Here is a 72,089-nt window from a genome sequence, read left to right on the forward strand (position 1 = left end):
ATAACCTAGATTCAAGGATTTGAAAGAGTTACTAAACAAACATGTTTTTCATATTTTTGATGTGGATTTAAGATTAAATCTAGTGATATGCATGAACATGTGATGAACAACTAAGAACATGTGAAGAACACATAAAAATAATTAAGAACATTCAAACATATTCAAGAGAATTATCATGCTTTAATCTTAAATTCTCATCATGGCAATATAAGCAAACAGTTAGGGAAGGGGATTATACCTTCATGCAAGATCCATATGATGGAGGAGTGGATTCTTGATGGAGGTCTTAAGGGTGGAGAAAAAGAAGAGTTAGGAGAGGGAGAGTGAGTCTCACTCAATACCTTGAGTCTCAGGAAGACCAAGATATGACAAGACTACTCAACTTCACTAGAACTCAAGAGAAGAGAAGAGAGGGGGATTTTTTGTGTCTTGGAATGAAGGAGGGGAGGGTTTATATAGTAGTGGTGGAGGAAATATGAATGGAAGGTCATTTAATGAGAGTTGACAAGGAATCATGAACCTAGACCTCATTTTAGCCTTTGGGAAAATCTGGTGCATTAAATGGAAAGATTGGTAGGAGTGAGGAGCAAGCCAAAATTCGGTTTTCCCGTAGCTGTTGTCATAGCCTATAGAGCCAACTTTGAAAAATCATATCTGCCTCAATTCTGATCGGAATTGTCTCATTCTTGTACTCAAATTGAAGCCCCGGATGTCTAGTTTCTGGGAAAAATAACCTCATTCACAGATTCAAAATATTCTGAGAGATATCAATGAAATGGTAAGCAGAGGTCATTTGTTAAAAAATGGTTTCAGCACAATTAACATTAATAGGTCCCCAAATTAGCTCTCAATTAACATTAAATAGCTCCAATCACTCCCATTTCAGACTTAATTGGCTCTAAATTTACTCTAATTAAAAGATAATTGCACAAATTACTCATTAAATAATTAATGTTTAACTATCTAGTTAATTAGATGTATGCAACTCTACCATAAAATGTAATCCTAACCAATCAAATTATGACACATCATCGATCTCAAATTGATTATATTTATAACCAATTGAAATCAATTGTTCATAATCACATATAGTCAGACTCAATTTGTAATAGTGCATCTCAGCCATTAAAACTTGATTTGATGATAACTTTCAATCTAATGGTCCGATTAGGGCTCATGACCAGTCGATTTGATCGTTACAACATCAAGATCATTTTGGTGAAATGAGATTAAGGATCTAATGACCAGAATCAAGATGCATATTTCCAATGTGAAATTACCCTTTTACCCTTCATGTGAGGTTAAATACGGGTTGCAAAATAGGGTGTCAACAGTGAGTTGATCCATTAATGCCTTAAGCTATACCCGCGTAGAATTGGTGAGAATATGGCAGCAATCAAACACGAAGATGGCATAGATATTTACTGAAATGTTTCCAAGGCCACATTTCCAAATATATTTTTATAAATTTGTTGTGAATTAATCTGAAAAATGGATGAGAATCGAAGGTGACACCAACCAATTTAGGCCCAAAAAAAGAGTTGCACACCTAACCCAACAAGACTAATAGGTATCACTAGCAAAGATCTAGCCGGAATACATTTCTTTTCCGGCATGGATAAATCAATTTACAATCAGTTTTTAGAAATCTAAAATGTTTAATTACAAAGGATGATGAAATTGACTAACTACAACTCGGTTTCGTGCATCACATTAAATTTGGAAGAAAATAGAACACTATTTAGTAGAGCCTTAGTCTGGTTTCAATTTTCCTCCTATATATTGGGCATATCTCAAGGTCTTGTCCACAATCGCAACATGTCTGCATACAAAGACATTTATAGAAGACATTTGTTAAATGTTAATACATTTCACTCACTTATCTCTTCTTCAGAGAATGACCAAATGGAAGAGGAAAATTTACCTAGTGTCCACAACCATAGGCCATGTCCTTGCACGCTGACCAGTAGATAGGTGTCGGTTCATAACTCCAACTCCAACTAATATGATTGACAAAGGAAACTTGCTGGAGAAAAAAAAAAAGCATATAAGACAAGAAGACAACTGGCCAAAAAGCATTGGAGTAAACAAATTGCCCCATTGTTAATATTTTATTTAACTCATTGTTAATATAAGTAACAGTATAGAATCATTATAACTTGAAAAGCATCATTTACAACTAAATCTAACATGGACACATGTTTATCATCACTATGTTGTCACACACCTAAAAGATCAACATCAAATTATTTTTATATTTTAAGTAATGTAGGACAAGCCATAACAATTCAACAATAAAATAAAAGAAGTGAAAAATAAAGGCTCTGCCTCCTACCTAAATAAGACATAACCAAAGTATACAAGGAGTATACCTTTAAAATACGAGGGACACCATGAATACACTTGTTGTAGTCCATGAACTGAAGTAGAACCTTGAGCAAGTACGACTGAAGTCAAAATCACCTTATTTATGTCAAATACAACTAAATCCCATGAACGTCCTTGCTTTAGCAAAAAAAAAAAAAAAAGGAATAAAATAAAAACCCACTTTCAGGAGCTCTTTCACAGTTTATCTAACCAATTGATCACAAAATACAAACTGACGCATATTCGCTCAATTTGGATTTTGTGATCAATTGGTTAGAGAAACTGTGAAAGAGCTCCTAAAAGTGGGTTTTTATTTGTTTGTTTTTTGTTTTTGCTAAAGCAAGGACGTTCATGGGTTCTTTCAGAGTTTCAAACACTCCAATGCCAGATTCACTGCCTTAGTGAAGGTTCCTATCCGCGAACAAGGATTTACATAAAATATTATTAATTTATTCACAGCTGGTCCCAAGGCTTGAAAAAGGAGGAGAGTTAAGGTAGGTTGACAGCTAATGTAAAATTTAGTCAGCTTTGGATCAATTGCTCATCATTTATTTCATGCTTTGGAAAATATTTTATACCAGCATTATCGGCAGATAAAGTAAGGAGAGTTTTATTTATTTATTTAAGTAAGGAAAGTTTCCCATATAAAGAAATAAACTGAACTAATGACCACACCCCCACCCCCCCAAAAAAAAAGATCAGCTCAATAAAGCCTTCTATCCAATTCCATATAGAATAAAGCAATAAAAATAAAATAAAATAAGAGCCGGCAAGACAGTATCAGCACCTTTCTTTGAGTTCTTTATCATGATTAGCCAAGGCATCCTGAAGATCTTGAAGGACCCTATCCCTTTCTGCAGATACAGATAATAGTACATCTCTTTAAAATTAACAAATATGCCTTGCGCAGTTTCAGGACGCATATACCTGCAGAAAATGAAATAATTAATAACTCTGCTTCCAAGGGTAGGTACTCATAATTTTGCACACAAATTCAAGAGATGATCAAAGTCAATCAAAAGAGTATAACTGAAATTAGGTACATATACAACAACAACAACAACAATAACCATGCCGACCAGTCCCAACCAAGAACATGTTAAAACCATAAAAAGCAAGTCCCCAGTCACAATACATGGAAAATACTCTTGTGGAGAAGGATTAGATTACACTTACTGAGATATAACATGAGCAATAGCTGCCCCACTGATACCCATACGGAAAACAAACATAAAATAGTGGATCGAGTATAATGTTTGTTACATCTCCTGCCACTGCAATTGATAAGATTAAAAAATAATCAAAATGGAGTGATGGCAGAAATGTATTTGTATATATTATAAGCTGAAAAAGAAAAATCATAAGTTGAACTGTTCCCATCTGCTAAGGTATACCAGTGGCGTATAAAGGTGTTTTTGTGTCCTTAAATCCACGAAACACCCCTTGCATGGCCAATGAAAGAAGAACCGCAAGAGCACCAAGTGACCTCAATGTCAAGTACTGTTGTGCAGGAGTTAGCATTGGAGAATCCTATATATAAATGATAGTGCAACACTGTAATGACATTGACACAGTAATAAATCAAGGGACTTGATATTAGAGGAAACACAGAGTAAATCATATATATATTATAAGTAGAAACTATAACAAAATTGCGCACAATAAGTTCTAGATTCACTTATTACTATATCTTAAAGAACTTACCGAAGTAACTCCCATGAAGCCTAATAGAGGTTTTGCTCCAAATATGAGGAATATGGCTCGTATGAGGCCAACTATGCTGCCAATAACTAATGCTGATGAGGCTGACGGAATATGCCTCCTTTCATTGTCAATCTTAACTATTTCAAAGCTCCCATGATCTAGTTGTGACTTGTATGCATTCTCACATGTACCTGATAGAGAAAATTTGAAGGGACCAATATAACTTACTACCTCAACTTAGGTAGTGTATGAATAGTAAAAAGTATCTGAGATTTAAAAAGCTAAAAACCAATGTTTTATCGTTAAAAATGCTTAAAGAGTGAAATAAGAGAAAAAAAAAATGGAAAGTATACCATTTTTTGGAATCAACTCTTCGTCTTCCCCATTCATAGTTGAACCTGTATAGTCTTGATTGAATAGAGCAATCGAGACTCCTACAGCTGCAAAGTGTGCTACAGAAAGAGTAAATTCAAGAAGGAATGTCAAAAGGTATATTATATGCTAGTCTATAGTAAAAACCTAATACTAAGTCGCGCACACCTTTTGCTCCTCAACCACCCTTAAGACATTCTCGTCAGCCCTTTTCTGCTCCAAGGAAGCCAATTGAAGTGAATTGTTCCTCAGATCATGCTACAAGGACACAAAATCAACATCAGTACACAGCTGAAGCATCATTTTATAAATTCAAAGAAAATGTTTTCGCCTGATCAAGTCAAACAGTGTCTGCTAAATTGGTCATAAATTGTTCCAAATACACCAATACTACTAGTTTTGGTTAATTTCAGGGCCGGTTGAACCATATAAGCAGTTGATGCAATCGCCTAAGGTCCCCATTTGTAAAAAAAAAAAAAAAAAATTATATATATATATATATATAATATTTATCTATATATTTTAATTACCAAAAAAAAAATTAGGCACTTTTATTGGTCAATAAAATGCATTAAAAAAACCATATTGTATTCTAAAATGCAGAATACAACAAAATAATAATGCACACAACTTGATATGACAAGATTGCACAATGCACATAGTACTGTCTTGTCCACAAGCTCCAACACATCACAAGGCCTAAGTTAAGCTGGCCCCCACACGGCCCTACACTAATTAATAAGTTATCACATTTTTTTTTAATGCAAACTCTTCCTTTATCAATTATTATAAATTATCACACCAATTAATAATTTGATGTATATTATATCAACTCATTTGTATTATAGTGATACTAATTTATTGAACCATGTAATAAATTAATTTTTATTTGTACAAATTTAGACTTTAAAGTCCACTTATAATTTTTGCCTAAGGCTCCCAAAATTGTTGAGCCGGCCCTGGTTAATTTAACCCAAAAGCTACGTGGGGCAGTTAGCTAAGCTAAGCTATACATATATAGAGAGATATAGGTATGAAAAACAACTGTGAATGTAGTACTGTACTTTGTAAACGAATGTCAATGAAAATAGTGTAAAAATACTAAGACTACAGCTAAGTAGCCTTAAAATTTAAACTTCTTATGAATGAAAGTATTTAATGGATGGGAATTTCACTTTCACATATATCACCTTTTTCTTCTCCTCATCAAGCTTCTGTCTCTCAAGTTCAGTTAGCGTTTCACGTTTGTTCAATTCTTTGCTCCATGAATCAAGTCTCCTCTTCTTGGTCTCCAGGAAGTAATTCAGTTTTTCTTGTTCTTCAAATATCCTATGAACATTATCACGAGCAAGCCGCTGCAACTTCCTTGTTTTTGATAAACAAGTCACATGGTTAAAAATATGACTAATTTATCATATCATATTTGTGCATATTATAAAATTGATAAACTATCAGTTTTCCCAAAAGCGTAAACAGAGCGGAAATAATGAATTTTACAGTCGAAACTGTTCTTAACACAATGGAGAAAACACATCATATTCCATTCCATTTTACTCCCTTTTTATTCCAAACATAGTGTAAATGATTTGCAAGCCCATTGTCCCTTGACAATGGTTACAGGACTTTTTTAATTCTCAGATTAATCTAACGTGTCCTTAACATGCAAAATTTCGGTCAGGCAAAAGCTATTTAAAATTAATCAGCACAAGAGTTTTTTTTTTTGGGTTGTTTGTTACTTTTTTTTTGTTTTAATTGGGCATCATTTTTTAACAAAGGATATATTAATAAATTTATACAAACAAACTGTTTCTATCTCTCCTCTTTTCCTCTCTCTCTCTCACACACAGTAAGAATGAGTTCAGAAATCATGGAGGGAAATAAGAATAAATTGATACCTCTTTTTTGGCAGCCACTGATTCTGCATCTTTAGCATTTAGGATCTGGGCTTGTGCAGACACATCAGATTCCAGCTGACCTGCCCAATAAGAAAAGCATGAACATTCACTTCACATATATGAGTAATTTGATAAAAGGAAAATAATGGATGCATATATACTTCTCGTTTTTGCAGCTTCAATTTCAGGACGTATGCAATTACTCACAGCAAGTTGCAGTTTAGTCTTAAGTGCCTGGGAGGCAGCTTCCCAGCTCTCCTTTTCTTTGTCCTGAATAACAATAAATGCCCACAACAGTAACACCTTAATATAACCCCCCTCCCCCCCAACACCCCCAAAAAAAAAAGAAAAAAAGGAAAGAAAGGAACCGTTACATTGCACTATAAATTTTAAAAACAAAAGCTTGAGGTTGCCTACCTTGACAGCATTTGGGATTCCAACAAAGACCCAATGGCCTTCATTGATCATACAACCTACTTCATCACCAAGTTGAATCACTGCCTTACACTGCAAAGAAATATAATCAAACCATAACAAATGAACTATGAGACAGAGTTAAACTAATCCCAATCAGGGGTAAAATAAACAGTCTATTTTTCAAATTTTATTATACACTACAGCAATTGCACCAGATGACAATGAAAATCATCAGTGCAAAAAGAATAGATCTAAGTTTACCACTATTACTCAATTTCAAATTCTCACAACAAATTTATCTTTTTATCATAAGAAGGTGGCCCCGTTTTTCCTAGTTTTCAATGAGTGCAACTTCATATCTCTACTTAGTACAAACCAAAAAACTAAAAAGTAAAAATTAACGATCAAATTATAGATCTCCCCTCTCTTCCTATAAATTCCCAGCAACCAAACACAAACTTAACTAAAAAATATATATAATCAAACCCCAAATAAAAAAAGCAAATAACAACCTGCCCAGATGTACAATCCCAAATCCTCACTGTCTCTTATTTAAACCCAAAACTGAGTTTCTTATTTAAACCCCATATCTCCAAATAAACAAGACCTTGTGAATGTGGCTAATTCTTATAAAGAAGATATAAATCAATTGTTCAAATCCTCTACATATAAGAGCCTTTCAAAAGGAGAGAGCTACAAGTATAGCTTGTCTGCAGCGTGCCTTTGCCTGCTCAAGCCTTTCACCCAATGTCTCTTCCTTCACTGCAGCTTTTACCATAGCCAAATCCATCTCCATTAGTCTCAATACTCTGAACAACTCAGTCATCATCCCCTCCTCCACTTCTCCTTTATCACTCAACACTTGTGCTTCCTCTCTAGCTCTTTCAGCCACAATTTCTCCAGCTTTTGCTAGCAGCTCCGTGGAGCCAAATTCTTTCCCCATTAGATCCTCCAACTTCTCTAGAAAGTCAGCTATGACATACCCTTTTGGCTTACCCAATTTGATCTCTTTGCTTCTCTTCCAACCAATCTCAAAGTTGGGTGGCTCAGGTTGTACTAGCCCATCAATACTTAATTTATTATAATATTCAATGTAGTGTGTGTGTGTGTATTCTTTTAGCTTTTCTCTAAGTTCTTTATTCATTTTTTTCAAGTGAGGCAACTTAGCGACAATTATCAGTTTCAGCTCAAATGCGTTATTATAAAATCACCCATACATGTCACTCCAAAAATGGCCATGACAAAAATAAATGAAGGAAAGCTCTGTACACAAATTTGAATCCCCCTAGGCTTTAGAGGACCTTTTGTAGGTGCCAATTTCTCATTCTCTTGCAAGATGAAGTGCCTAGAAGAATTCTTTAGCCTAAGCAACTTTTGGGTTGCATCTTGGGATTTGTTTTGCCCACCCCTTGATAAGTTAACATTCCAATCATGCAACACAACTAAAATACCATCCCTTACGAAGGGTTAATAGTAGGGATTACAAGAAGTTGAGATGGAGTTAGGATTATAAATGTCTCATTTCCATCTTGTCCCAAAGAGCAGGCAAAACTCACGTGAAACGAGAGCATGGTAGGTGATCAAAGAGAGGCATAGGGTTAAGGCATTTTGTGATCAAGGTAGATTGTTGTTTAGGAATAATTTTACTATTTGTGCTCTAACATTCTAGAGTGTAAATAGATTGAAAATATTTAATTCATTGGTAAGTTACACACGCGACCATGCATGGATCTTGAGTCTCTGGACTCTTAAATGAGTGATCTCATGCTATAGTTTATTGGCTAAAGGATTGAAAAATGAAAATATGCTCTTCTCATGCTCATATGATCTAGGCAAGGTTGCAATCCTTGACCTTGTCTCTAAAGCTTGAATGCTTGATGTTGAGATTTATGAAGAGGAAATATGGAGTGAAATCACAAAAAAAGTAGTTGAAGGAATTGACTGTTACTTGATTAAAATAAAAGGTTCCTATTCAATTGAAAAGTTTTATTGAAGGAGTTTTATGACTAAATTGGATTCTGGAGCTGACTAGCATGGTTTTATCAAGTGGGTTAGTAAGTTCTCATTCGTTTGGGCATTGTGCCTCTAGATACTTTTTTAAAGATCAGGATATTCCATTTACTCTCAACTAAGGTTTATGGCATTTTAGGCAGTGTCGTTGGTGAGATTTGACGTATATCCTATTCAGCTTTTATGCTAGTCTAAAGTTGACACTGTTAGTTCATGTTAGTTTGTGTTTCATTCACTTGTTCCCAACTTAAGGAGTGGATTAAAGAATCACCAATAAAAAATATATATATATATATATATATATATAGAGAGAGAGAGAGAGAGAGAGAGAGAGAGAGAGCTTTTTTTTTGGGCAGAAAGATGTACATAACTTTGAGTATTACTTTGTACCAGTTCCCACATGTTATCATTTGAGACAGTCAGAGCAGATGGAGAAAAAACAACTTTATAATTTTTCTTAATTTAGGATGTTAATTGAAAAAAAACATAATTAAAAATTGGTTCACCAAAAACATAATTAAAGTTGAAGTATAAATCCACCAATGTTTGTGTTTTTCCCCAGAAATGTTTGCGAATTTCTACAAAGATTCTTAATAAACTCAAGAACAAACTTCCTCAGCTTAGAACCAGGTTCAAGATGTCTATCATTTTCTAAAATCTCACAAACAATGTCAGAAAAAAGCAATACAAATTTTCTTTTACTCCATATTAAAATTTTTTATCAAACACCAAGATGCCATATATTATGTAGAAGTCTTTGAAATCATACTTCTCAACATTTAATAAATTTTGCTCACATATGCTCACGCAACCATATATGAGTTAGCACTGATTCGTTCAAAGTTTCCAAAATCTTAAAAATATTTAAAGCAAATGTATAGGTTATATAAACTAATAACATAAATGCACACAACAAACGAACATAAATGCACACAATACACTAGAATTTCAATGCTAACTTAACTAACTAATTCCTCTCAAAAAAAAAAAAAAAAATGCACACAATAGAAGGGAATGAGGTACCTTTTACAGCTTTTAAACTCTTTACCAGCGTTCTTTAAAGTAGTATTGATTCTCCCCTGTTTACCCCTTTCAATTTCCTTCTTCCAAAAATGGTACAAGCAATTGAGCACCAACAAGTAGGGTGATAAATGGGCGGGTTGGGTAGGTTTTGGATGGATTTAGATTTTCTAAAGTTCCTAAAGTACTTTATCAAGTAGATTTCTTTATATTCTTACATCTCATTTAATATAATAGTTTAAAATGTTGCCATCTCATCGATTCACTAATTTACTCTTTGAAAACCACGGATTAAGCCCTCGTTAGACAATCCTGGGCAAAATCATTCAAGAAGAAAACACCCCCCCCCTTTTTTTTTTAACTCTCTTTCAGATCTAAAAGTTTCAATATTTTCAACCATAAATGATGGATCCATTTAGCTCAATCCCTTCAAATCGCAAATGGATGACCATTGAAAGCCCAAGAAAGGCCAGGTATGTCAGATTATGTCAGATTGTCAGCCATCCTACTCTCTATAGTCTTTGTTCTCTCTATATTTGTCTATTGTCTACTATGTTTCTTTTTTTCTTTTCTTTTTTCCTTTCTTTATTCCCAGCATATGCTAGATATTAGCTTTTTTGTTGTTTTGCAATTTCTCTACTGCGTCTCTGTTTGATAATTGTTCAAGAATTTTTTTTTTTTTAGATGAGGATAATGTATATGGTTGTCAAAACATACCATGAGATTAATTGAGCCTAACAAATGTATTGGACCCATAGAGTGCATGATTTTTTTTTGTTTTTAAAACAGGCACTTTGTTCCCCAAAGCTCTATCAAAGATGTTCATTGAATATCCACACAATATAATGGAGCATTTGAACATTCATGTTGTGGTTCTTGAATGTACAATTAATGACTGAATCTTTTTTGTTGTTGGTTTAAATCTGTCACTATTATTTTAGTAAATCTGATTGAATGTGGAAAGCAGTCATGGGATTCTAAATTTCTCTCTGATTTTGTTTATTGGTTATTCTTTTTTTTTTAGCACAATTTGATCAGTATATTAGAATTGGTTTGATATTTAGTTTGAGTATATTAGTAATGGGACCTTTGGTATATTTGGTTAAGTTGTTGGACCTTGAACCCCAAGTGAAAATGAAGCATAACACCAGTACTTTGATTTGCTGAGATTGACTATTGTTTATTTATTTTATGAATTTACTATAAGAAAATTGCCATTTCTTTCAGGTTGTCAATTCGCTTTGTGTTTTTGCTAATTTTTCTGATCATTTGTAAGCTGTTGGATTTGGTAATCTGCTTTGATGCTTGTCTTTCATGTCTATTGGGTTTTGCTATTGCTATGGTTGTTTCAAACTTATGTCCTTCATTTGCATATTGTTATCTTCAGCTTGATTGGTTGGCATCTTAAGCGCCTGTTGTTGCTTTTGAAAGTATTTTGTACCGAGTTTTGACTTTTGAGGAAAGACAGTTTTTGTGTTAGGTGCTTATCATATACTTACCAGATTATGATATAATTGATTTTTGAATGCTTGCAATATGTTTTAATTTGACTCTGTATTTCAGACAGTTTATGCACTGCACAAATTTTGGAAATATTTTCTCTCTAATGTATAATGCGGACCAGGAAGCACTAGTCAGCGGGATAATAACAGGACCAAAATAACAAAATATTGCAAATCAAACCCAAACTCACTTTTCACCAAACCCAGGGATACAGATGGCCTTATTATTAGTTATAACAAACCTTTTAGCTCAAATTCCAGCCAAACCAAAATTATAGAACATTGCAATCAAGCCCAAACTCACTTTTAACCAATCCCCCATGGACAAACCCTTAAGCTTTTACTAAGAAAATTATTGTATACATATTCTGAGAGAGTATGCTCCCTCCTTCTCCCGGAGTATGCAATAACAACCCTACCGGTTCAAGAAGAGCGAATATGTCTAGCCCATGCTGCCTTAATATACATCCAAATACCTCTTGCAGACAAAGCTAAATACGGTACAAGAAGTGCGATAAACAATAAGCAAGTATTAAGAGGTCCATGATCTGGCAGCACAGCCAAGACTGAAGCACTGTAGGTGGCTCCCATGAAAAATAGGGCAACCCGCACCAATACTTTAAAGCTTCCTGATACTTCGACCAGAGATCCAATCATGTAACCCGACGTAGAAAACGCTGCAGTGTTGCAGACAATATAAACGCCATAGGATATCCTATTATTAGCTAAAATGGACTTTCCAGGTTTATGTGTATCCCTATAATTATGAGGGCTGAGAAGGCTTGGGTTCGTATTGATAGTAGTAGCAGCAGGAGGAGGAGCAAGATCGGGGGGTGGGTTTTCTTGCCAAACCCCACCAGGAGGGTTGACTCCTGCTTGGAAGGTCACGGAAGCAATCAAAGTAGCCACAACTAAAAGAGCATTTCTTGTATTACTGTCTTGGTTGGGCTGGTCTTGATTCATTTCGTAAGAGCAGTAATTAATTTGAGGCTATCTAGCTACGTGAGGGACTGAGAGGGTGAGCCTCTATAAGATTTGCATGCTCCCTGTAAACTATAAATAGGGATTAGGGACCTAACTAGGGGGTGGGACCTTAATTTGTAAGGTGTTACTAGGGCAGCTGCCAAGAAAGCAGTGGATGGAAAATGGAAAATCAATACGATATTATTATTGACACGACATTTATATGGTTGGTGTTGGTTTGTGTAAAATTTCTTCAATGTTTTAGGATAAGGAACTATTTTGTCTCTTTTAACTGGTCAAGGCTTATATTCATAAAATCTATTAAAGTTTTTTATGGTTGTATAAAAGATTTGGAATTCAATTTTCGTTTATACAAAAAATTGATTAATATTTTGGTCTGATGATAAAAAGTTATTATTAGAAACAGACATCAAAAATTGAAATACTCTCTCTCAAAAAAAAAAAAAAACTTATGCTCATAATATTTTATTGACTTTACTTTTATTTCTCACCAGTAAAGTTTGCCACTTAAAATATATTGAGAAAATATTATAAACATAATATTACTTTTTTTTTTTTTTAAGTCACATCTAATTGTATATTCCACAACACCATTTCATATAATTATTCTTTTTTCATTAGTTTTTTTTTTTTTTTTTTAATTTCTTCTACTCTTCAAAACATTCATGCCTACTTTTAAAAGATGGAATAAAGTATTTATTTGGGGAACTTACCATATTGTCCACCATATTGTCTCATGTGAATGGTGGATTCCCTTTGTGGATCCCACGGATGAGACAATCCAAGAAATGAGTCGATCCATTTAGTGCTTTCCCCAGATTTAGCCATTATTAGGAGTGAGCAATGGACCCGGATCAACCGAAAAACCGACCGACCCGACCCGAACAGAAAGGTTTTGGTCGTGTCTGAGGATATTCGGGTCGGGTTTCGGGTCTTATTTTTGGTTATTTTCGGGTTTGGGTTGGTATCGGGTCGGGCGTCGGGTCATATAAATATATAAGTCTGAACCGATTTTTCTTTTGAGAAAAACCCTCAGCTCTCCACCTCCCTCAGCTCTCTCTTTATTCCTCAAACCTCATCCCCATTCGCTCAGTTTAAAGCTTTGTCTCTGTGTAAGTTGAATAAATAGCTAAACCTGTTTCTTGTTATCTCTGTTTCTTGTTAATTTAGTTGGGTTTTTAATACTTTCAGATTTTAGGGTTTTTTTCTATGTGAATATCCTGTTTGGGTTTGATTTTCTTGCGTTTTGTGATGTGGGTTTGGCTTGAATCGTTTTTTTAAGGACCCATTTCGATTTTTTTTCAGGTTTTTAACATAATCGTTTTTTTTTTTTTCCAGGTTTTGTGATGTGGGAACTGATAAGAGCTGTGCTCTTCTGCCTCTCTCACTGAGTTCTCTCTACGTGTGTAACAGTGTAAGTCATCCACTCATCCTTCTCTTTGTTGGGTTTTTTTTTTTTCTTCTTCTTAATTTCCTTGTCTTAGTCTCTGATTTTGGGAGTTTTTACATCTTTTAGGAACAACCCTTTTCATAATGATGAAAAAGAACTACTTTGGATCTGATGGGTTGGTGGGGTTTTGTGTTTTCTGTGATGTTATGTTGTTTTATTGTGTTATTTTTCTTAGCATGCAAACAGGGACTAATGGGTTTGTGTTGTTAGTGTCTGTTTTTTATTTTAGTTTTTATATTTTAAAGTTTATGTAAAAAAATGTCTGTGTCATTAACTATTTGATTGAAAATAGTGACTTGACAAATAGAATGCAAGTTTAAACTGGACAATGACAAATATTTTATTTGCACGGAAAATCTGGAGGACAAGTTTAAACTTTTCTAGGAAAATGTTTCCTGATTTTATTGATACAAGTTGTTTCTTGGAAGCATACTTATGTATTTTGAATGCATTAATGTTTCGTAAATTATGTAAACCTGGTGTTGAATTTAAAAAGTTTCGAGGATCGAATATCAATGTGTGTATGTAGGACCTCTGGGAGATGTCTAACATGTATATATATATGTGTGTGATATAAGTAAGTGCAATTATAAGACTATGAGTCAGGCTTGCTATCAAAATTTTCTGGTTGGTTTATTTTTTCATCCATTCTGTCATGAGTAGTAGCATCCACTAGAAGGGCTTCCACCCTACTTCCAGTGATCCCTAAGTTTCCTGCATTGATGCCATATCCCATTGTTATTGTCTGAAGTCCTTTGTAAGTGCAGCCTGCTTTATCCAATATGGCATCACTTTCAGATTTATTGCTCATAGGCTCTGAATTATCATTGACATCTCATAGGCTTTATCCAATTACTCTGTTCAAGTTAAGTTCTTCTTGCTGACAATAACAAAATTAGCTTAACTTGTCCAAGGTGGCTTTGAATGAGTATATGGACTAAGAAGACCAAGTCTAATTATAAATAACTACATGTGTCCATGCAACTATATAAATATAGAGTGCTCTTGTTTTCACCTTGGATCACTGAAGTTCTTAGTAGTTTAGTTTTTTCTATACTATTTTGTTTTGACCAAACTTCCCTGTTCTTATAAAACATTTCAGGCAGATTTTGACAACAGTGGTACCATAGACTATGGAGAGTTTGTAGCAGCTATGCTCCATCTAAACAAGGTCCAGAGGGAGGATCATTTGTTTGCAGCCTTCTCATACTTTGACAAAGATGTGAGTGGATACATCACTGCAGATGAACTACAACAGGCCTGTGAGCAGTTTGGCTTAGAAGATGTTCAGCTAGAAGATATAATGCGTGAAGTTGACCAGGATAATGTACACCAACTTAGACTAATCCATGGATTGATCTTTCCCATTTTGTCATTTGGCCTCGTTTTTGTTATCTAAAAATTTCTTTGTTTGTGTATGTGGGTTGGCCCTTTTTGTGTTATTTGGTTTGAGGCTCTCTCTTTTTTGTTGAAGTATCTGAATTTTAGCTGGTTGAATTGTTATTTGGATTATAATCTGTTTTGTTGATTGGTATTATTTTGGTTGGTTCTATTTAGAGTTTGTGTTTTCTGGGTGATTAGATTGAAATTTGATGCAAGTAAATTGCATTGACATGCATGGCATGCTCCTTTGTAGAGAATCAATGTATCAGTTCTTGCTCTCCCTCCATTGGAACTTATTACAGAAATTTGGTGTCAATGTAATTGTGTAATATATATCAATACAGCACAAAGGCGCGGTATAACTCTTCATGTTCTGCTCAATGTGAATAGCTTTGATATGGAGGGTATTAGCAGCTAGCAATATATATTTTAAAAAAAAGGATATATATTAAAAAAAAAAAAAAAAAGGGATATGAGCAGCTAAAAAAAAAAGGGTGTCCAACCCGAGACCCGAAAAATCGACCCAATTTCAGACCCGATTTTCGGGTCGGGTTTAAGACACCCAGACCCAATTTCTATCGGGTCGGGTTTTGGGTCACAGTAAACCCGACCCGACCCAATATCAGTCCTAGCCATTATGGTTTGGATTATTATTGACTTATTCTCCAACTTGACTGCTGTCTGCCCAATAGCGGAGCTCTAATTACACTATGCAAGCAAATTAAACCACGTCTTGTAACATAGAATAGGACACAAGTCTATGTAATTTAGTTTCATCTTTGAAAATTATTTTACATGCATGGCAACGTGGAAAAGTAATAGCAATATAGTAATTGATTTGAAAATTAATCATATAATCCAAGATATCATTATTGAGAAATGTAGGCCAATTATCACGTATGAGGATGATATCAATCGGAGTCAACCACCTAACAACATCTTGTAATTTTTCCTAATTTGGGAGATAATGAGGTGCCGTGGTCGAAGACCAAGACTCAAAGTCTCAGATTCAGTCGTTGTGGTTTGGATTGGATTAAGGATGTGTTTAGTAAGGTGTTTTGGGAGATCAAAATTTATAATAGCATTTTTAAAACTTAAAATTTTGTTTTGTAACTATAACTCCTTATAGTTTTTTTTTTTTTTTTTAAATTTATTTTTTATTTTACAAATGTTGATCAATTTAAATTCAAAACACAGTTTCCTAATAATTTATACAAATGCACCCTTATGATAGGATATAAACAAATTAAAGTAACGACATAAAAATTATCTCTTCTAATCAGTGGCGGAGCCAGGATTTCAGTTTGAGGGGGGCAAGATTGAAAAGCAATACTGAAAACAAAATTAATCTAAAAATATTAATCGATAATAAAAACAAAATAAATAGACAATTATAACTACAAGTATATATTTCATATTAATAAAACAAAGAAACAAAAATAATCAATCACAGTTACTAACAATCAAAGTGAGAAATTAATTTAAATACATAAAATTTAGACATAATTTGATTACTTAAAATAAATTAAAAAAATAAATCAATCTACAAAAGTTAACTATAGAACCTACTAATTGAATTGTCATACAAACACAACTTTTTCACAATAAATTTTATAATTGTTAAAATAGTGGACTGTGAGTTGTGAAGGAAATAAAGTAATGGGTTCATCAATGTAAGTTGTTTACCCTTTACAATTAACTATTTTCACAATTGTGAAATTTATCGTGAAAAAAAGTTATATCCATACTTTATAGCATTATAATTATAATAAGAAAATACCGTAAATAGTATAATGGATGGGACAAGATCAAAACTACTTGAAATAAATACTATTTAAGAATAAGCTTTAAAAAATAAGTAATCGGTAAATAAGCTTTAAAAAATCGTATTACGGCCACTCTCTCCTCTCAGTAGGAGCTTTCCCTCTCGTCTAACGAGCTTTACCTCCCTTAGAATCTTTTTCTAAGGGTTGCTTTCTTTCTTGTTTTGTAAAGTTTTGCTGAGGATCAATTACTCTTGAGAAGAAAGGATGGCAGACGACGTGATCAATGGATTGGAAAACATGAAATTAACTAATGAAGAGGAAGAAGTAATAGAGATTGCAGATGAGGGAAGAAAGGACGAGATAGAGAGTTGCACCCTGAGCTTGATAGGAAAATTTCTAACGTGCAAATCTTTCAACAAAAGGGCAGCTATCTCCACGTTGAAGAAGGCCTGGGATCTGGAGGATCGGGTTCAGTTCGTGGAGGTGGGATCAAATCTTCTCCAATTCAAATTCCAAGAAGAGTTTGATATGGAGAGAATACTCAAAAGTGGGCCTTGGACTTTTGATAACCAAGCACTCTTGCTAGCCAGATGGAGGATGGGTATGACGGCGAGGAATGTGAAGTTTGACTCGATCTCTATGTGGGTCCAGATATGGGATGCCCCGTTTGATATGACATCTCCTACGGTGGCTAAAGCGGTGGGGAGCAAAATAGGTATTGTGGAGGAGGTTGAGAAGAAGCTGAAACATGAAGGCCAGAGATTGTTCATGAGAGTGAGAGTATCTATTCCACTCTCTAAACCGGTTCGACGGGGTGGTCTTATTGCTGGGTCGGATGGAGTGAAGTATTGGGTTAATTTTAAGTACGAACGAATGCCATTGTTTTGCCACTATTGTGGCTTACTAGGACACGACACTAGGCACAAGCTTCTACGCTGCAACGAAGAATGTGGGAGAGGTGGAGTGTCCGTATGGTGACTGGCTGAGGGCCGGGGGATTACGTACCGGTTCTCCAGTAAAACAGGGGCCGTCGAGCTCTGTTCCGAGTAACAAAAACAAGGGTCCGGTATCCTCTCAACATGGTACCGGTGAGGCGTCGCAGACACCGGCGGCGCAAGGGATAGCTTCAGCTAACCCTAAGGGTGGTAACGGTTACGTAAATGGAATGAATGACAATACGGAAACAGTCCCGGATTTTCAGGAATTTAATGCCGTGCATGAAGGAAGGGATAGATATGAAACGGATACTGTGACGCGAATCATGGGGATATTAACTTGGTGCATTCAAATTCTAATGACGTTAATAAGGAAGTGTCCATTCCTGCTGAGCACGTGACGGAGAATGTCCAGCTTGGGCCGGCAAAGCCCACGGCCAAATGGACCAGAATTCCTCGGATGGACTGTGGGCTAGAAAATGGAGATGTGGTTCAATCCTTTCCAACTTTGGGGAAGAGAGGACCAGCCCAGTTGGGGGGAGAGGAAGTTGCAGAAAGGAACGCGAAACAGAGGATGAAACGGGGGAAACTCCAAGATGACCATTCACTGAATTCAGCGGCAGGGGTGTTCGATCACCCTTGCCGATCACAATGAAGCTGCTGAGCTGGAACTGCCAAGGGCTTGGGAACCCTTGGACAGTTCGAAGCCTTCACAAAATGGTGAAGGATCAAGCTCCCAATATTTGTTTCCTTATGGAAACAAGGCTGGACAAGAAAGGTTATAAGAAGCATTGTAAGGACCTGCCATTTCCCAATCAAATCATTGTGAAAAACCCAAATTCTGGAGGCGGTTTAGCTCTGATCTGGAAACATGGAGTGGACGTGGATGTTATCAATTTTACACAAAACCACAGTTTAGCAAGGGTGAGGGAGGAGGACGGTTTTGTGTGGTACATGACTGGTTTTTATGGCTGGCCAGATTCTTCACAGAAATCCAAGTCGTGGGCTTTACTCCATCATTTGATGTCTTTCGTAGAGGGTCCGTGGATGTGCATAGGGGATTTCAACGCCATTTTGCATTTGCATGAGAAACAGAGTGCTCGGGCACCTCCATACAGCCAAATGGATGAGTTCAAGGAAGCTTTGGAAAAGTGTCACCTAACTGATTTGGGGTTTGTTGGGTATCCTTTCACCTGGAATAACAAACGTCCTGGATTGGCCAACACTAGGCAGCGCTTAGATCGTGCAGTAGCAACAGAAAGTTGGAAAATGAAATTTTCGGCAAGTGTGGTTCATCATCTTGTTTCACATGCTTCTGACCATGCACTAATACTTTTGCAGGTTAGAACTTCTAGAAGCAGTGGTGCAAGGGTTCCAAGACCATTCAAGTTTGAAGAGTCATGGTTACTGTGGGAGGACTGTGAAGCAATGGTTCATGAGGCTTGGACAAAACCGGTTGGACTATGCTCGGGTTTGAACGGAATAATGGAGAGAATTTCAAGATGTGGAATGGACCTGCATGCATAGGGCTCCACCAGAACCCACCCTGATACAGAGAGAATCAAAACTCTCCAAAAAAGAGTGGAAGACCTCAACAAGGAAGAGTCAACGGATGACAGTAAGGTTGAATTCTTAGCAATAAGTAAGGAGCTGGATGATCTTTTAATGAAGCAAGAGATTTATTGGGCACAATGCTCAAGGATCTCATGGCTAAAGCATGGGGATAAGAACACGAAATTTTTTCACTCTAAGGCATCAAATAGAAGAAGGAGAAACTTGATTCAGGGTATAAGAACACAAGACAATAGGTGGGTGGAAGACATATCAGATATTGGTCAGGTAGCCACCAGTTATTTTGAGAGGATGTTTACAGCAGGTACATGTGACCGGATGGAGGAGTGTTTGAATGCCGTTCAACAAAAAATCACTGAAGATATGAAGGAGTTTTTGACCAGGGATTACAGTGTGGATGAGATCAAAGCAGCGTTGTTCCAAATGGGACCAACAAAGGCTCCTGGACCCGACGGTATGAATGCACTTTTTTACCAAAAATTTTGGAATATTGTTGGTGATGATGTTGTTGTAGCGGTATTAGATTTTCTAAATTCTGGAAATATGGACCCTGCTGTGAATTATACACATATTATTCTGATCCCAAAAATCAAATCCCCAGAAAAAATGTCTGACTATAGACCTATCAGTCTTTGTAATGTCATATATAAAATCATTTCTAAAGTCCTAGCCAACAAACTGAAACAAATTCTTCCCCAGATAATCTCTTCGACCCAGAGTGCCTTTGTTCCCAGCCGCCTTATAACTGATAATATTTTGGTGGCTTATGAATGTTTACATGCCATGCATTTTCGTAAAAAAGGAAAAAAGGGCTCTATTGCTCTGAAACTAGACATAAGTAAAGCTTATGACAGGGTTGAGTGGGCCTTTCTTAAAGGCATTATGGAAAAGATGGGGTTTCCTTTGATTTGGATTGATCGGGTCATGTCTTGTGTTACCACTCCTTCTTTCTCTGTATGTATTAATGGTAAACCCTTTGGTAATATCTCTCCATCTAGGGGGATCCGACAAGGAGACCCATTATCTCCTTATTTGTTTCTCCTATGTGCAGAGGGGTTTACTTCACTTCTGGCCAAAGCTGAGATGGAGGGGCAGATTCATGGGATGTCCATTTGCAGAAGTGCTCCCTGTATTTCTAACCTTCTATTTGCAGATGATTCTCTAGTATTCTGCCAGGCAAACCGAGGAGAGGTGCAGGGGTTGATGGAGATCTTGGAGTTGTATGCTTCAGCTTCAGGGCAATGCATAAATTTGGAAAAGTCTTCCGTTTATTTTAGCAGCAATACTGAAGCAAGGCACAGGGAAGAGATTAAAAACATGTTAGGGGTACAGGAAGTTGCAAGATTTGAATCTTATTTAGGGCTACCAACCTTGATTGGTAGATCTAAATATCAAACTTTCTCCTTTCTCAAGGATAGAATTTGGAAAAAGCTCCAGGGTTGGAAGGGTAAACTGTTGTCGAGGGCGGGGAAGGAGGTACTAATAAAAGCTGTAGCTCAATCTATCCCCACATACACTATGGGGGTTTTTCTTTTACCTCTGAAGCTCTGCAATGAACTCAATGCTATGTGTGCTCGATTTTGGTGGGGTCAGGTGGGTGATGAAAGGAAGATCCATTGGAAGAGTTGGGATTCGATGTCTAAGCCAAAGAGAGAAGGGGGCATGGGATTTAGGGACATTCGGTGCTTTAATTTGGCAATGCTTGCCAAGCAAGGATGGAGGCTGATCCAGGATACAGGTTCATTGGTATATGCTTGTTTCAAGGCTAGGTACTTTCCAAGGTGCAGTTTCTTGGAGGCTAAAGATGCTTCCAACAGCTCGTATGTTTGGAAAAGTATTCTAGCTGCTCAAGAAATTCTGAAAAATGGATGTTGCTGGCGGGTGGGAACTGGAGTTGATATTAGAGTTATGGCAGAGAAGTGGATACCGAATCATCCTAGTAACATGGTGATTCACCAACCACAGGAGGTAGAATGGGAATGGAGGGTGGTGGAACTAATAGACTGGAATGTTGGTGCCTGGAATAAAAATTTGATAGAGATGAAGTTCCATAAAGAAGATGCTGATGCAATCCTTAGAATCCCACTTAGTAGAAGATTCGTGGTTGACTCTATTTTTTGGCTCTTTAACAGAGATGAGGACTATTCTGTCAAGTCTGGTTATAAGGTAGCATGTAAAGTCAGGAAGGAAGCAAGCATGCAGGGGGAAAGCTCAATGGCAGGAGATAGTCAGTTGGTGTGGAGAAAGATATGGCAGATGCACATCCCAAATAAAATTAAAGTCTTTGTGTGGCGGGCTTGTCATGGCATTCTACCTACTCGGGCCAACCTGCTTCAAAAACATGTAGTTGAAGATAGTACATGTGTACTCTGTAAATGTACTAGTGAAACAGAGCTGCATGTGTTGTGGGAATGTGGCGTGGCTCAAGACATATGGGCTGGGAGCATGAGGAAGCTACAGAAAGGACATGATTTTCTGCAATTGGTGGAGGAATTAATGCTGAAGCTGTCACGGGAGGAGCTGGAGTTGTTTTTTGTACAGGCTTGGCTTATATGGACTCAGCGCAATACAGTGACGTTTGGTGGAGTGATTCAGGACCCTTCTCGGCTGGTGAAGAGAGCTGGTGAATACTTGGAGGAGTTTAAAATGTCCCAAGTCCAGCTGGCTATGTCGACAGTTAGTGCGAGAAGCTCAAGATGGATTCCCCCGCCAGGCTTGAGTTACAAGCTCAACTTTGATGCAGCCATCTTCCAGGACGGTGAGGCGTCGGGTTTCGGGGTGGTAATTCGGAATAATGGTGGGGAGGTTATGGCGGCTTTTTCTGCAAGAGGACCGGCCATCTCTGACAGTGAGGAAGCGGAAGTTTTGGCTTGTAGGAAGGCGTTGGAGTTTGCTGCAGATTCGGGCTTCACTGAGCTGATACTTGAAGGAGACAACTCGGTGGTTATGAACGTCATTTCAAGCTCACGCATGTTCCAGTCCAGGTTGGGCCATCTGTATTCCGACGTCAACTGCCTGGCTACGGGACTACCTGTACTTTCGCTATCCTGTGTGGCTCGTTCAGCTAATTCCGTGGCGCACTCTCTAGCTCGTTTTGCACAATGTATCAATGAGGATATGATTTGGCCGGAGGAATCTCCTCAACCGGCCTTGGAAGCTTTGTACTTTGATGCACACTAAGTTTTAATATAAAGTTGCACTTTCAAAAAAATACTATTTAAGAATAGTAAAATAGGTGAAAATGTGATTGTGTGAGAGAATTTAGAAGCTTTTTTTCCATTCTTTCTTGCTGTTTCATGATAGTAGGAGTGTTTTTTTTCTATTTTTTCCACTAAAGGGGACAAACTACTTAAATACACATCATATAGCAGTTATCAAGGCAGTTTTTAGAGGAGTAGGGGGGCAATTGCCCTCTCTCTCACACACCCCCCGCCGCCCCCCAACTTTGCCCCTGCTTCTAATGTGAGTGTTCTTATCTATGTTCTACCAACCATAACCTAATATAAAATTTTATTTTATTTTATTTATAGAACAATTCAAGTTATTCAGCAAAAAAAAAAAAAAACCATTCAAGTTAAAAAAAATAATAATAATAATAAGACACATGATATACAATATGGAATTTAAAATGAAATACTTCTAATGCCAACGAGATTTTCATTACGCGTCTTGTAAAGTAGGACAAAAGTCTTGCCCATTATGGGGTGTTAAAAAGTCTTTGAGTCGAACTGCTGCTGTCAAGCCTGTTATTTAGTTTGGGAGCAATCAAATAAAGTGAAGCTAATAATTAATGCAGTAATGCAACCCGATGATAAAACCCACCGCTACAAGGCATCGACTTTCTTTGCAAGACTTTGGAAAGTGACCTGTGAGTTAGAATTGTGAACTTCATACAACTTGTCGGGACACACCATGTATCTATCTTTTCTTTGTTCATCAATGTAATTTTTCTTCTTTTGTTTTCTTTCTCCTCATGATTACATCGCTCCTAAATATTTAACTATTTAACTAAGACATCTAATGCACAACCTGAGTACTTTAGTTTTTATATTCTTGCATCTCACTTTCGCGATATATATAAGAGATGCTATTTTTTGTAAAAGAATCGGTGAAGGAAAATATTACTTTCTTCTATATTAATATAACCTTCCTTTCAGATAGCATTTTGTGTTCGTGTAAAATTTAGATATAGTTTTTTTAACTGTAATATCTTAAAAGCCCAATTAAAATCAAATAAATGGTTACATTGACTTATGAAGCACAAATAATGTAAGAATTTTACTTAATTTTTTTCTCCTTCGATACGTCCATGGTTTTTCAATCTCACAATGTTATCCAAATAGCTGTGTCAATCTTTATCGCATTATTGGTTATTTGGAAACATATTTTACTGTGGTAAAATAACCGGAAATTGAATTTGATCATTAAGGAACAAATAATGTAAGAATTTTACTTAATTTTTTTCTCCTTCGATACGTCCATGGTTTTTCAATCTCACAATGTTATCCAAATAGCTGTGTCAATCTTTATCGCATTATTGGTTATTTGGAAACATATTTTACTGTGGTAAAATAACCGGAAATTGAATTTGATCATTAATTCCTTAATGTGTAAAGTTGATTTCCCCCCCACCCCCAAAAAAAAAAGTTGATTTAATTCATCTAAAATCAATTAACATGGTCTAAATTCTTCTTTCAGTTTTGTTATTCCATTTTCTCCCTTTCATTTGGTTCAAATGCCTTAATAACTATGTTTGGAGTGCCAAGAGCTTTATATTCAATGACATTGCCTCCATTTTTTGTATGAGGAGAATCAGGTTCAAATCTCATCTCTCATTTGTTGTAAACTATCAAATTATTTTAATAAAAAAAATCTATGATTGAAGAAACTTGGACGCATGCAAATTTAAATAAAAGCATGTCACCAATATTCCCAATACAAAAGGCTTTCAGCAACTTCATAAATTATCAATAGAACACAAAAACCATACATACACAAGTACACAACACAGTATACTTTTTATTTTTTATGCTGAATAGTGAATACATATACACCATACCAGAACCTGTAGTAGTAGTGTTCAATGCACTTGTACTATCAAGATACACATACACAAGTAGGATTGTCATCTAAAAGAAGAAAATACCTTGAGGAAATCATTCCCTGAATGTTTCTACAAATGAGACTGAACTAGCACGCAATGACACAAATACTCAACAGTGACATGAAAGAGGTTTCATTGATCTGTTTTGGTAGTTTCATGCTCTGCAGTCCAAGGAAAAAGTTAGTTATATTCGTTATTTCCAGGACTATATAAGAAAAAACAATGAATGTACACACAAGAACAACAATTGCATCTGCATGAAACCATTTAAATAAATGAATATGAAAGAACCATTCATAAGGTTGTGTTTAAAAGGTGAAAATGTTAGTCGGAAAATCTAATTTGACAATTAAGATCATTTATCAAAATAGTAAAAGACGTCCACACTTGCATTTATGCAGAATTAATAGGAATCAAAAGAAATATAACTTAAATGGCCAATTCATAACTCTTAGAATGGTCTTCAATAATTTTATGAGATAACTGATGACAGTCATTGATGATTCTATTATTTAGGCAAATTCAAATTTAAAAATATATAAAAGTACCTTAAACTTGGATTCTACCAAGTCCACCAGGGAGTATACCAGAACCAAGAAAGGCTTTTTTGATCCTATGCAGTTCGCTGGTAACTTCCTTCATCTTCATTCTTTCTTTTGGTGACTCTATTGAACAAGCAAGTCCAATCTCAAGGATTGAGACTAAGCACTTATGCACATTGGCATCCATTTGACACAGGTTTGCAATATCTTGAGCTCCTTCGTCTACTTGAATTTCGTTGTCATTATTATCTTCTCTAGCTGCCACTATTGCTGTCCGCACAACATCAACTTCTCTTGGTAGAAGGATTGGGTCTACAATTTGAACAACTCTTTCTAGCAATCCCATCTTAGCAAAATTGTGGAGATTGAGACCATCTTTAAACATTTCATCGGTTGGTCTCTTTCCTATGAACATCTCCAGTAGTAATATTCCATAGCTATACACATCCCCTTCTATTGATGCCTTATCACCCATGCCATACTCTACAAATTATGATTGTAAGGAAATTTTGCAGTTGTTGTTCATAGTGATATTTGAAATTTAATGCAACTGAAATTTCATTTGATTCATTAAAAAAGCATAAAGAAATTGAAAACAAGAACATGAAGATAGAAGCCATCATTTCAAATTTTCAAGTTAGAAGCATTCATCATTTGTACAATAGAAAATTACTTTAGGGTTGTTGGAAGGAGTCAAGGAGGCAACATTGATGATTTATACGTAGCACGGAAAATATGGTCAATGGTTGGATTTGGATAATCTAATCAAATTATATTTTGTAATTGGTATGGACTTGTTGGACACCATAGGTATGAATGCCTTGGCAGCTCCCATGTTCAACTAAACTTATGGTTCTTATTCTTTTATTCAAGCAAATAATAATAATCAACGTAGTTCCTAACTTCTTATTGTTGTCTGTTACTCGAATTGTCTGTTGACAACTTGTTCAGTATAGGACACATGAATAAATGTCACAAAACTATATATAGCACAGATCTGTTTTGTCTGTGACCAGCTCTACTTATTTTGCTATAAAAAATTGACAAGCTATAATCAGTCTTCACAAACATATGGTTTTGGGGAAATAAATGCTTGAAAAACAAATATACAAAGCTTAGTCAATGGGTAGTCAGCACTCAGTCTCAGCGCTTCTATCGGTGCAAATTAAGAGAGAGAGAGAGAGAGAGAGAGAGAGAGAGAGAGAGAATTTAAGTATCCTCTTTCGATAGTAGTACAGTAATTGCCAAAAATAATACATCTGTAAAGAATTGTAAAGATGTAAAAAATGGTAAAGAATTTAAAGATGTTTAAGCCTTTAAGGATATAGCTAGAAGAATTGTAAAGATATTACCTGGAGCAGCATAACCAATTGTTCCCTTTATCCCAATTGTACTTGTTTGCTTTTCAGAAGAATCATCAACAGTTGAGAGGAGCTTCGCTAAGCCAAAATCGCTTACATGAGCAACCATGTCTTTGTCAAGGAGAACGTTGCTTGGCTTTAAATCACAATGAATGATTGGTTGCACAGAATGGTTGTGAAGATAATCTATTGCAGAAGCCACATCCAATGCAACATTTATTCTTTGAAGAAGGCTCAAGTTCCTTGATTGATTTTCATTGTCTAGTTCAGGATGCAGCCAAATATCTAAGCTCCCATTTTCCATAAATTCAAAGACTAGAGCTTTGAATTGATTCCCACTGTAATTTGTGCTAGAGCAACATGTTAATATCTTAACAAGATTTCGATGCCGAATAATTTGTAATGCATTGCATTCGGCCATAAAACTTTTGAAAGCTCCCTTGTGTTGAAGGTTAAGGACCTTTATAGCAACTAGTTTTTCTTCTTGATCAAGAGTTCCTTTATATACTGAGCCAAAACTTCCAGATCCAATTAAATTATCCGGAGAAAATCCACAAGTTGCATGATAGAGGTCTTGGTACGAAACACTTGGAAGGAGGTCCATTGTTGAAAACATAGAAGGTGATTTCTTTTTTGATTTTTTCATCCAATAAATAACAAGAATTGATGAAAACAAAAATAAAAATAGAACAATGGAAATAATTACAATTGCTAGCTTGTAGCCAAATGATTTTCTTGGTTTCCTGACCTCTACGGGACATTTTGGCAACTGCAATTTTGGTATACCACCACAGAGTTTAGTATTTCCAGCCAATGATATCACACTTGTGTTTTTGAAAACTCCTTCAATTGGTACCTCACCCTCAAAATTATTAAATGAAAGATTCAAATTTTCTAAATAAAGAAGCTTCTCTAAACCCTTTGGAATGGATCCTGATAGGTTGTTTTGTGAAACATCTAGAAGTTGAAGACCTTTCAAAGAAGCCATAGATGATGGTATTGCTCCTTCAAAGGAATTCCCATGTAGGTCAAGGAGTTCCAACACCAAACAATCTCCTATAGATGTAGGAATTTCACCAGACAGATTATTGTTAGAGAAATCCAAAATGTTTATATTTTTCAAATCACCTACTTCAAAGGGTAGTTTGCCAGTAAACAAGTTATGTGACAAACTGAGGGATATTAGTGCAGGGAAAGAAGGACCAATAAGTTGTTGGGGTATGGATCCACCAAGGTTATTTTGTGAAATGTCCAGGTATTGCAAATTTTGGCAGTTTACTATAGTTGGAGGTATAGTTCCTTCAAATCTGTTTTCTTCTAAAAGAAGTTTAAACAACTGAGTAAGGTTGCCTATGATGGTTGGTATTTCTCCAGACAATCTGTTTCGACTTAAAGCTAATAATTGCATCTTTTGAAACTTCCCAAAATTAGTAGGAACAATGCCGGTGAAGTAATTATGATCTAAGCCCAAAGCAATTAAGTTAACAAGATTCTCTAATGATGCAGGAATAGTTCCAGAAATTCCATTGCCTCCTACATATAATACAGTGAGTTGGGTTGACAAGTTGGATATAGAAGTAGGCAAAACACTTGCGAAATAGTTTGCACCAATATCCAACATTTTAAGTTTACTACAATTTGTCAAAGATGTTAAGAAATGTAAACTCTTTCCAAGATGATTATCATCCAAAGTTAGCCAGTAAAGACCCAACAGATTTCCCAAATTAGTTGGAACTGATCCTAGAAAATTGTTCTCACCTAAATCAATCATTTGAAGCTGAGTTGCATTACATAGTGAAGTAGGGACTGGTCCATAGAACATATTTGCACCAAATAGAAGTAGTTGGAGATTAGGAAGAGTGAGGCCTATGTTGGCTGGAAGTGTGCCATTAAGTTGGTTGACTGGAACTGAAATCATTTGGAGAGAAGACACATTATAAAGAGAGGAAGGGATTGTACCTGACAATTTATTTCCCCAAATTGAGAACGATACTAAGCCTTTTAATTGGCCTATGGTATCTGGAATATTTCCCACCAAATTATTGTCCCCCACATCGAAATATTTGAGCGAAGAAAGATTTCCGAGAGAAGGTTGGATTCCTCCTGCCAAATTATTTGTGAAAATCGCAAGTCGTTGTAGTCTCATTAAAGAGCCTAGCTCCTCTGGAATTTTCCCTGTAAGCTTATTCAGAGAAAGACGTATCGACCTGAGATTGGAGCAGATGGACAAGTTAGATGGTATTTCCCCTCCCAACGTGTTATTGTTGAGATCGAGTCGTTGCAGTCGGAACAAATGACCGAATTCTTGTGGAATTTTGCCATAGAAGCTGTTATTTTGGAGGTCGATGAACCTAAGACAGGAGAGGTTTCCAATAGCAGGTGATATAGATCCACCTAAGTTGTAGCCCTGGAGGTCCAAGCCTGTGACCCTTTGGTGCCGACGGCCGCATGTGATTCCATGCCAATTGCAGAAGTGCATAGAGCCATTCCACGAACTCAATATCTCATATGGATCATGAGGTATAAGTTCTTTGAATTTGAGTAAAGCCAAACGATCAGTCTCGTTTGTTGGAGCGGTGGCAGTAATGGCCACGGGTTGCAGGCAGAGGAGACTACTTGCGGAAAACAGAAGAATCACACGAAGGTGTATAGAACAAAATGCGCAAATTTTGGTCTGGTGGAGCGTCATTTGGTTTTGAAAAATGAAAAGCAAGAAGCTGGTGAAATAAGGAACCAGGTGGAATGGAGGCTAATAAACAAGGGCCACGGCATATGCATTTATATTGAAACAAAATATCAACAAAAATTTTTTTTTTTTGAGGTGAACAAAATATCAATTGGCATTATACGAGGAGACTTCACTTGACCTTAAAGTCTTTCTACTTGTTTTATTTCCACTTTTTGACTCTTCCCGATTTTAATTATTCGTCAACATCAAATTTCAAACGTATACCAGCTGTAAGCCTGTAATGTCGCCCAAAATTTTGATACAGAGAGGATTGCAGTGTCAAACACGGTGGAAAATTACCCTTCTCTTTTTCTTCCTATTTTTTTTAATAAAAACAAATCCATCAATATCAATATATAGACTAAACTTGTCACACACGTTCTTACAGTGCAATAATACTCTTTTTTTATTTTGATAAGTGTTTATTTGATTTAATATTATAATATTTAAAAGTGATATATAAATAACTGTATGTATTTTTTTTAAGAAATATGTAAAGTAATTTGAAATAATATTTAAAAATGAGATAGAGATATATATATATATATTTTTTTTTTTTTGGGAAACCGGACCTAAAGGCCATGTATTATTGAATGGAAAAACAATGAATCCCGAGCAACTAGAGGAGTTAAATCCTCAAGGATGGAATTAGACCAAACCTGGAGCTCATTACCAGACTTAGAAATTCTGGCTAAATAGTGGGCAACTACATTGCCTATACGTTTTACAAAAGAGAAACTACAAAACTGGAAATCTGTAGCTAGTGATAGGACATCAGTGATGACATGACCATATACTAGATGCGTCGAGTCTTTTTTCCAAATTGCTTTAAGAACAACCTCAGCATCACCCTCAAAAGTGCAATGCGTGATCCTAAAAATGAGATAGAGATAGTTTCCTAAGTTTTAGGCTGGATGGAGAAGATAAATGAAAAAACCTAAAACTTAAAAAAAGTAAATTATTCTTTTAACTGGTTTGTGTTTTTTAATTTTAAAATTATTTAACTAAAAGATAGGGGTATTTTAGAAAATTAAGAATTTGTGTGAGGGTACTTTAGTATGCAAAATATTGAAACCCAAATGGAGAATTCTTATGCGAGAAAGCATAAAGTACTGCCATGTGGCGCACTCTTTAGAAAAAAAAAAATTTAAAATACTCTTAAGTCATAAGATAAAGAACAAAAAAATAGAGATTTTTTTGTTTCTTTGGTTCAATGTTTCAAGATTTTTCCTATTAAAGAATAAGAATTCTTTATAAGGCTCTTTGTTTTCTTTAGTTCAATGTTTCAAGATAAATCTCTTGCACTTCTACTCCTTTATATATGACCCATAACCCTTCATGTATCTCATCTCAAATACATTCCTACCAAGAATGATGTCATTTATCTTCAACCTTTCAATAACACCTACCTAACTCCAACTTTATCGTCCTTTCTAATCTTAACCCGTATGAGTTAACTATACCAAGGAAGAGGGCTTGGTTTTTTTATTGAGTGATGACTGATTATAGTTTCGATGCTGAGGTCAAAAGTTATGGGTTCTGTATGGGTTCTGTAAAGGTTGTGGTTGCTTTGGGTGTTTGGTGTGGGAAAGCCAAAAATGAATTATGTTTTAGAACAAAGTGTGTAAGGACTCAATTTGTAACGACCCCAAATTGGTTTATTGGGTTCGAATGTTAAAGGCTCAAATAATAAATTTGTAAAGAGTGGACTAAAAGGCTAGGCCTTGGTCACCGAACAATTGTTAGTCATGATGTTCATGATGGTCGCATAGAGGTGAACTAAGTTTGTCCGAGAAGACTTTCTCTCTAGCACGGCCTGAGAGGCTCCGGTCATTGGACCTCGTCCGATGAGCTTAATGTTCTTATTATTCCTTTTACTTTCGGTTCCTATGGTTTTTTTTTAAAGTCCTCTCTCTCGTTCAAGAGTTCTTACATTATATAGCCCCTCTCAGTTGATCCTGACCTTCCATCTGTTGATCAGACAGGTAACTACTCGAGTGCCTGTCCCATCATCTGCCCTCTCCCACTTTCTGTTAGTTGCAATAACCGAAACCACACTATTCATGAGTCTTTTCCCATCAATATGGTTAGGACGTTTGTTGGCGCATTTAATGCGGAGATGACGTCTTTTCCTTGAACCGCTCCCACACTGTACCCCCGTGCGAGTCCTATTCTACTCGCCTTTTCTTCTGGGAGCGCTTTGGGAGCTGCCTTTGATGATGTGTCATTTTTCCCTTCTAGGCCTTGAGATGCCGAGGACAGGGTCATCCTTGGCTGCATCTCTAGGCCATTTGGACTTTTACTGTATGTCCTCGGCAACGACTCTCCTCGGCGCGAGTCTTGGGCCCTAATGGAAAGTGGGCCGGGATCACAAATTCTCTGGCCCCACAAAGTGAAATACAAAGAAACCTTCTAATTGATTATTGATGAGATTAGGTTTTTTTTTTTAAAAAATAATGTTTTAGAACTCATAATTTATAAGTTCCTTTGTAGTTTTTTTTTTTTTTACTGCTATTTAGTGCAATATCAATATGAGTCATGACGATAAAAGTAAAAGTCAATGATGATTTTAGAGTGTTTTTCATGCTTTTTTTTTTTTTAACATATATATTTTTTAATTTGGAAGCCTTGCTAAAGGCAATTAAATCTTAATAAATTAATGGAAATATTTTTAACAATATTTTTTTATTTTATCACATTTTCTATATGCCAGCACTTACAAATGATTTCCTTTTATTGAGATAATGAAATATTAGTTTGAGATATGTGGCTCAGTATTTGGTTGTGAAAATGGAACAGTAGAGAAAGTGTTTGAGAGGTTGCTTGAAAATTTTGTAAATTTAGGATATGAAAGTATTTTATGCTTTGAATTTAAATTTATAAATTTCAATTTTCAAAATCATTTAATCAATTTAAAAAATAAACTCTACAAATAATATAATATGGTTCTACAAATGTCGAAAAACTTGACTATTTTAACCTCAAAATTTTAGATTAGTAGAGTAATTCCACTCAATATTTGGAAACCAATTTTATGACAATTTTTTTTATAAAAAATAATCTAAGAAAATTGAGTTTCAAAACATTCAGTAATATTTTGGTAAAACATAAATATTATACAACAAAATGAGTATTATAATAGGTCTTAAAAAAATTGATTTCAAATGAACTTGCAAAGTATCCAGACATAGCGCGGGAAATTATCTAGTTATCTTGCAAAGTGAGTGGAAACTTAAAGTTCAACATGTGGGAAAGGCAACGTGGTAGGGCAAGAAAATTTACTTTCTTGAAAAATACTGCATTTACGACATTTTTATAATAAATCTCAGGTGTCAATTCAATTGTTTATTGGTTCTTATTTGAGTCACCACTAATGTTATTTGGTTCTTATTGGTTCTTTTTAAATTGAATGGAAAAGATAAAGAAAAAAAAAACTTAAAACTTAGGAACACTAAGGGCCCGTTTGGTACATGTGTTTAAAAACTGAAAATTGTTGTTTAAAAATTTTTGTGGAAATACGTGTGGGTGAAAAAGTATGTGAAAATACGTGAAATGTTGTTTAAAAACTGAAAATTGTTGTTTAAAAACACTCACCAAATACCCCCTAAATTATTCTTTTAACTAATTTGTGTTTTTTAATTTTAAAATTATTTAACTAAAAGATACGAGAGTATTTTAAGGCTTGGGTACAGGCACACTTTTTTTTTTTCCAAAATGGCACAAGGCCAGCCCAACCAATCCAGCATATCCTACCTATTAATTCTCTAAGGTCTGACGCTGATTCACAAAATGCTTGAGGAGACAACGGAAGTGATCAGCATACAATATAAATGCTCTTTCAGTTTTGGCTACTTTGATTGCTTCTGTGACCTTCCAAGCAGGAGTCAACCCTCCTGGTGCTACTACTAGTACTATGACTAGCTATACGAACCCAGGCCTTCTCAGCCCTCCTAATTATAGGGATACACATAAACCTGGACAGTCCATTTTAGCTAATAGTAGGATATCCTATGGCGTTTATATTGTCTGCAACACTGCAGCGTTTTCTATGTCGAGACCAATATTCCCAGGCTACAGAGAGACCAATTCTCTCTACTAAAAAGTTGCGTGCACCATTTTTATGCAGGGTCTGCATAATTCTATTTTTTGGTAGTCTACATATTTGATCAACCTGATTGGCATGCTATCAGAATAATCATAGAGAGGGCGGAGGGAATAAATCGATAATGTTAAAATGAATATGTAAATCTTAGTCAAAAGACTGTTAGAGGTGCTGGACAACTTGATAAAAATCATGATTTGAAATATTTGAGGAGTTAAGTAGTTATTTACTTGGAGCTGCATAACCAATTGAACCTTTAATTCCAAACGTGCTAGTTTGATTTAGAGAAACATCATTTCTTACAACTTGTCGTTGTCGGGACACACCATGTATCTATCTTTTCTTTGTTCATCAATGTAATTTTTCTTCTTTTATTTTCTTTCTCCTCGTGATTCCGTTACTCCTAAATATGTAACTATTTATCAAAGACATCTAATGTACTACATGACTACTTTAGTTTTTATATTCTTGCATCTCACTTTTGCGATATATATAAGAGATGCTATTTTATGTAAAAGAATCGGTGAATGAAAATATAACTTTCTTCTATATTAATATTAGCTTCCTTTTCAAAAAAAAAAAAAAAAAAAAAAAAAAAAAAAAAAAAAAAAAGAAGCTTCCTTTCAAATAGTCTTTTGAGTTTGTGTAACTGGTATTAGAGTCTACTACCCATCTAAATAAAATATCTATTCCCTTTGAGGGTTTGTGAATAGGTGTGAAGCAGTTTACCTTCCCTATTGCTTTCAAGTCAAAAAAAAAAATTCATGATTGTCTTATGAGAGACCATTTCTTCCAAGCAGTTGATTATAACTGTTGTAATAATTGCTTTTCTTGCTTTTTCTAATTAACCTAGGGGGCGTAATCCATCCAACGCCTTATGGAGGTAATTCAACTAAGGTATCTAGAGTTTTGAATAGCAACTTCCACTTCTTTTTTTTAGATGAGGATAATGTATATGGTTGTCAAAACATACCGTGACATTAATTGGGCCTAACAAATGTATTGGACTCATAGAGGGCATGATTTTTTTTTTTTAAAAAAAAAAACAGGCACTTTGTTCCCCAAAGCTCTATCAAAGATGTTCATTGAATATCCATACAACATAATGGAGCATTTGAACATTCATGTTGTGGTTCTTGAATGTACAATGACTGAATCTTTTTTGTTGTTGGTTTAAATCTGTCAGTATTGTTTTAGTAAATCTGATTGAATGTGGAAAGCAGTCATGGGATTCTAAATTTCTCTCTAATTTTGTTTATCGGTTGTTCTTCTTCTTCTTTTTAAGCACAATTTGAGTATATTAGAATTGGTTTGATATTTAGTTTGAGCATATAGCAATGGGACCTTGGTATATTTGATTAAGTTGTTGAACCTTGAACCCCAAGTGAAAATGAAGCATAACACCAGTACTGTGATTTGCTGAGTTTGACTATTGTTTATTCATTTATTTTATGAATTTACTATAAGAAAATTGCCATTTCTTTCAGGTTGTCAATTCACTTTGTGTTTTTGCTAATTTTTCTGATGATTTGTAAGCTGTTAGATTTAGTAATCTGCTTTGGTGCTTGTCTTTCATGTCTATTGGGTTTTGCTATTGCTATGGTTGATTCAAACTTATGGCCTTCACTTGCATTTTACTATCTTCTGAAACCTCCAGCTTGATTGGTTGGCATCTTGAGCGCCTATTGTTGCTTTTGAAAGTATTTTGTACCGAGTTTTGAGGAAAGACAGTTTTTGTGTTAGGTACTTAGTACTTACCATACTTACCAGGTCCTTCACTTGCATATTACTATCCTCTGTATGTCAGACAGTTATGCACTACACAAAATTTGGAAATATTTTCTCTTTACAGGGTTCAGGTGTGCTCAAATCTTTAATTCCTTGTATCATGTTGGATCCTCTTTGTCTAGTTTTATCAGAAACTAAACAGTTATTATGAATTGACATGATTTGCTCGCTTTTAAATGGAGTGAGGGGCTGACGCTTTTCTTTTTACTTGATAACAACTGCTACTTAGCATTTTATTTTTTTGGGTTGCAAGAATTGAACTTCTAGTGGAATGATCAACTTTGTGAGTGGGTTCGATGAAGGCATGTATTTTTGGGAGGTTACTTGGATCCAGAAGTTGAGTAGCATCCACAGTGGCTTTCAGGATTTAGTGCATAGGAAAAGTACTGTAGCAAAGACCAAAATATTTAAGAAGAATATGTATCACTAGTGGCAAAAAAAGCCTTCACGTGTTACTAGTGTTTCAATAGTTATAGGTACTAGTCGTAGATCCACGCGATGCATGGAAATATATAATTATTTTGTAATATAATATAATCCATAATTTATTTTCTAAAATTTATTAAAGATAGTTTTCTCCTAAAAAATTGAATTATTTCTAAAAGTATTTTCCAACTCTATCTCTACAAATATATCATTATATTATTTTGGGTTTTTTTTTTTTAGATATGATATTTGTAGCCCAAGAATGGAGGGACATGCCAACAACATTAGATTTCCTATTTTTCTTCCCATGATGAGATTGTATCATATTTTAATTCTTCTAAATTTTGAGGTGCAACCTTCATTCCAGTTGCTAAATCCCTAATTCCTAAAAGTGATGTCTAATTAGTTGCCAATAGAAAAGAATAAGACCACAAAAAAAAGAAAGTAAAGTGAAGTTTTATACGTTAGAATCATAATGTACAAAAACTTATTTACAATAAGGTAAATAAATAAAATATATATTAAACAAACCTTACTTCAGCAAAATGATCAAATTTAATAGACCCTCACTTAAATCAATTTCCATCAAAAACCAAATTGTCATATTGTAATGTGCCATTGATTCCACTCATGTCCACTATAGACATTTATCAATGTGTCCATGTACAAATCACTCAATTGTCATTGTTCTGAATTCCCACAAAAAATCAAAATAGTGCGTATATGAATTGTAAGTAAGTGAGTCACCTGTATTGCCATAACATGGTCAAAGTTGATGGAAAACTTGCTAAACTCGGCCAATTGTTCTTGCCTCGGAGAAGATGTCTATTAGCATTCCAAGTTATAAATTTCAAATGGCTAGGGGAAGTTATCAGATTGTATTAGTTGCTATGCCCCAAAACTAGCAATTGCTTTTGCCTTCATTAGAACACATCAGCTTTGTCATATTGTGTTTAATAAGGAAAGAAATAGTAAAATCCAAAAGAAATAGTATTGTTAAGTTTTGTCTAAAACTCATGTACATAGTATTCTACATATTCAAGAAGAGAAAATTCTAAAAAGAAAATCAAGTTGTTGAAAAAATAGCATAATTCAAAATCTAAAACTAAAAACCCAATTATTGTTCATGTACACAGTATTATAGATAGGTATTCAAAAATCAAGATACAATTAGTTTTTCTATCCACACAACAATTAGCATAAAGCTAGATACTAATGGAATTTAAAAATAATTCAGTTCTTTGAATTTCCTCACTCCTAAAATACCAAAAAATTTCTCATAAGCTAAACAATCCCCAAAGTTATTCATCAACCAAACAGGCCAACTAAGGTTCCAAACACAAAAATTCTAGCCACAACACAATAGTCTACTTAAGTTGATATACTTTGAAGAATTAGAATTTCCTTTAAAAATTTAAGATAAAAAAATTTAAACTGTTACATCCCATGTGGCGTACACAAAAAAATTTAAGATTCAAACTCTACTTTCTTTTCTCTTCCATTTTCCCACAATTTTTGGGACACCAAACAGTTAAATTAAACAATAAAACAAATTATTAGTATAAGGAAATGAAAATCTATTATAGCTGATGTGTATTGAACCATAAAAAGCAAATTATCAAGCACCATCCAAAAAAAAAAAAACAAATTCATTCCTCTTTCCTTCAAAAGGTTCTAAGAAAAAAATGGTTACCAATTGATTAGTATGACCTTCAATAGATTAAAAAGCCTCTAGTGTCCGCGAGCCTTGATCATTGACATCTGTCAAGGAATTGACAAACGAAACAAAGATAAAAATGAAATTTAGTTCAGCATATAAGACGATTGGAAAAAGAGAAAAATAGCAATTTCTCTTTGATGAAAATGAATAACACTCTTACTATAAAACAAAGACCAAAATAAAAACATCACATTGAAGTTAATTATCATACATTATAGCAAACATATTGAGAGTAACATTCCTATAATCTAAAGAAGGGCAACCATTAAAAAAAAAATAGCAGAACTAATTTTGAGAAAGAAAAAAAAATATTTTAATAAGATGGGAATAAATAAATAAAGAATAAGAATAATACAAATAGCAAAACTCATTTTGAGTTTATACCCTTTGGACTTGGGCTATTATTGTTCACCTCTCATCTGCTTCAGTTTTGTCTATAAGCTGAGTCACTATCTGTCTCTTGCATTCATTTGATTGGGCTTTGGTAGACAGACTTGAGCCATGATTGAAAGAACGGAAGAAATACTCAAGAAACTATCCCATTGAAGGCCATACCAATCAATATGTAAAGAGAGAACAATTGAAAATTTATAGAAAAAAAATGAGAGGTGAGGAGGTTGCAATCTATCGGTGACTATAAGAATTCCATATAATGACGGCATCTCAAGAGTCTAGGTTAATAGAGAGACACACGATAGATTTGGAGATAAAGTATCAATGACTTTAAGAATTCCATATAATAGCGGCGTCTCAAAAGTTTGGGTTAATGGAGAGACACACAATAGATTTGACGATAAAGTAATATCTAAATTTATGAAGAGACTCAATAAATGGCAATCAATAAAACAAAAAATAAAAAAGAAAGAAAGAAAATAAATGATGACATGGCACTGATGTGGTTTAATTGGAGCGTAGTAACAATAAATGCTACGCTTCAGCTTTTAGATATATACAGATAAAAATATAATGAATAGTTATTGACAATAATATCAGTTTTAACACTCTTTATCTTACTTTGTTATTTCATAGATGCTTGTAAACTAGAGAGAGAGAGAGAGAGAGAGAGAGATGCCTATCTCCTCTTTTCTTTTACAATGTCCCATAGCATTGGCAACATCAAAATCACATACCTGAACATATTTCAAAAAACCCAAAAGGTTATATGTTGAGAACTTAGTAAAGGCAAAAGAAAAATTTTACATCATTTGTTAATCACTTACCAAGAAAATTCATGCCAGCATCATAATTATTTGTTTTGTTAGCCAAAGAAACTTGCGCATGATCAAACCCAACATCCATTCCCTACAAGAAATTATAATGATTTGGTGTGTCATCTATGTCATTGAATCACATAAATAAGAACATGTCACTTATTAATAGCTTTAAAAAGCTGAATGAGCAAGTCAAGTTCACCGATAATGATTCAATGGAAATTGTTTTGGCATCTATTTCCTTCGAGGCCTTCATATGTCATCCATGCCATTAAATTAGGTGTCTACTCTGTTTCCTATATCACACAAATTGTTCTCATTTAAAAGTTTAAACACAATAAAAAATAACCCAATCAGATTTTTAGAAGTCAAAACTATTTAAAATTGCTTAACTACAAACTCACAAGATTCCTCACCTTATGTGAATAGCATTGCACAAGGGAGATCAGAGTTATCGTAATTTACGAGAAAAGAGCTATTATTTTCCTATATGGTACATAAAGAGTTAAGTTTAACCAAGAATATAAAATTTTACTGTCTGTATAAATATGTTCAAGTGCTAGTATTTTTGGCAAAAAAAGTACCTTAGATAATTGTTGTCTAACAGTATTTTTTGTTGGATTTTTTTTTTCTTTCTCCTCGATTGTTGTTGAACCCAACTTTTACATCGTATTAGCAAGAAAGTAATTGGTTTGAAAATTAGTCATACAATCCAAGATATCATTTGTAAGGACACAATTTGGGTCCTCTACCCAAGTGATGGATAAAATTCCGCCCAAAAAGCCCAATACAATGAATTTGTAGAGAGTAGATTGGAAAACTGGGCTTTAACAACAAATAAAGTGGATTCAGATGACAAAAAAAGGAAGATAGACTGGTTTAAACTAAAGGAAATCGTCTTTGGCACAATCCGAGAAGATCAGTTCTTATATATTTATCTTAGGTTTGATTACAAATATAATTCTTGATTACTACAGTATTTTTCCCTTTGTTTCTTGATCCCAATTCTCAGAGTCTTTCTTCTATTTTATATTATATTTCCCTTTCATCTCCACCTTCCACATGCAAATCAGATTGTAGGTGTTGATCCTTGTCCTATCAGCCCCTACCTAAAATCTTTAGGTAGTAGCTGTAAGTCTAAAAGTTACTGTTCAGGTACCACTTCCTCATTAATGTGGCCAGAAAGTTAGCTGCAGAGCAAATAATGCGGTGGTAGCAACTTTCCCTTGAGATATTTCATGACTTTCCTCTGTCCTGTTCCTTCCTGATACTTATAATCACTCATGAAATGATCCAAAATGTTTTTCTTGATGGCAAACCACATCCTCTGACCTTGGCCTTGCTTAGCCGAGGAGGGATTCTTTCTCGGACCACCCTTTTGGATGATTTTAATCGGATTTCACTTCTTCACTCACTAACACGGATCCTTATGAAAGTATTTACCCGTCCTCAGATTATTTAACGTCCTCGGATTAGGCCCTTGGCCCAATATATACATAAATATGGGCTCTTGGGCTTATCATCCCTACATCATTAATTCCCCTTTTAGTTTCAATTAATTTGGAGAAATTATAAGGTTGGCTAGGCCTAGTCCACTATATTTCATTTTCATGAAGGGCGTGGATCCCATTGCAAGAAGATTAAACCACCTCTTGTAACATAGGACACTAGTCTTTGTATTTTAGATTCATCTTCGAAATTTTTTTCTGCATGGCAACGCGGAAGAGTATTAGCAAGTAATTGGTTTGAAAATTAGTCATATAATCCAAGATATCATTATAGAGAAATATAGGTTGTTGTTTGTTGATATGTCATTAATTCCCCCTGTTGGTTTCAATTAATTTGGAGAAATTATAAGGTTGGTTGGGTCTTGTCCATTGTATTTCATTTTCATGAAGGGTGGATTCCATTGCTGGTTGACTGGTTCCCACACATTTGCATGGTTTTGAAACTTGAGCCATTCATTGAACCATAAAAATGAGAGATTCAGGGTTTTTGAGGTCGAACCGAGGTTGAACCGTGATGATGTCATAATTAATTTAATAATTAATTAAAACCTAAATATAGATATTAAATTTATAAAACTAGCAAAAATTGACTAATATATCTATATATGTAAGGGAAATTTAATGATTTTCAAGCATATATTTAATAATTAAATAAGAAAATTAATAAAATAAAATAATAACCATGAAAATATTAAAATTTATGATTAATTTTTGAAGTAAAGTTGAATATCTTTGAAAGATTTTAATTATAATTTTTTTTAATTCTTTGTAAGAGATGGATAATTTAATTAAGTAGAATAAAATTGTGTTAAGTTTTTTTTATAAAATATATATATATATATATATGCTAGGGGTTGGACCGCACGGTTCTTGCCACCGGTTTTGCATGAATCGTGTGGTCCAACCCAAGTTTTAGGGGTTCACGAAATTGCCACATATGCCCGATTCTCTATGCTTAAAAAACCGAATTTCAATCCTATTCTCGGTTCTTACGGTCCGACCTCCCGATCTGGTCTGGGTCTGAAAATAGTGCACATTTGATGATTGATCCACTATCATGTGAGACAGTCAAAGCAAATGAGGTAAAAAATAAAAAATAAAAAGCATTGTCCTTTTGTTGATGTTGTTCTAATAACATTATTTAAGTGTTATAGAAATACGTATAGGTGAAAAAGTGTAGCGAAAATATGTGTTATATTGTTTAAACAACAAAAACTATTGTTTATGCAACACAACCAAACAGCGGTCTTACATTCAGTCATTATAGTTTGGATTATTAGCGTAGAGTTTTCATTACAGGCTTACAGCCAAGGTGTAAGCAAATCAAAACCACGTCTCGTAGTAACATAGGACACAAGTCTTTCTCTACATTATATTAACAAAACCAACAGCATATGCCAAGCCCAAATTCCGCGAAAGCCCAACTTGTATAAATCAAATCGCAGAAGGCTGAAAATTGCAAACATTCACACCTGACCTACCTTAATTCTTTGTCTCTCTAACGTATAATGTGGACCAGAAAGCAATATTACGCGGGATAATAACAGGACCAATATAATAAAACACTGCAATCAAGCCCAAAATCACTTTTAACCAAGCCCAAGGTTACAGATTGCTTTGTAAGTTATAACAGACCTTTTAGCTATAATTTCAGTCCATACTCATTTGCACAAATTTTATGGCTCATAAGTCATAACTCTCGAGTTCAAAGAGAGCAGCTAATAGGTGCACGCAAGGACAGTATTTTTCTTTAAATCTCCTCTAATCCATCATATGACATTTTTATTAAAATAAATAAAATAAGTCATATGACTCGAAATAGGTCATATACTCATATGACTAAAAAGACACGTAAATGGTTGTTTGAGTTGTTACTCAATATTGTTAACTAATATTGATAGTCTATTAGATGTGCAATCCTAAGGTTGTAATCGAACTGAACCAAATTGAGTTGAATATTGAATAATCAAACTCAGCCTGACAAGAATAATAAAATCTTTAAACTCTGTTTGAGCTTGAGTTGAGCTTGCATACATCTTGATCTTGTCAAAAAATTGAGTAGCTTGAGCTCAACTTAATTTATTAGGCAAATTGAAATCAAACTCAATATCAAGCAAATAATAAAACTTTTAATATATTTTTTTAAAATATATATAAACTAAAATTCAAATTTTTAATTAAAATATTTGGGTTAAATGCCACTTTCATTCTAAGAGTGAATTTTATTTTTGACATTTTAAACTTCAAAATATAACATACTTGTCAAATTGGTCATTCGATCCATTGTCATCTATAAAATTATTAATAAGTCCAACAAAATAGCGTCACATCAAATATGATGGAAATGATGAAAAGATAAAAGGCAATGAGGGAAGGACCAACTTAAAAAAATCAATAGCACAATAAACATATCCCAAATCACAAAAACAAAATTGCAAAAGGCTGAAAAAAAAAAAAAAAAAATCACCTCCAACCTACGTGAATTTGTTTGCTAATATGTAATGTGGACCGGAAACATTAGTTGGTGATATAACAATATGCCCAAAATAATAAAACCATGCAATAAAGCCCAAACTCACTATTAAGTTTTAACCGAGACCAGGATATAGATGTCATTTTAACAAACCTTTGAGCTCATTCAGCCCACACGTGCACAAAGTTTATGGCTTTATAACTCATCCAACCCAAGAAAGTAGCTAATAGGTGCACTCAATGAGAGAGTTTTCCTCTAAACCAAGGGTCCATTTGGTTGGAGGGGTGGAAAAGTGAGAAGATAAAAAATTTTAGAATGATAGAAAAGATTTTATTTTCTCTCATTTTTGTTTGGTTGGGAGTGGAAAAATGGAAGGACGGAAAAAATGAGTTTGAATAAATTTACTCATATACCATTATTAAATAATGATGTCAAACTAAAAAAAAGTGACAAATAACCACTCAAAAAAGAGCAATCACCAAAAAAATTTTATAAAAATAAAAAACATGTTCCAAAAAAAAATCACATCTAGTAAAAATAGAAATAAACTATCATGTCCAAGCCCTAAAAAAAAAAAAAAAAAAAGAGGCAATGTTAATGCCCAAGAAAAAAAAAGTGACAACTGGCAACGTGATTGCCAAAAAAAAAAGGGGGGGGTAGCGTTGCTACCTAGGAAATAAAGAAGAAAGAAAAAAATGCAACTTAAATTGAGGGTATTTGTGTAAAATGCATCTTTTAGTATTTTTTCCTCCTCACTTTCCTCCCAAATTGGGAGGATAAAAAAAGTTGAGCCCGAAGGGAAAATTTCTCCCCTATTTTCTGTCTCTCTTGTTTTCTCTTCTCAATCAAATAGTGAAAAATGCCATTTTCCACCTTATTTTCGTCTCCCTATCTTCTATCCTCCCTGTTTTCTCCCCAATCAAACATACCCTAATAATGAGGAATCTTCTACATCCCATATCCATATGGTGACTCATAAAACCACCTATTTATGTGTAACAAAGCACATGACTTATAAATTTGAGTTGCCATGCAATGTTTTTAATACTTAACTACAGTAAACTGCCATTTTTGGCAGTTTACTAGAGGTAGATGGTAAACACAAAAAACATTATTTAAATAAGAGAGAGACTTAAGTGGTAAAAAAAGAATATTTAAATGAATTGGTAAAAGAATAGAGTATTTAATATTTTAATGTTGAATATATTGTAAAATGATGTATTAAAATAAATAAAGTAACTTTTTGAGTTGTTAAAAACTAAATTTTTTAGCATTTTTACTGTGAATGCTCTTAAATATGCAATCGAGTTAAGCCAAAGTCGAATATTGAATAGTTGAACTCAACTTGTCAAGGATAATAATAATGACATAGAAAAAACTTTATGGATGAGAGGACAATTCACCCAAACTTAATGAGTTTAATTTGAACTTTGGCAACCAAAAAAAAAGTATATTTGATTTCAGAATTACAACATTTACACCATATCATTCATCCATTCTTTTCTACAAGTGTTCAAATTACAAAATTTACTTACATCTATCTATTCATTCATCTTTTCTTTTCTTTTCTTTTCTTCAAATTACAACATTTACTTTCGTTCATCCTTTTCTATACAATAAGTGCAAAATAATCTTCATCACCCAAAAAAATATTACAGGTTATAGAATAATTTTTCCTATAATACACATTCGGCAAGGGAATTTTGTATGTAGGATAGTTTCTAAGTTTTCGTTAAACTTCAATAATGTTGATCAAAGTTGACCGGTTGGTTATGCATAATTGGAGTAATAATAGAGTTCCAAGCCTCCCCACCTCCAACAAAAGAAAATTTCTCAAAGTTTGCAAAATCGACATGCCTCTATCAAACCAACAAAGTTTATAAAAATGGAAGGATTGTAATAGTGTGGGACTCTGCCATTTGTAGGGTCTTAATTAAAACCGTGTTAGGATTGCCAGGAATCAAACTCACATCAAACTTTGTATAAGTAAATTCACTTAAGGGGGGGACTTTGATTGTGAAAGCACACCCAATTCCTTTGTTTTTTCTTATATTTGACTTCTCCATCTCCTATTTTTTAATGCAACACAGCGAAAAAATGCCAGTCAAATATCCTATTTAAAAAAAAAAAATGAACCTGAAGCATATTATATATGCAAAGCATATATGCATGGTCCTTCATGATTGTGAAAACACAAAAACAAACTTATCTAAAATCCTGTCCTTTGGCCCATCATCCACTAGGGAGTGACTACTACTAAATGATGAAATTGAATGGTTCATACCTACTTTAAATGTCATCATATGAACATTTTCAAACATTATGTAGAAATGGAGGACTTATCACTTAGGTGATTGTCATTTTGATCATTGGATGGTCCCATATCTCTTAGTCCAGCTGTGAGTAGCTAAGCAAGCTAATAGACAATTGCCATGACTATTGATGTATGAGTATGACAATGAAAATTTTCAAAGCCTACAGTATGGGAACTGCTATATAGGTTTGCTCATTTTCGATCATTAAAATTGGTCCCTATCATATTCAAGCTATGGAGAAACTAATGGACAATTGGTATGACTATTGATGCTGATGCATAGAAAAAGAGACTTGTGGTTGGACACGAAAACTTAAACCAGAAAAGTAAAACCAAGTGATGGATCAAATGCAAACTCACAGCTACATTGCTGAAATTTTAGGAAGACATCAAATTGTGAAATCGGTGGTGCCATCATAGCCTTTGTCTTTTGCTTTGAACGTGGTTTTCTATGCCATCAATGTGCTTAATAATTGTGAAAAATGACAATAGTAGCATTAATATTTGGTTGTGAGATCGACAATGATAGACTAAAAGGGTTGGCAATTTCCTTTGCTACTTTAGCTTGCACACGTGAAACGTGTAGACAATACTTTTCTTGTTGTAGAAAAATAAACATTCTAGGACTTTGCTGTCTCATAGTTTATGAATTTAAGTTTTACTAATTTTTAATTATATTTGCCTTAGATTTTAAAATCAAGCAATTTATTACAGTACTGAACTTTTTCTTCTAGTAATTGCAGTGAAATTTACTGTCAATTTGATGTTGGTGTGTAATTAGGAATTTAGGACTCAAAGCAATTTTTTATATTTTGTAAAATCCACCTATAGCTCAAAAGTTTTAATAGGTCCTTTTTTTTTTCTTCTTAAAGGGATGAATAGATTGAAAAAGGTCGTTGACGCTACTTTGAAGTTTGAAGTTTGAAGTTTGAAGTAAGAAAAGGTTTTGTTTTTTTCTTTCTCATCATGTTGAACTGTCTGAGATTCAAATCGTGCGGAAAGGTTTTGGTTTTTCTTTCTCATTATTATATTAGTTTATACATATAGTAAATGCTGACACTAGCTTGCTTGGATGGGCAATACTTATATGGTCCAGACTCCAGAGTACTGCTTAGACTCTGACAAAGGCGGTGGGCTCTATGGTAGATTTTACGTGTGAGATCAATCCTTATTTGTGAGAGCTCGAAACACCACTCCTTGACTATCAAAGTATTTTTCAGCTTGGATAGATTGTGAGAAAGCATATAGTGTGGCAAATTGTAAACCCCATATAAAAATAAAATAAAAATATTAAAGAATTTTATAAAGACATTTGTTTGTAAATTACTTTTATAAATTTTAATGGAAAAAGAAAATTTTTAATTTTTTTTTCAGTTTTTTTACAGTTTTTTTTTATTTATTTATCAAAAAAATAGTATCAAAATTTTTCTAAAATTATCCACTAAAAAATACTTTAAGAGTGCTCATTAACGGAACAAAAAAAAAAAAAAAATCAAATTATAAACAATTTTTTTTTCTAATTGCTACCAGTATTATATTAGTTTATATAAACTGCAAATGCTTGACACTAGATCATTTATCGATCAAAACGAAAAACAAAGTTCAAAAAAAAAAAAAATTTCAAATTGTGACAAATTGCCAGATTAGAGTCGGCAGCTAGCTCCCAAAGAACAAAGTCTAGAATTTGCGTGCATGTTTCGCCCCAAAGTTCAAAGTCCATATTTAATAATGTGTAGATTACCAAAAAAATATTTAATAATGTGTCACAGTCTCCAACATGACACACAACTAATTTGATTAAGAAGTTTTGATTAAGAAGTCAATTTTGTACTTAGTAGCCACGAGTGCAAAGACGTAAATAAAAGTTTCTCAAACTCCAATTATATGATTGCTTTCCTTGCTGTGTTCTTTCTTCCCGATTTTCATAAAACTATCCACTTTTTGTCCCCAGCTGTACCTTCCAGAGGAGACCTTTTATAAAAGCTAGCTACACCTTCGGTAATTCCAAAACCTTGTCCACATGAACCCACTGATAGAGAAAAGTAATTGGGGTTTGTTGTAAATAATTCCTTCATAAACCATATTAGTTTAAGAGGGTTTCAGATTTTCTAAATTTTTTAGAATACTCTACTAAATATTTTTTTTTAATTTATTTATTTTTTAATGATTTAATGGTTTGGATTTTGTTATATCAACATTTCATTAACAATAATCTTAATTATTTTGTTTGTAATATTATTTTATTATTTTAAAAGTATTGTTAGTAAAATGCTGACATGACAGAATTTAAAATCTTAAATCATAAAAGAGTAGTTAGGATTTAAAGAAATCTATTAGTAGAACATCCTAAGAAATCTAGAAAATCTAAATCCATTTTAAAGTTGTAATAATGTCCAACATGGTGAACTCAACAAAGACAAGTCACTGCAAAAATTGTACATGCAATAATACCATGTGAAATTAATGCGAGACAAAGCGGGTAAATAATTCCTTCATAAAGCATATTAGTTTTAGAAGAATTCAGATTTTCTAGATTTCTTATAGTATTCTACCAAATAATAATTATTTTTTTAATTTTAACTATTTTTTAATGGTTTAGATTTTATCATATCAACATTCCATTAATAATCTTAATTATTTTGTTTGCAACATTATTTTATTATTTTAAGAATATTGTTAGTAAAATGTTGACATGACAGAATCTAAACTCTCAAATCATAAAAGAGTGGTTAGAAATCATAAAAGAGTGGTTAGAATTTAAAGAAATCTATTGGTAAAGTATCTTAAAATATCTAAAAAATCTAAATCCGTTTTAGAATTGTAGTAACGTCCAACATGGGGAGCTCAACAAAGACAAGTCACTGCAAAAATTGTACATGCTATAATACTATGTGAAATTAATGCGAGACAAAGCAGGTACATGCTTGAAACAAAGTTAATCGAAAAAATTAAACAAAGGTTTGAGGCTTTAAGCAAGTGGTTTATTTATATTTTTCATTAAAATTGTATCAAAATTATTTTATGATAATTCATTAATAAATACTTTAAAAATACACGTTAATTGAACCCTTAATTTAAAAACTAACATACGTTTAACTAGCACATAGAATATATTTTTTCCCACGAAATCACTGTGAACTTTTAGAATTAGCCATTAGCCCGTGCCTTGCGTGGTATATTGTTAACAAAATATTGTAAAAGTCTTTTATATCACTATTATTCATTACAACTAAAAGAAATATAGCATAAAAATTTACTATTTGACTTAGAAGGAAAAAAAAAGAGTAAAATCATTGTACAATACACATTAACTTCTTTCAAAAATTGAAAAATAAATAAATAAATGTGTTCCAAACATTTGATGCTAAAGATCAAAATATCAACTGCATAATGATAGAACCTAGCAAAAGCTTAAGGCTCATCATTACAACTCAATTTAAGAAATATGTTATCGGTTTACCCAAACATTATCGGTTTTGGGTACAATGATTCACAAGCATTAATAAATAATAAATATATGAAGCTCAAAATCTAAACTTTGCATTCTTATATATCTTTTTTGTATCATTAATTTATATCCACAACTTAACCTTTTCCCCCACGTTTTTCACAAAATATTACAAATATGGGAACTAAACAAAACTCAATGAATAATTTTAAGAAATTTCTTATGAGATTAATCATCTATATACGTTGCACTTAATAGCTTTATTAAATTGTATGATATCAAGGAAGAATCACCATTGGCCAGGAAATGGTCTAGCAGCTCTATCCTTCTTGTTAAGTACGTAGATGAACAATTTTGACCAGCGATTGTTGTTGTTGTCTTTTCTTGTTTTTTTTTGGCTGAATTTAAGACTTTTATTAACGAAAAAAAAAAAATCAAACTACAAAACAACTAGGCTACAAGTCCTCTCTACTGATGACATCAACAAAACAGGGAGGGCTAATGGTGAGTAAGTAGGATCATGGGATATATGATTCTTTTAGGGGATTCACTTATTCATGAATTGGAAATGGACATTCATTAGGGGAAAAAAATGAGAAGGCCAATCACAACCAATGAAGGCCTTTTAGAAACAAATAAAATTTAAAGTGTTCAAATTCAATATTACAAATTTGACAAATTTAAATAAACAACTGCCAAAAAAAAAAAAGAGAGAGAGTAAGAAACACATGCACCATAAACATAAATTATTACCACATTGACGACATGACGGATAAGTGATTATAAGACCTTAAAGAAGAGTGCAAAGAAGTAAGAGCACAACAAAATTACGAGAAATATTTTAAAATTTTATTATTGAATTTACTTTAACTTAGTCCATATGACAAAACAAATTGATCACTCAATTACAAAGTACAATAAAAGTATGAATCTAAGACGAAAAAGCTTATCAACATATAAATTGAATGGTCTCTAATAAATAAACATTTGAAAGTAGTATAAAAAAATCATTGATAAGGGATCGAATAAGTTTTTTTTTTTTTTTTAAGAAATAGTTTCAACTTATCATGTCTATTTCTAATTATTATTCTTTTTCATCAAACCAAAACATCAATTAGTTTTGGTGTAGGCGGAGATTAAACTCCAAAACTCTTATTCAACAACAATAAAACTTTATCATTCGAACTAATTGGAACCCATAGGATCAAATAAGTTGAAAAATGAATTCATTAATTCATGTGTCTCGTAATCACAATATGATATAGACTTGAAAAATGAAAAATATATATATCATGTTGAGCATACCATATAAAACATCAAATATGTGGTGAGCAAGACTTCCTTAAGAAAACATACAAAACATCCATAAGACAAACCCACAAATCAATAAATTAACAAAACAACTAATGAAAAAATGTGGCATACTTTTCTATTTTTTGAGAAAAAGCACTTTGCGCATTCATAAATAGAAATTAGCCGAAATCAACAAGAAGAGCATCATTGAGATGAGGTGGAGTATGCTCAATTCATGCCAAAAAGCTATTAACATGTCTTGTATATTTATCTAAATAATGAACTACAAAATTACCTGCTCAATGAGTACGAAAGAAGGAAATATGACTGGAAAGCCACGTTTTACTTTATATTTTAAGAGTAAAATTAAGGTGGCAAATAGAAATGCACATTTGAAGGCCATATTTTATTTAAAGAAACAAAGGTGGTATATTTTAAGAGTAAATGAAAATGACAAATAATAGTGCACATTTAAGGGCCATATATTATTAGTGGAATTAAAATAGTGCATGTAAGGCTGTATATTTTAAGAGTAAAAATGAAAATGACAAATAATAGTGCACATTTAAGGGCCATATATTATTAGTGGAATTAAAATAGTGCATGTAATTCCATTTATTATGGTCAACCATAAAAGTATGTGATGGTCCTAATTCCAAAATCCTAAGCAACCAAAGATGTACATGACCACAAATACACTAGCCCAACTATTTAAAAGAACAGAGAAGGTTCCCCACAAACCCCTCAAAAGTCACAAACACAGGTAACCCCAACAGAAACATTATACATATATGGCCCTCTGACTGATATTTCTCTCCCACCAAACAAAAGCTTTCAAAACCACGCCAAACCCAAAGCCACTGACATCCCCGTACCCCTCACGTTTCTTCAACTTCTCTTTCTTCTTCTTCTTTCTCAGATGGCCTATCTTCAATCTTTACTTCATCTTCATCTCATTATTTTCTTGATAATGAACCAAACCCAAGTTTCTCTCTGTGCAACACAAAAAACACTCATATTACCTCTTAAAACCCAAACACTCCCACATGGTTTGGTCCCAAAAAGACAAAATCCTACAAGCAAAATCTCTTTCCACCACAATGTTACCTTAACAGTCACACTAACCGTTGGCTCGCCTCCACAGAGGGTCACCATGGTCCTCGACACAGGTAGCGAACTCTCTTGGCTACACTGCAAAAAAACCCAAAACTTCAACTCCATATTCAACCCACTTTCCTCTAAGTCTTATTCACCAACCCCATGTTCCTCACCCGTTTGCAGAACCCGGACCCGAACCCTGCCCATACCCGCTTCCTGCGACCAGAATAAACTCTGCCACGCAACTGTTTCCTATGCTGACGCTTCCTCCATGGAAGGAAATCTCGCGTCCGAAACTTTTTATATCGGAAACTCGGCACGGCCCGGTACGATATTCGGGTGTATGGATACCGGGTTCAGTTCCAACTCCGATGAGGACTCCAAGACCACCGGGATAATGGGTCTGAACCGTGGGTCCTTATCGTTCATTACCCAGATGGGGTTTCCGAAATTTTCGTACTGCATATCGGGTCGTGACTCGTCCGGTATTTTGCTTTTCGGAGAAGCGAGTTTCAGCTGGCTAAAGCCTTTGAACTACACTCCTTTGATTCAAATCACAGACCCATTACCGTATTTTGATAGAGTAGCGTATACGGTTCAGCTCGAAGGGATTAAAGTATCGGAAAAAGTGTTGCCGCTTCCGAAATCGGTTTTTGTACCGGACCATACCGGTGCCGGTCAAACAATGGTCGACTCGGGCACTCAGTTCACGTTCCTTCTCGGACCGGTTTACACGGCTTTAAAGAACGAGTACATGCAACAAACAAAGGGAATACTAAGGCTTTTGAACGATCCCAACTTTGTTTTCCAAGGAGCTATGGATTTGTGTTACTTGGTCCCTTTGAACCGGCCGATTTTGCCCCAGTTACCAAAAGTAAGCTTGATGTTTCGGGGTGCCGAAATGGTTGTATCGGGTGAGAGGTTAATGTATCGGGTACCCGGTATGGTGAGGGGTGGGAATTCGGTGTATTGTTTCACATTTGGGAACTCGGACTTACTGGGGACAGAGGCTTTTGTGATTGGTCATCATCATCAGCAGAATTTGTGGATGGAGTTTGATTTGGTGAAATCAAGAGTTGGACTTGCTGAGGTGAGGTGTGATCTTGCAAGTCAAAAGCTTGGATTGGGTGTTTAAGGTGATTTGATAGATATAAGGCAAATTTTGTGATTTTAGGTTTGTTTATTTTATAACCACGTGTTAGAGATGTACATAATACAATGGGTTTTAAATCATCTATTTCTTTTAGAATAAGATCATAGTGATATGTTCAATTTAGGGTACTTTATTTTATGAAGAATGCGTGACAAACTATAATTGATGGAGTAAAATTTTTTTATTTTTTTTTAGAGAGAGTTTCAATCTATGGCGTCCGTTTCTGATAATTGCTTTTTATCATCAGATCAAGACACCAATTAGTTTTTTGTGTAGGCGGGGATTGAACCCCAGATCTCTTATACAACCATTAGAGACTTTACCACTTACCAGTTGAGTTAGCTGAAACCCATGATGGAGTAAAAATTAGAACACTTAAAATGAGGCAGAAAATTTCTATAGATAACATGACCATATAGTATAGAATTTCAAAAATGAATGAAAGAAATCTAATAAATTAGATTCTTATTACAAATTAGAATTGAGAATGATATAATCACTTAGTTTTGTTACATTCATTGACGAATATAACAATTTAAGGAGTTGATTTTACTAGAGAAGCATGGCAATTGCCAGCTTCGATCGGCACTTCTGTACAGGAAAGAAGTGTACCATAATAATATTTATGAGTGTTGACATATTTGGATTTTTCATTTCCATAACTCACCTCAGTACACAAGTAATGATGGCCCATTTATGAGGCCGTAAATTTGGTCTTGGAGGGAAAATTGGTGAATACAAGGGATGAAGGGGTCTCCGGCCTGCCTAAAGAAACCAATTGTTTGAAATTTTGAATTGCAGTCTCCTCCTAATATTATACTTTAATATATATATATATATATATATATATTTCTACATTTTCTTTCAAGATTCATTAAATTATTAAAAATACACATTTTCAATTTTATCATTGTGCTCAAACCCTATTAATGAAAACGAGATTCAGAAAAAAAAAAAAAAAAAAAAAAACTATAAGGTAAGAGCTTTAACTAAAGAGATATAATTTTTTTTTTTTTTTAAACATAATAATAAGAGTTCAAATTCTTTACGTAATAATTTATTCACTTTCATATTGTTAGTGCATAAAAGTTAAACATTGAAGTGCTGAGACATAAATGTTTTCTGTATAATTTTTGTGGGGCCCAAACGATGTACGGGCCGGGCCCATCTACCTGGGGGAAATCCGAAGGCCCAAGCCGAGGAGGGCTATGGCCCAAACTCGACCAAATAGCCTATGGACATCGCCGAGGACGGCTCAGTCCTCGGCAGACCCAAAGTTCCCCCCCCTGAAAGGAGGGCAGAAACGGTATAGGACCGAAACCAGGACAAAAGATCTAAAATATCCAGAGAAAGCTGCTCTTACTGCCATTCAATGCTCTGAACCTGACAGAGCTGCAGTTTTTGACTTTTACAACCACCCCCAACGACTTTGAATATGGACTGATGGGACAAGTATCAATTTTGGAAAGATTGACCCTATACGTGGACGAAGGACAATGAACGCAGGCGAATATAAAAGGAAAAAGAAGTAACCTAAAAGGAGGGGGTTGGGAAAAATGGCCAGAAACCAGAGCCTCCCAACCCACCTCCAGGAGAAAGACTCCAGGGGTGAAGGAAAACCGAAACTTGTATGTACACCACGAAAAGCCCACCGCCTGTCAACCAAGGCCTAGCCTTCCAAACCCACGCTCTACAAATGATATTGTTAGGGGCCTTTTCACGCGCGAACCCGACACTGTTACGGTCCGCCACGAAACGCGTCCTTACAATTGGCGCCGTCTGTGGGGAGGGCTTGTGTGTTGGTATAGGAAGTGGGTCGGTAGAGTTTCTTCGTTATATCTAACCGTTAGTTATAAACTTCTAGTATAAAGTTCCGTTAGGAACTACGTTTCTTGATTAGGGGCTTGGTTGAGAAGCTAACTCCCTTAAGGCCAAGGTCCCCCATAAAGAGCAAACTAGGCACTTTGTAACGTTAACTGTATGGATAAACTCTAGGGGCTTGGCTGAGGAGCTAACTCCCCTAAGGCCAAGATCCCGCACAAAGAGAAAACTAAGTTTTGGACAGAACCAAGGCATTGTATGGTCCTCGGACCCAAGCCTCAGGGGAAACCAACTACCTGGATGTGGAAAACTAGGTTTTGGACAGAACCAAGGCATTGCATGGTCCTCAGACCCAAGCCTCAGGGGAAACCAACTACCTGGATGTAATGAAAACTAGGTTTTGGACAGAACCAAGGCATTGTATGGTCCTCGGACCCAAGCCTCAGGGGAAACCAACTACCTGGATGTGGAAAACTAGGTTTTGGACAGAACCAAGGCAATGGTCCTAGCCTCAGGGGAAACCACTACCTGGATGTAATGAAAACTAGGTTTTGGACAGAACCAAGGCATTGCATGGTCCTCGGACCCAAGCCTCAGGGGAAACCAACTACCTGGATGTGGAAAACTAGGTTTTGGACAGAACAAGGCATTGCATGGTCCTCGGACCCAAGCCTCAGGGGAAACCAACTACCTGGATGTGGAAAACTAGGTTTTGGACAGAACCAAGGCATTGCATGGTCCTCGGACCCCTCAAGCTCAGGGAAACCCAACCTACGCTGGATGTAATGAAAACTAGGTTTTGGACAGAACAAGGCATTGCATGGTCCCTCGACCACAAGCCTCAGGGGAAACCAACTACCTGGATGGGAAAACTAGTTGGACAGAACCAAGGCCTTGCATGGTCCGGACCCAAGCCTCAGGGGACCAACTTACTGGATGTGAAACTGTTTTGGACAGAACCATAGGCATTGGCATGGTCCTCGACCCAAGCCTCAGGGGAAACCAACTACCTGGATGTAATGAAAAACTCAAAGTTTTTGGGACAGAACCAAGCAATTGCATGGTCCTCGGACCCAAGCTCAGGGGAAGACCAACTACCTGGATTGGAAAACTAGGTTTTGGACAGTAACCAAGGCATGCATGGTCTCGACCCAAGCCAGGGGAAACCAACTACCTGGATGTAATGAAAATAGGTTTGGACAGAACCAAGGCATTGCATGGTCCTCGGACCCAAGCCTCAGGGGAAACCAACTACCTGGATGTGGAAAACTAGGTTTTGGACAGAACCAAGGCATTGCATGGTCCTCGGACCCAAGCCTCAGGGGAAACCAACTACCTGGATGTACTTGGATGAGGAATCAACTATTTAAAGAAAAAACTATGGCCTGTAAACCTCGAAATCCCTCCGAAGAGAACTCCGCGTTAGCAGACGGGTTAATACCTTGATTGCGCGGATTCCTCGGCCTACCCTCGGACCCCCAGTATCAAAGGGGTTGGTGCGATACGGTGCAACATATTACCCCAAAAGCACAACCAAAGTCCCTCGCTACCTAGTTACCCTTTCAGACGAATTATTTAGAGGTTATCGTTCTCGGACATTGGTCTAGCATGCATCACGTAGTACTCAGCGCTTATCCCGGTTAGTTCCAAGAATTTAACTTATTGGAAGTTACCATTGCTGTACTTGATAATATTTGTGAGTTTAAATTAGTAGGAACCTGTGTTAAAGCATTTTTTTAGCCTGGAATATCCTTAAGGGTAGGCTTGCATTTAATGTTCATGCATAAAGTAGTTGTTATGGTAAAGTATTTTACGATTAGGTGTATAAACCAGCGAGTAAACCGAATCCTAAGGGAGACTAAGTATTCCAGAGCCACAGGGGGATGAAAAGGGATTTTTTGTAAAAACAATAACCTCCTCCTGTCCTATTTATACAGAGGGCGGAGCGGGGAGCATTTAATAGGTTCAGATTTCCGAAGGAATCAGCGAACCCAAACACACCGGTTCCACTTCTCCACCCCATCAAAATAAACCGTCGAATTAAAGTAATCTCGTGAATAATGATTATTAAAAGCACGTTTTGGGATAACCAAGCGGTAAGAGCGCATCAAGCGCGAAATCAAAAGGCTACCTCATAAACCGGCGCGTTTCTTGGACAGATGAGAAGCCGCCAGCATCATTAAAAGGCCAAAATGATTGGGCCGTAAGAAGAGGTTTGGCATTACCAAAACCCCCCTTTCCAACCAAGAGGTTGGACAGCCGGGTTTTGAGGGGCTATTGTGGGGCCCAAATGATTTACGGGCCGGGCCCATCTACCTGGGGGAAATCCGAAGGCCCAAGCCGAAGAGGGCTATGGCCCAAACTCGACCAAATAGCCTATGGACATCGCCGAGGACGGCTCAGTCCTCGGCAGACCCAAAGTTCCCCCCCCTGAAAGGAGGGCAGAAACGGTATAGGACCGAAACCAGGACAAAAGATCTAAAATATCCAGAGAAAGCTGCTCTTACTGCCATTCAATGCTCTGAACCTGACAGAGCTGCAGTTTTTGACTTTTACAACCACCCCCAACGACTTTGAATATGGACTGATGGGACAAGTATCAATTTTGGAAAGATTGACCCTATACGTGGACGAAGGACAATGAACGCAGGCGAATATAAAAGGAAAAAGAAGTAACCTAAAAGGAGGGGGTTGGGAAAAATGGCCAGAAACCAGAGCCTCCCAACCCACCTCCAGGAGAAAGACTCCAGGGGTGAAGGAAAACCGAAACTTGTATGTACACCATGAAAAGCCCACCGCCTGTCAACCAAGGCCTAGCCTTCCAAACCCACGCTCTACAAATGATATTGTTAGGGGCCTTTTCACGCGCGAACCCGACACTGTTACGGTCCGCCACGAAACGCGTCCTTACAATTTTAAAATTATTAAATTTGAACATTTTATAATTTATATACTTATATTAACCAAATTACATAAAATGTCACATATGTTGCATGACTTGCATCTAAAAAGGTTTATCTAGTAACTAAAATATTCTATGTGAATCATAAATAAAATTTTTAATCATGAAAAAAAAAAAAGTTAAAAAATAACTTATACATGTATAAAAAAAACACCCTTAAAAAAATAAAATATGGGCGCACACACATATACATATATATCTTTGTTTCTGTTGGGCCGGTTGATAAGTTTTTTTTTTTTTTTAATAATCTGGGTTGGTTGATAAGTCTTAAAGTGTATTAGTTAAAGTTGAATTTTTTTTTTTTTATTGATTATCATTTTAAAGGAATGGTATTTATTAACTTTTTGTTATTTTCCAAGACAGCAACCCTTTTTTTTGACAGTCAAGACAGCAACCCTAGTTTGATGTTCCTTTCATTGTTTATTTTACTATTTTGACAAAGGGTCAAAGCCTTTTGTAACTTAATAAAAAAATTATATATATATTTTTTTTATAATTTAAACAGCAGATCCTATGAATCTCAATGGATTTGTTGGTGTAGTTGAGGCCAGGGAATATTTGGATATATTTTAGGGGCAAGTTGGCTTGTGCGTGCCATCTGTGATCTGTGCATTAGGTATCTTGGGGCTGCAGCTACCTACTGTTTAGTGAATGGTATAGATAGTGCTGGTCTACTATTCCTCCTTGGGTTGCACTGCATGTAATCCGAATATATAAAAAATTCAAAGTGGTCTCTGATTCTGACTTCTCAGCTTTCAACTCTTCTGACTGCCAACTGGCCACTTTCATAGCCGCCTTATTGCATCCAAAAAAAACGCGTCAAGTGTCCTTCAACATAACTAAAATATATTAAAAAAAGAAGAAGACAAATTTTGCTCCCAATTTAGTTGATATATCGTTAATATTTGTTATAAATAGAGAAGATATATATATATATATATATATATATTTTTTTTTTTTTTTGACAATCAAGAGAGAAGTTATAAATAGAAAAGTATTTTTTTCCATTGATATATCGTTAATATTTGTTTATTAAATATCAATCATAAAAGAATGCATCATATTAATTATGAAAAAAAAAAAAACTATCATTTTTTCCCTTGTTTTATTGTTTTCTCTAATTATTTTCATGCTTTAAGACCAAGTGTTGGAAGGGATTCTTCTCTTTTGACTTTAGGATGAGAATGAGCTTAAATTTTATCCCAAAATTTTCAATTTATTGAAGCATTTAAACCACTGAACACGAGATTTTTTATAAATAACTTATTTAATAATCACTAAGAAGCATGAGATTATTGATCCCCTCTGTCTCTAAGCTAATTTATGCTTCTAAATGAGCTGCCATAGCTGAAAAGATGTGAACGGCTTTTTTCTTGAAGTATATTTTGTCTACTTTGAACACAGACTTGACATTTCTTTCCTTCTATCTGTGCAAAATTCTAGTAAAGATTTGGGGATAAATTCTGGGATTTTGCTAGACAAGACATATCAATATATCATAATCAGACAGCCAAAATATATAACTCTGTGGCCATGCACGTGTACAGTGTAGCTTTACATCATTAATGCAGTACTCCCTATAATTTTCACCAGGTAGGAAATCGACAGATACCTTAAAGTTATAAGGCACAAAACTTTATTGTATGTGTTATCATATAATTCACGGGGCCCTCCTAAAATTTAATGCCTCTTCTGGGAGCTCATGTGTGGCGTAAACTCCCATTGAAAGATTCTATTGCTCGCTGCTCATTGCTTTCTTGCCATACTTTTATTCCTTTTCTCCTGCCACTGCCAGACAACTGTAAGGTAGTGTGTCCACTTCTATACTTTTTTTTCATTTGTTTTTTTGTCCATACAAAAAAAATTTAAGTGGGAGTTCTTTTTGAAAACATAAAAAAGCAAAATTTGCCCAAATGATAAATTAAACTCTCATTTGAAAGCTCATACTTTTTGAGTTATAAGTTAAGAAAATTTGAAATATTCTGTCAATATTTATCAAAAACAACCAATGGAAAAGCTTTTTATTCAGATTCAATTCCATTTTAAAAAAAATATTCTTTGCTTCAATTCCCCTCTTCTAAGGATTATTTTGACTGATTCCTATTTTGGGGCAAAATTTTTCTTCATTGCTAGTGTTGTCTTTTTCTCTCTTTATTGTGTCTTGTATTCTCTATCTCTCGCTTAGAATTTTTCATTTTAACGTGGATAAAAAGACAATCACCGACAAAAAATAGTGTCATTTGGGTCACGAATAAATGTGAATAAAGTCATAAAGTGTTTAGCTTGTCATGTGTTAAGTTCATGGTTTAGAATGAAACAAATAAAGTTATGATCTAAATGATCTAATTTGTTACAGAAGATAGACTAAGTTATATACTTATTTCTTATTATTATTAATATGGACTTTCCCCAAAAATAAAGATCATCTTTGCACTATGCGATACATAGTACAACATGGACAATATACATGTTTGACAATTAGAGAATCAATTTAATACATAAAATATGTGTTTATTACATGATAGTTGGATATTGACTCATTTAATAGTTATTTTTTTGATGCATCTCATTTAATAGTTATGAATTATCGAGTAATTAAAGAAATTTAGTTACGGCCCATTAGACAACTATCCCCAAAACCAATGGAAGAGCAACAACACATCAAAATAGGTGCATCAAAAGGTTGAGTCAAGAAGGACTTGTATCCCATGACAATCGTTAATAACCGTCATTTCTCAAGTATAAAATACAACTATAATTTTAGAGGACATCCCACAAACACTATGTCAAAATTATACTTGTTTATCCTTATAATTTCTCCTACTAGCTTATATTAGCGGCTCTAATTATAGTTTCACATCAATTGAGTAAGTTTTCTTCCAATGCTTTTTTTTTTCTTCCATATTTTCTACTCTATGCACATGAGACACTTCAAAAATCTCATGAATCAATAATATGGTAGATTGAATTAAGACCTCCAAATTTCCGTCACCACCTAGGAAATATTTTTAAAAAATCATATTAAAGTTAGGGCTTTTGAAGTTTGAGTCCAAAATATTGTGCAAAAGTCTATAAATATTATTGAAGAGTACCGGTATAAAGGCCCTTAATAGGATAATAAGCCGAAACTGATTCAAATGTATTACTACCTATTGTTGTCGCTTTAAATAGACCATTTTGAGTTTCGTTTGGGTTGGAAGTTTGAGATCCATTTAGGTTGGCATCCATCAAACCCAACCCAATTAATGGGCTTTGAAACTGAGCTCACCTCTTGGGATTTGGGAAGAGCTGGACATGCCTTATTGCCCTGTTGTATATATTTCATTAGGCTTTTTAGTTTCTATCAGCAGACAATTTGTCATGGCATTGTGTTTTGTTTTTTAGACAATAGAGCCAGAATAAAAGGGATCTTTTGGGTCTTAACCCACCAAATTTTAGACCCAAATATTTTTGTTAGAAGCCTATCATTGCAAATAAGGTTGTGAACCTTGTGGCCCTAGCTAACAAGCAGCCCGGTTCGTTTCCTCTGCATTTGCAGTCCAAGTTGTGGACTTTTATGCAGTTGACTTTTAATTTATTCATTTCATTCTTCTAACTTCTCTTCACTTTTAGTGTGTGTTTGGCTTCAGTTTAAAAAGTCAGTTTATTTTACCATTTAGCTTATTTTTAGTACTATTCATGTGTTCCACTATACTGTTTCAGTTAACTTTTACTCTTATCTATAATACTTTCAGCAAAAAGTTTTCAGTTTTAATAAAATAAGCGAATCTCAAACAAACCCTTAACGTTATATTTCTATCCACTTTAGTTGAAGAAGTTTCCAATAAGTTATTTCAACTTTCAAAACGATGTAGTTTAATGTTTTGAATTTCTAAAAAAAAGTCATTTTTAGTAATATATTAAATTTTGAACAAAGTTAGATGGTGTAATTTACAATTTTACCAAAAATTCAACTACAATATATATGAGTTATCATATTACACTTAGGTTGGGTTTGAGAACTTAGATTTGAATTTGAATTTGGATTTTATATTAATAAATTTGAAATTAAGGGATTTCAAATCCATTGATTTTAGGAGTTATTTCAAATCTAAGCATTTTAAAAGTTTAAAAATTTGTATTCAAAGAAAAAAATTTTTAAAAATTTTGGTGGATTTGTCAAATCCAAGTCCTTGACATTTTTTAAACTTCTCAAACAAGTTATTTGGATTTTAATCACCCAAATCAAAATTTAAATGTTCAAATCATATCATCCAAACACACCATAAACTTTTTTAATTTGAAATCATTTTTTTTAATAGATGAATTTAAAATCAAATTTTACTTTTTGTGGTCTTAGTTAGGGGAGGAAGGAATTATTAAGTTTTTATTCGGATGATATATCAAAACATTCGAGGAACACTAGATACTATTAAAGAATCATCATACCACTAGCCAAAACATTAGTTTTAAAGGTGGAAGACATTTTTCCCAGACCCATTGTTTTTGTTAACCAATCTGTTAGAGCATCCACAGCCAGAAATCTCATCTCATCTTATTTTACCATCCCAAAAAGCCACTTTATCAATTATACAATATAATTTTACAATACTCCCAGCATCCCAATTTTTATTTTCCTATTCTATTCATTAAAATAATATTTCTACACAATAAAATAATATATCCCACAATCACCGTCATACAATACAACACATTATTTTTGTCTCTCTCTTTCTTTTTGTTCAAGAACCACAATCACCACCACCACTACACTACACACACCTGACACCACCACCACCGGCAACCCATAATCTACTGTCAACACCAAAAAAAAAAAAAAAAAAAACCAAGAAAAAAGACTACACACACCTGACACCACCACCACCGGCAACCCATAATCTACTGTCAACACCAAAAAAAAAAAAAAAAAACCTAGAGAAAAGATTAGACCCACGCCGCTGCACCTACTGCCCTCTTCAACCATCAACACCACGACCACCAAAAAAAAATAAAAATAGCAACCCACAGTCAAAAACCAGACCCACCACTACCGAAGCTTGAAGGAAGCGGATTCGCTGCTGGGAAGCTTGAAGGAAGTTGATTTTGTTGACCCACCATCGCCGATCTCCAACTCAACCCCGCCGATCTAGAAACCCACCATGCCGATCTAGAGAGTTGCTGGAGAAGGAAATGAGAAGAATCAAAGAGTTTCCGTAGAGTGAAGGTAATGAGAAGAATCAGAGAGCAAGAAGAAGAAAGAGCAGAAAGAAAGAGAGAAAAGGAAGAGAGAGAAGAACAAGATAATATAATAATAATTTATAATTATACAATGTTGCTACAATACCATTTTAGAAATAAGATGGTACTGTAGCAGTATTGTAAAATTTTTTACAATTGGCACATTTTACAAGTTCGGCTGGAGCAACATTTGGAGGCTGAAATGTTAAAATATCTTAACATATGCCATATAACATTTGGGCTGCGGATGCTCTTAGAGCATTTACAATAGGAATGGTAAATGCCATATGTTGCATTTATTTAGTATTTGTCTCTTAAAAACCTCCACCATCCGAAATTGTAACACCTTAGAATTGTAAAAAAATTTACAATTCTACTACAGTGCCATCCTACTTTTATGATGGCATTGTAGCAAGTTGCTATAAGTTTAAATAATATTTTATTTTCTTTCTATCTTCTCTTCTCTCTCTTGTTTTGTTCTCTAGCTACTCTCTCCTCTCCTCAAACCCAAAACTCCGTGTGTTGGTGGTAGTGGTAGAGGTAGGCGTGGGTCCTCCAATACGACGTCGTCTTCTCTATGGCTGCGGCATAGGTTGTGTGGCAGTGGTGGCAGAGTGGGTCTGGGTCGATGGTCTGTGGTGGCGGAGTGGGTTTGTGGCGTGGATTGATCTGTGATTTGGCACGGTGGTGGCAATGGATATGGGTATTTGGTGGTAGTGGGTAGTGAGATTTTGATTTGTGTGGGAGTGGATTTTGGGTCAGTGGGTGGCGGCGGCGTGGTGGGAGTGGGTCTTAAAGCTCTTCTTTCTCATGCTTTGAACTTTGAACTTTGAAGCAATTCTTTGCAGAAAGACTTATTCTGGTGGTGGTTTCAATGGTGGTGGTGTGGAGTTTGGTTTTTGGGTTTTGTTTGGGTTTGGGTTTTAGATTTGTTGTGATTTACTTGGTTGATTTGGGTGAGTTTGGTATGGATTTTTTGTTGCGATTTTGCTAGGGTGGTAGGTGGTGTAGCAATGGTGTTGTTAATGGTGGTGGTGGCAGGTTGTGTTGTTGATTCCCGCGGTGGCAGGTTGTGTTGTTGATGATTAGTAAATGGTGGGGTGGTTGGGTTTGGATGGTGGTTATGCTGGGATTTGAGTTTGTTCACGATGGTGAGAGATATATTATTTTATTGTGTAAAAATATTATTTTAATGTGTTGTATTGTAAAATAAAAATTGGGATGTTGGGTGTATTGTAAAATAGTACGATATAATTAATAAAGTAGCTTTTTGAGATGGTTTGAAGTTTCAACTCTTAGTTTTTTGAGATGGTAAAATAGAATATGATATAATTTTTGGATGGGAATGTTCTTAGTGTTCCATTGATCAAAGTTTTTTTTTGGGTAGAGAGGGGGAATTTATTTATATAGAAAGAGCAAATACATCAAGTTCCATTGATCAAAGTTTTTTCCATACCTAAAATCAAAAAATACAAATGACTTAATATGTAAGTGAAATGACAAATAATGTTTTTTTTAGATCATAAGTTCATAATCAAAATGCAAGAAAAGGTAATTCCAAATAAAATATTTCCGTTTCTATGTATACAAAAGGAGTCCTAAATACAAAAATATGACTTTAGTAAGATTTTGTTTGTCATTGATGGGGATGGAAAAAATTCCATGTCCCATTTTGTCCCATTTCAGTTTTTTCTGTCTTGAATAAGTAATGGGAGTAGAGGTTGAATGATTTATATATTTAATGTAATATATATTTTTATAAATGTCATATTTCAAATTAAATTTATTGTATATATTCTAGAAGATTACTAGTATTTTAAACTTTTATCTTCTCTCTTTTAATACTCTCATGATTGTTCCTCTCATTTTTGGTTTATTTCCATTTTATTAGGAATAGTAATATAATTTATTCCAATAGCTACTTGTTTTGTTTTGATCGATAAAGGTTTCTCTTTGTAATAAGATAAGGATGAAACACCTTTGATTTGATCTCATCTCAACCCATTGTCATATTTAATAATTATTCACAGATATAAGATTATGCTAGTATAATATTTTTTTAAAAGCTAATTAATCTATATATATATAAAACCGAAACTTTTGAAGCTTCTACAATTTTCCACGTCAGCATAATATTAAAATAATAATAATAAAACTTTTCTAAACCCTAATACCGGTGCTCTACTTCTCTATATTAAAAATTTTCTAAACCCTAAACCCGATGCTCTACTTCTCTATATTAAATAAAAAAACTAATAGAGAGAGAAATATAAAGAATAGAGAGCTTTTGTGACCGTGAAATACAGAGAAATCCGATAAGATACGGAGAGTGTTGGAGAGAGAAACCTGAGGAAGGCCTCTTCACTACTGTTAGACCGATCTCCCTCCATCTTCCGGTTCCACAAAGTTGTCGGTAAGTTTCAGTTTCATGTTCTGTTCTATTCTATTTTGTTTTTTATTTTTGTTTATTTGGCTTGATATCTGGGTTATTAGACAAGAAGGTAGTGGAGCAAATTTCAAATCCACAATGTTTCTACTCTCTCTCTTTGAATCTTTCTATTATTTACCTTCTGTTTTTTCATTTTTGATCTTAGTTTCATATTCTAGGGTTTGTTTTTAGGTTTATTGTGTTTATGCGATCAAAATTTGGGCAATCCTGATTGATTTATAATCTAGGTTTGCTTTCATTAGATTAAAAAATGGGAAATTTCATTGTTTTTGTTGGGCAATTTGGGTTTTAATCTATGACTTATTATTTGATTTTTGTTGTCCTCTTTCCTGTTTTGATATTTTTAGTCAAAGATATATTTACTAATTTCAATTTTCGCTTAATTTCCGATTGTTACTATGGGGTTTTGTACATGAGCTATAATGCTACTTAGATTGATTACTTGATGAACAAATTAGTCTCTTATTAGTTCTTTTAATTTTTTTTTTTTACCATGTGATTGATTTATTATCTTTTTATTTAACTAGCCCGTGCATTGCATGGGTTAGGGACTAGTTATTTTAAATTAGAAACCGTGGCTTTCTATGTGGGTTGAACAAAGTTTTTACGTTGGCTGAAATCATAAAAAAAATAAAAATCAACAACAAAACAACACAAACTTGGGCAGAATCTAAAATGAGTTTCAAGTTGAAGGACATGCCGACACGTAAGTCTTACCCAATCCTAATACGACATCGTACGATGTTTTGATCCAATTAAGGAAAACCAAACATCTCCGACAAAAAGCACACACTAGAGAAGCAGAAGAAAAAAAAAAAAACTTGGCTTTTGACACACAGAACAGAGCGCGTCCGACTCGGAGAATCTCTCCGATTCAACTCAGTCCGTTCCCATTCAACGGAGATCGAAAAAAGCGTTGCATTTGATCGAAACGGGCTGTGTCCAAATTCATAGATAGAGAAACCTTTTTTAGATCTGACTCTGTAAGTTTGGAATCTACTTTCTTTTTTGTCAATCTCTCTTTGCTTTTAGATCACTTTTCGTTTCTTTTCATGATGAAAGATCACTAAGCTTTGTTAGTATTATATATATATGTGATAATGTGTGTTTTCTATGTTATGAGACTGATTGCTGACTCTTTTTTAGTGGGTAATTTTGGAATGTTGTTTTGGGATTAGGGTTTTGGTTTATCTCAAATTCTATGACTGAAATGTAACATATTTTTGTTTTTAATTTGTAATGTTGGAATTATATCTTAACTGGGTTTTGGGTTTTTGTTTTTGTTTTTGTTTTTGTTTTTGGTTGCTCTGGTTGTTGTGTTAGAGAGTGAAAGAATTTGTAGAAGTAACAGGATTTTCTTATTATATAAAATAAAAAAGAATAAGAAAATTTTAGAATTATTTTCTGTGTGAATTCCATGTGACTTAGGCATTGCTTATTAGGCTAAATATGCTTATGTGAATATGCTTCCAAATTAATGGTTCTGAATGCAATGCACCCATTTGAGGGAGTGGATGGCTGGCTGGCTAAAAACATTGGAAGAATGATATTAATTGCTAAGGCTGATTCTATACTCTTTCTCTGTTGTGTAAATGACTCACATTTTACACGATGTCCCATTTGTGGTTATAGGTTGTTATTATGTCAATGTTGTGAATTTAGTATTTTTATTTTTTATTTTGGATAAGTTATTTCATTTTAATACCTTGATGGTGTGTGTAATCCTATAGTTGTTGAAAACTTGAGCACTTTTGGCTTTATAATATAAACTTTCTTAGTCTTATGGAGGTGTGACTTGGTTTGTAATATAGTATTTAAGAAATCATTAAGAGTCATTACCCAACATTATCTTTTTCCTTTCTTTTTTTTTAGTCAAGAGACAACAATAACAACAACAAAACAACCAAGCCTTAGTCTCAATTTTTTTTTGTTTGGGGGGGGGGGGGGGGATGAACCCTTGTTGGGTTTGTTTACGTGCTATTGAATTTTCTTCAGTAGATGTTTGACTGTTTATCCATTGCAGACCTCATAGTTTTGGGACTAAGGTTTTGGGTGGTGGTGTTGTTGTTGTTGTTGTTGTTGTTGTCGTAGATGTTTGAAGGTTTATCATTTGAACATTAATTTGGTTCTCTATAGATCTATTGGTCGTTTGCATGGACCATAGTCATACACATTGGGTGTCTAATTTGTTAATATGTTTATGATCACTTGTTAGTGTATTGATTGCATTTAACCTCTTCTCTTTTAGCATGCATTACTTATATTGCATTAATATGTGTGGATTTGGATTTTGCAGATTAAAAAGACTATTTTTTAGGTGCTTTATATATTTCAGTGAGCCTGTGAAGCAGTCACTCTATACTCCAGTGAAGCTCTCGTAAACTTCTACAGCCATGAGCTTTGTTTTCCGAGGGACAAGAGGAGATATAGAAACTGGATTTCCAGGATTTATACCTGAGCGGCGTGCAATGGTATGTTTATTGTTATTTATGCATTGGATCGAGTTTACTGTTGTACCCAAATCTTTGGTTGGATATTTTTATCTTATATATCTATTTCCGATTCTGAATCATTAATCAATAAGTTTTTGATATTGATTCTGCCCTCCATCAGCGGGTTCATACGGCGCGTTCTGTTAATTCCAACTCACTAGCGTTTCTCGTCACAGGTATTTACTGTCAATTTTATTTATTTTGTTAATTGATACGTAATGTCAAAAATTGCGTTTCTCATCTACACATTACTTGTTAATGTGTGTCAGTTCTCTTGCTATTCATGATACTTAACTCACACCAGATGTCGCCTAACTTTCTGGTATGTTCTTGTACTGATTTTCTATGTTGAGAATTTTTTCTTTATAGCCTACGTTTGGATAGAGCTGAAAGTAGTATTCAGCTGTGTTTGCGTCTAAATGAGTGGGTCATGTGCACTGTTCACGGGACCCACAAGTATTTTTTTCAACAAAATTTTTATTAAAACTGGGTCCTATAGTACTATTCACACATTTAAAAATTATTTTGCTATAGTGTTTTCAGTTTTCAACAATAAGCGGTATCCAAACAAACTGATAGTATATGATCTTGAGATTTTAAATTTTTTCCATAAGTGACTTATTGGCCCCTCTTGTGAGTAGCTTTGGCTAGTGCTTGGTGTGTTCTTGATGGCCACAACGCTGAGGATGTATGCAACTTGTCAGCAACTTCAAGCTCAGGCCCAATCTCATGCTGCGGCAGCCAGTGGGCTACTTGGTCATACTGAACTACGGTTGCATATGCCTCCATCCATAGCACTTGCAACAAGAGGGCGTTTACAAGGACTCAGACTTCAGCTTGCACTTCTTGACAGGGAATTCGATGATCTAGGTCTGGTAGTTATGTTTTGGTTGTGTATTCTATTATTGATTATGTATTTTAAAGCTTATAAATTGAAATTATACCATTGACGGCCAAAGCTATATAACATGTGATTTTATTTTATTTTAGATATTATTTTGAGCTATTTGGTATTGCATTTCAGATTATGAAACTTTGAGAGCACTGGATGCTGATAATGTGCCCGCTCTCTCTTCTATGAGTGATGAGGAGATAAATGCCCTTCCAGTCCATAAGTACAAGGTTGCAGCTCCTCAAAAGTATGTTCTTCTGGTTGAATATAATATTTGGATTTGGTTGGAGTAAATGTTGATTAGAAGTGTTGATTACTGAATAAAAAATAAAATATAGTTTCCTCTATGAGCTTAGCTCAAAGAGTACCTCCTCCCCTTGTAAGAGAAAGCTAGAGGGTGAGGTCATGGTTTCAAGTTCCATTGGTTGTGCGGCTAATTACCAAATTTAAAAAAAATAAAAATAAAATGTAAATATTGTTTCTGGCCTTTGGCAACCCCTAGAGTTTTCCTATAGCTGTTTTGATTACTTTTAAATTAGGTTTTTTTTTTTTTTTTTTTTCTTAAAAAAAAAAATAATGGATGTACTATATTTATATCTGGGTTTGTGATCCATTTATCTTCCAATGTTTTGAATACAGTGGTGGTCAATTGATGCAACCGGCCTCGTCTTCTGCATCTGCTGAGGTATTTACTATATTAAACCTTTTTTCCCACACTCTTTTGTAGTACTGCTTGCTTGCATGACTTGTGGTATATATTAAAGGGAAAAGTAAATAGATGCCCTAAGCCTAAGGGCATTGGTTTAGGAAATATTTTGAGAGACTTTTTATGGAAAAAGAAAAAAACAGTTAATTTTTTGAGAGCTTTTTATATTTTCCATGAACGTGGTGTTAAAACTTTACTAAAATGGTTTATTAACAATTGCCATAAGGGCACCCGTTAACATGACCCTATATTAAAAAATCTACTGTCTGATCAGGCCTAACTTTTGTGCCTCCTTGTAAACATAGGAATGACTGTGCACACGTGTACTTTTTTAGCACCCCCCCCCCCCCTTTTTTTTGCCCTTGTGTGTGAAATTTGTTGAGTGCAAGGGATTGTCTACAAATCATGCTATTCTTTGGCATGCCTTGCTTACAATTTTGAATTGTATTTTATATGCTATGAAGCACTGACGTGGCTGGGAGGGTGCCGCATTGGAGTCCGACGCGGGGTGCGGTGTTCGACACCCTTGCATTTGTGCTGCGTTTGATTTTTTTTTGAATTTGCGCCAACTTGGCTCTGATTCGTGCCGACTCGGCTTTGATCCGGGCCGATTCGGGCTGATTTGACCAGAATTGAGTTGTATCAGCCGAATCAGATCGTATCGACCGGCAGTCGAAACTGACTGAAAATGCCGAAATGGCCAAAAAAGGCCGAAATCTGCCTTGAATCATGCCGGAACAGCCAAAATCAGCTTTGAATGAGGCCCAAACATCCTAAATCTGTCCTTCCTCAATTTTATTCTGAATATTTGTTGCTTCTTTTGTGTTTTCTTTTTTGTTTTGTGTTTCTTGCCTTCTTCTTTCTTTGTTTTGTGAACCAAGGCCATAGTAATGTGTTTTTTAAGAATATTTTAATAGTAAAAATATATAGCAAATAAAAATAAAAATATTTTAATAATTTTTTAATCGCCGCACCCGCACCCTACTTTTTCAAGATTTGCTGAGTCCCGCACCCACACCTAAATTCGGAAATGCACCCGTGTTTCATAGTATATATATAATTGCAAAGATCAAGGTGGAAAGTGCTTCCCCCCCCCCCCCCCAAAAAAAAAAAACCCACAACAAATAATATAAGTAATGAGTATTATTAAGTTGTTCACATTGGAGGCTGATAGTTAGAGATCAATGTATGAATTTGAACTGTTGTAACATACAAGAATAGAGATAGTCTTTGTTTGCTTATATTATTTAAACATGATACACTTTTCCCCATGTGAATGAATTTTGCATTCCTTTTGTGTCAGAGGTTTTCATTTTACATTCTACAGAACATCTATTTTTTTGGGATAATGATGATGATGAATAGATGACGTCTGTTTTTACTTCTCTTGAACAGAAGCAAGACAATGCCCATGCAGTTGGGAGCACAAAGGCATCAGATGATGAACTGACTTGCAGTGTTTGCTTGGAGCAAGTTAATGTGGGAGAGCTCATCCGTAGCTTGCCATGCTTGCATCAGGTTCCTCGTTTTCTTGCACTGAATGATTTGCTAAGACACTACGGTTCCTCATCTGTAGTGTCTTAGCAAATCTTTGAAATTTTTAATTATTTTTTTATTAAAATTGGGCATTTGTTAAAATAGATTGCTTCAAACTTATAATCTGTATGTTTATGGGAAACCTGTTCTACAATGGGTATGCTCATCTGTGTCAAAGACTCAAAAGTTACAGTCAGAATACACTGGTTGTGCGTCTCATATATTCTATTACTATGACAGTCATAGCACTCTGTCATTTCACATGAACAACTAATATATCCCATCCTGCAGCATAAGGTGATAGAAGCTCAATTCTCCAAGTTTATGTCAATAGCTTCCAAGTGAAGAACAGAATCCCATAACTCCTTTATAAAAGTTTAAATTTTGTGATACACTAACTAATTGGACTGGTGGAAATCCCTTTTTGGAGACATACTGAAAACTGTGTTGCTTAGATTCATCTCGATATGACTCCGATTTGTGGAAGAGCCTTTTATTAGCATAGATAGTATTTCCTCACGTTCAGTATGTTATACTAGGTGGTTATTTTGAATGACGTAAGTCAGCGTAATTATTATTGCAATCCTAATATATTTTATCGTCTTGCAGTTTCATGCTAACTGCATCGACCCTTGGCTGCGACAACAGGGAACATGCCCTGTTTGTAAATACAGAGCAGGATCTGGGTGGCAGGAGAATGGACAAGGTGGTATGGATGCTTCTTACATTGTTTAAGTACCAGCACTGTCCTAGACGTGGATTCATGATGCTTTGAGATACATTCACCCATGTTAATATGCCGTGGATCTAACTGGATCTGTCAAAATAATAGGTCCATTTTGTAAGTAATGGCAGCATTGGTGTAATTATCATTTGACGTAGGCACCATTAGAAAACTGTGTCATCAGTCACATTACAAGTCTTTGTTTTATTCTTGGAGGATCCAATTGGAATTAGATCTGTTTTAAAATTACTTGGAATAGGGCCTAATTTCTTTTGTGGTTTGGGGGGGTGGTGGGGACGTTTGTTTTTGTTATTCCACTTATATGGCCAAGAGCTTAGTAGCTCAACTATCAATTTGTCACAATTAGGGGTCCATTTGGTAATGTTGTTCTAGTAATGTTGTTTGTATTTTTTTGAAGTACATGTGAGTGAAAATATATGTAATGTTGTTTAAAAACTGAAAATTGTTGTTTAAGTGCATGTACCAAACACCCCCCTAATGTTTCCAACCGAGTTGTTTAGGATTCAAATATGCCCCCCTCCTCCTCCCCCTCCAACTATCAAATTATAAACAAAATAAATAAATTATTCCACTTATGTGTTGCAAAGCATTGGTAACCACTGTGGTTTGTATTGTTAAGATGTCAATTTTTGTGCAAAACTTCATTAATGCATACAAGACATAATTGGACTTGAAATACTTTCATGTAAAGGCCAAGAAAGATAAGTGCAAGGCTACCTTGATTTGATTTTGGGTGCATTTTTAATTTATTTTTGATAATAAAAAAAGGTTCTACTTAAACCAAACTCATGCATGGCGTGGGACTCCGATATAATAATGGGGTTTTTCTTTATTTAAGAGAAATGCTATATCCATAATATTTTTTGAACAAATCATAAGTGATAGGTTGTTATGAGTGGGCAAAAATATAATTTAAGTTGTAAATTCAAATTATAACCAATAACAACTTACCACTTATGATTTGTTGTGAAAAAAGTTTTGAACATAACACTTCTTTTTATTTAAACCCACAACCTCAAATTTGCAAGTGATACTGATGGGCTATGAAGACTCCAGACTTCCTACCATTAGGCCACCTCCACGGCGGTAGGTGTATTTTTAATCTAAACAAACCTTGTTAGGTTGGAAAATTACTTACTCAAACTAATATTTAAAAAGAAAAGTATTAGATCATGTCTCTAATATTGTGTTTAAACTTTCTATATCAATTAATAGTTACATAGAAAAGTCCCAAATGCATCATATTAACAAGTAAAAATTTTCCCTCCAAACATCTAATACATCAAGCTCACAAAATAGAAATTCTAAGACCTAAAATGTAATGACTAACAAAAGTAGAGACTAAGTGAGAACTAGCATGAAAATGGTAAAATTAGAATGACATTGTTATTGGAAGGATTGTAATGTAGGATGTAGGTGAGAAATTATTGAATGGATTATAGTGGATACTGTAATGTGTACCGATAAAAAGAATACAGAATAAAGTTATAGCATATTTAAAGGGTCAAGTTGATTTGGATTCAGCAGTTTGAAAAAAAGAAAATTACAAACCAATCTAACCTCTTTTAAAAATTCTCAACCCGCGGAAAACCAATCCATTACCTACGGTTGGATCAGATTGTT

The 72,089-nt window shown here is 34.7% G+C and overlaps 4 protein-coding genes and 1 long non-coding RNA gene across 5 annotated transcripts; 4 read left to right on the plus strand and 1 right to left on the minus strand.

Moving 5' to 3' along the window:
- Positions 1–13,300: 13,300 nt before the first annotated feature.
- LOC115957910 lies at positions 13,301–15,466 on the plus strand. Its single transcript, XR_004084423.1, has 3 exons — positions 13,301–13,383; positions 13,610–13,685; positions 14,824–15,466. It is a non-coding gene; the product is annotated as an uncharacterized LOC115957910 (long non-coding RNA).
- Positions 15,467–18,456: 2,990 nt separating this feature from the next.
- On the plus strand, positions 18,457–22,557 carry LOC115957168. The gene is made up of 3 exons (XM_031075386.1): positions 18,457–19,086; positions 19,147–19,236; positions 19,333–22,557. The coding sequence occupies exons 1-3, from the start codon at positions 18,457–18,459 to the stop codon at positions 22,555–22,557; spliced, it is 3,945 nt and encodes a 1,314-aa protein (XP_030931246.1).
- A 1,865-nt stretch (positions 22,558–24,422) lies between these two features.
- LOC115955158 (probable LRR receptor-like serine/threonine-protein kinase At3g47570) lies at positions 24,423–29,121 on the minus strand. Its single transcript, XM_031073211.1, has 3 exons — positions 26,376–29,121; positions 25,030–25,506; positions 24,423–24,642 (listed from the first exon to the last, which is right to left on the minus strand). Exons 1-2 carry the CDS (start codon positions 29,071–29,073, stop codon positions 25,031–25,033), a joined length of 3,174 nt encoding a protein of 1,057 aa, XP_030929071.1. The 5' UTR covers positions 29,074–29,121; the 3' UTR covers positions 24,423–24,642; position 25,030.
- Positions 29,122–50,105: 20,984 nt separating this feature from the next.
- LOC115954619 (aspartic proteinase PCS1-like) lies at positions 50,106–51,788 on the plus strand. The gene has a single exon (XM_031072530.1). It carries the CDS (start codon positions 50,315–50,317, stop codon positions 51,626–51,628), a length of 1,314 nt encoding a protein of 437 aa, XP_030928390.1. The 5' UTR covers positions 50,106–50,314; the 3' UTR covers positions 51,629–51,788.
- A 13,087-nt stretch (positions 51,789–64,875) lies between these two features.
- On the plus strand, positions 64,876–70,856 carry LOC115954916 (E3 ubiquitin-protein ligase SDIR1-like). Its single transcript, XM_031072917.1, has 9 exons — positions 64,876–65,078; positions 66,392–66,566; positions 66,709–66,763; positions 66,857–66,909; positions 67,229–67,457; positions 67,612–67,726; positions 68,119–68,164; positions 69,581–69,703; positions 70,331–70,856. Exons 2-9 carry the CDS (start codon positions 66,489–66,491, stop codon positions 70,454–70,456), a joined length of 825 nt encoding a protein of 274 aa, XP_030928777.1. The 5' UTR covers positions 64,876–65,078; positions 66,392–66,488; the 3' UTR covers positions 70,457–70,856.
- Positions 70,857–72,089: the final 1,233 nt, after the last annotated feature.

The sequence above is a fragment of the Quercus lobata genome, chromosome 8 (assembly GCF_001633185.2).
Source record: "Quercus lobata isolate SW786 chromosome 8, ValleyOak3.0 Primary Assembly, whole genome shotgun sequence".
Classification (NCBI taxonomy): Eukaryota; Viridiplantae; Streptophyta; class Magnoliopsida; order Fagales; family Fagaceae; genus Quercus; species Quercus lobata.

What these genes read in the sequence shown, in the direction of transcription:
- LOC115954619 (XM_031072530.1), top strand. Translation starts at nt 50,315, where the DNA reads ATGGCCTATCTTCAATCTTTACTTCATCTTCATCTCATTATTTTCTTG.
- LOC115957168 (XM_031075386.1), top strand. Translation starts at nt 18,457, where the DNA reads ATGAAGCTGCTGAGCTGGAACTGCCAAGGGCTTGGGAACCCTTGGACA. An exon ending in GTTGGAAAATGAAATTTTCG is followed by an intron (nt 19,087 to 19,146) that starts GCAAGTGTGGTT and finishes ATACTTTTGCAG; the next exon opens with GTTAGAACTTCTAGAAGCAG. An exon ending in GGGAGGACTGTGAAGCAATG is followed by an intron (nt 19,237 to 19,332) that starts GTTCATGAGGCT and finishes CTGCATGCATAG; the next exon opens with GGCTCCACCAGAACCCACCC.
- LOC115955158 (XM_031073211.1), bottom strand. Translation starts at nt 29,073, where the DNA reads ATGACGCTCCACCAGACCAAAATTTGCGCATTTTGTTCTATACACCTT. An exon ending in AATTGGTTATGCTGCTCCAG is followed by an intron (nt 25,507 to 26,375) that starts GTAATATCTTTA and finishes CATAATTTGTAG; the next exon opens with AGTATGGCATGGGTGATAAG.
- LOC115954916 (XM_031072917.1), top strand. Translation starts at nt 66,489, where the DNA reads ATGAGCTTTGTTTTCCGAGGGACAAGAGGAGATATAGAAACTGGATTT. An exon ending in TACCTGAGCGGCGTGCAATG is followed by an intron (nt 66,567 to 66,708) that starts GTATGTTTATTG and finishes GCCCTCCATCAG; the next exon opens with CGGGTTCATACGGCGCGTTC. An exon ending in CAGGGAATTCGATGATCTAG is followed by an intron (nt 67,458 to 67,611) that starts GTCTGGTAGTTA and finishes ATTGCATTTCAG; the next exon opens with ATTATGAAACTTTGAGAGCA.